The sequence below is a fragment of the Nicotiana attenuata genome, chromosome 1, assembly GCF_001879085.1.
Source record: "Nicotiana attenuata strain UT chromosome 1, NIATTr2, whole genome shotgun sequence".
Classification (NCBI taxonomy): Eukaryota; Viridiplantae; Streptophyta; class Magnoliopsida; order Solanales; family Solanaceae; genus Nicotiana; species Nicotiana attenuata.
The window spans coordinates 73137911-73200047 of NC_031989.1; the positions used below are offsets into that span (position 1 = coordinate 73137911).

General features: G+C 36.1%; 3 protein-coding genes and 1 long non-coding RNA gene across 5 annotated transcripts; 3 read left to right on the plus strand and 1 right to left on the minus strand.

The window, feature by feature from the left end:
• On the plus strand, positions 3142-6290 carry LOC109228668. The gene is made up of 3 exons (XR_002068416.1): positions 3142-3733; positions 3820-4151; positions 5935-6290. It is a non-coding gene; the product is annotated as an uncharacterized LOC109228668 (long non-coding RNA).
• On the plus strand, positions 8926-19502 carry LOC109228675 (protein TIC 62, chloroplastic). 2 transcript variants are annotated; one of them, XM_019393840.1, is made up of 10 exons: positions 8926-9230; positions 13060-13172; positions 13282-13335; positions 13439-13523; positions 14060-14165; positions 14840-14926; positions 15231-15328; positions 16172-16281; positions 16830-16969; positions 19219-19502. In XM_019393840.1, exons 1-9 carry the CDS (start codon positions 8969-8971, stop codon positions 16893-16895), a joined length of 981 nt encoding a protein of 326 aa, XP_019249385.1. In that variant the 5' UTR covers positions 8926-8968; the 3' UTR covers positions 16896-16969; positions 19219-19502. The 2 variants fall into 2 exon arrangements, with proteins under 2 accessions (XP_019249385.1, XP_019249394.1); XM_019393849.1 differs by having other exon boundaries at positions 19222-19502.
• Positions 25871-32430, minus strand: LOC109228690 (phytochromobilin:ferredoxin oxidoreductase, chloroplastic). The gene is made up of 8 exons (XM_019393859.1): positions 31990-32430; positions 29745-29864; positions 29568-29662; positions 27625-27718; positions 27384-27515; positions 27105-27209; positions 26585-26635; positions 25871-26494 (listed from the first exon to the last, which is right to left on the minus strand). Exons 1-8 carry the CDS (start codon positions 32245-32247, stop codon positions 26309-26311), a joined length of 1041 nt encoding a protein of 346 aa, XP_019249404.1. The 5' UTR covers positions 32248-32430; the 3' UTR covers positions 25871-26308.
• LOC109228699 (F-box protein At1g30200-like) lies at positions 51724-53826 on the plus strand. Its single transcript, XM_019393870.1, has 2 exons — positions 51724-52683; positions 53353-53826. Exons 1-2 carry the CDS (start codon positions 51839-51841, stop codon positions 53612-53614), a joined length of 1107 nt encoding a protein of 368 aa, XP_019249415.1. The 5' UTR covers positions 51724-51838; the 3' UTR covers positions 53615-53826.

Here is a 62137-nt window from a genome sequence, read left to right on the forward strand (position 1 = left end):
GTCACAGGTTCAAAACCTTTTAAACACAAAACCTGGTATTTAATTTTAGGTGAGAAACCACAATATATTTCTTCAATATTAAAAAAGAATAAGATGTTATTTGCAGATTTTAACTTATTCGCTACAAAAAGGAGTAGGCTGCTCCTCTTTCTCCTACAGATTATTCAAAAGCAGCAATATTTGCCTTTTCTAAAAAAAGTAGAAAACTATACTTGCAATTCTAATAAATAACTATTTCAACAGTAGAAAAACTGCTCCTCTATGACTATGACTGTGTAGCATAAAGACAGAGGCGGATTCAGGATTTTAAGTTTATGGGTTCCTATAGAAATCTCAAGTTAATATACAATAATAACTGGGTTCCAAGCTAAACATTCTTATACATTTGATAAATTTTTCAATACAAATACAGAATCTAGGCAAAAGTTACTGGGTTCACAGGAACCCGTAACTAATGCACTGGATCCGCCCCTGCATAAAGAAACCCTACCCCCCTCCCCCCCCTAAAAAAAGAGAATAATTTAACAAGATAGGTAGAATGAAGATAGTTATCAAGTTAGCCCGACTATTTAAAACTTTATACTGGTAATATAAACCCTCTTATATTATCAAAATATATAAATTTAAAACTTTATTTTTATGGAAATCAGAAGAATCAATGTATAGATTAGAATTTGTTCTGGTTTATCCTTAGCTCACTCAACTGGATGAATGGAAGAATCACTTATTAATTTTGCAATGCTTGAGAGTTAGAGATCTGCATGATATGCTACGACAAGGGTGTTTGGCATGAACAAAAACATTTTCTGAAAAGTATTTTCTAATTTTCCTATGTTTGGTTGGCTTAAATATTATGGAAAATATTTTCCTCATGAGCTCATGTTCCTCCATTTGGAGTAAAATGACTTACCTAACAAAAGAAATGAAAATATTTTATAAAACTCTTTCTCAACCTTCCCCGTCCTATTTTCCCCTCACCCCCACCCCCTGCCCACCCCAATCCTCCTCTAAAATTGCCACCAGCACTCCGGCCCCTAGAACCCGACCTACCATCCTCCCTGTATTTACCCATTTTGTCTCATTTATTGTTTGCCTAAATTATATATTTTTCAAAAATATTTGTTGTTGCCTAACCAAACATCAGAAAGTAAATAAGAAAATCACTTATTTTTCAAGGAAAACATTTTCTTTCGTACCAAACACACCCTAAAGTTCCAAATGCCTAGTCTTTTCCCTTTTAAGATGGTTCATTTGGCACACTTATTGAATACATAAAAACAAGCAAACATTTGGGTTTGATGAAAATTTTGGTATGCCATGCTTGGTGCATTTGAGAGACAAAGGAATAACCTCTCATCCAACGTCTATACAAAGGATTGCGTATGGGAAATACAAAGGATTGCGTATGGAAAATATTGAAGGATTGGTTTGGATAGAGACTCTCTAACTTCTCTCTTCAGCACTACTATTAATTCAACAACATGAATGAAGAACCACCCTAAGAAACCCAAGTCATCACAATGATCAAACAAACACACACCTCTCTTAAGCAAAATAGCCGGATGGACACTTCTAATAAAAGAATATATGGGCCAACTCGACCCTAGGGAGAGGGGTTCAAGATGCCCTCGTCTAAGTGCGCGTTTGGACATAAGAATTGTAAAATGTCGAAAAGAAAGTAAAAAAAAAATTCAAGTGAATATAGTATTTCAAAATTAAAATTGTGTGTGGACATGAATATAATTTCGATTGTTTTTGAATTTTTTTGAGTGATCTGAGTGAAAATTTTGAAAAATGGTTTTTTGCAGTTTTTCAATTTTTTGAAATTCCATAATTCATCTTCAAGCGAAAATTAAAAATTTTATGACCAAACACTGATTTCGAAAGATAGTGAAAAAATTTCGGAAAAAAAAAATTCATGGCCAAACGGGCTCTTAAAGTCTGTCTATTTCTTGCTTTGCTTTAGGAGCTTGTAGGTCTCAAGGGTAGCTTTAGGCATAGAGCGGAGCGAGTCTGGGGTGCGGGGTAGAGTCCAGCAACATTGAGCTCCAAAATAGAGTTTCTATTCAAATCCTTACTCAACACGGTGCCTTAAGGAGAATCTGAAGTTGGTTGCTTGTGGATGTGAATCAACTCCAAACCCAGCTATTAAAAATCTTCCCTAGACCTCACCAAAAAAATCACAAACTAACAAAGAACCATCCTACAATGAAAGCAACCATACTTCTTCAAACCTTACCACCACAATAAATTCTACACAAATATCAAGCAAAAATTCCATCTTTGAAACCTTTATAAATGATTTAATCATCAATGAGCTTAGATACACACAAGTCACTTAAGAAAGAAACAAACATGCTAAGCAACACTGAAGAGAGAAGATCAACAAGACAAAGGAGGAGCATCTGGCCTAGAAACCATACCACAGCATTATGTATCAACTTCATAGCAGACCATTATGATCACAACCTAAGTTGCTCGGAGTCGGCCGCGGGTGTCTGATATGGTTGCGAATCTAAAGGTCGGATCCTTCATGATCTAAATTTTAAGATTCATGCTACAGATCCAGGTATAGATACGGGGGCGAGAATTCGGCTAAAAACAATTCAAATATCTAAAAATAGAGTTTTAACTGCATTCTTGGATTCGATCTTATTTTATCTTGATGTTATTCCTACTTGTTGCAATCACCTTTTCTTTTTCAGTCGTTCTCTAGCTGAGGGTCTATCGGAAACAACCTCTCTGGCCTTCCAGGTAGGAGTGGCAAACGGGCGGGGCGGGGCGGATATGGTTCGGGTCGAAAACGTGTAATGAAAAAACGGATAAATTATCCGATCCGACTCGTATTTAATACGGATAAAAAACGGGTTAACTGGTGGATAATATTAGTAACCATATTATCCATGACTTCTTGCATATGATCACTTTTGGGATAATACTTAGACTCACTAACTTGAGAAACCCCCAATTTGAGGCTTTACAAATGTAAAAGTTATACCCATTGGTTATTCATTGGTTACCCATTGGTTATCTATTTTTCTAAATGGATAATATGCTTTTTATCCATATTTGACCCGTTTTTAAAAAGTTCATTATCCAACCCATTTTTTAGTGGATAATATGGGTGATTAACTGTTTTCTTTTAACCATTTTGCCACCCCTACTTCCAGGGGTAGGGGTAAGGCTGCGTACATCTTACCCTCTCCAAACCCCACTCGTAGGAAACTACTGGGTTTGTTGTTGTAGAATTTTAAAAATATGTCTAAATTATGAAATTATGTAGAGAAGGAGAAAATATTGATTAAGAAGAGAATCCAAGAAGAAGATAAAAGGAAAGAACTGACATAGAGATTTCTATATATAAGATTTTTCATTTTCTTAAATTTCACCCTAGCTTTGTTTTTATTTTAGAAATCATTGTATCTATCCGAAATTTCTCAATCGATTTTGGTCAAAGTACCCAACATCGGCTGACCAGATCCGGTAGTGATCACGCACCCACATCATATCGACACGGGTGAGGCACCAAAAGTGAAGAGTACAAGCAACTTAGATCACAACACATACGATGAATCAGCAACAAGCAGCCCCCTTTCTCAACATAAATGAGCCTCAACAGGAGCAGCCATTGATACGAGAGGAGGAAGAAGAGGTAGTTCTCATTGAGAGAAGTCTAGATATTCTGAACTTAAAAAGCTTAAGCACGACGTTCCTCAAACCAAACAGAAAAAAAGTATGTTCTATTTACCCCCTAATCTTTAAAGTTTTCTCTGAATATCAGAACCTTAACAAATCCAACTCCCTACAAATTTACGGCAGTAATGATACCGACAATGAACTTAGGCCAGCAGCACCAACCAAGCGGGGAGACTGTCAACACAGGTGAACTCCACCCTGAACCTTGAGAAAGACCGTGCAAGCACATCAAGAATCATGAATTTTATAACAGAATTGCAGGGAGCAGGTAATCCCGACTTCAATAAGAAAGTTTAGGCGATGATAGATTCGAAAATACCAACAGTGGTGGCACTGCTGCAGACCCGACTACAAGTGCACAATTTTCTGATGGTATGCTTCAACTTTACCGATAATGCTGAGGTACATTTGGATCAAATTAGAACAACCAGCCAAGAAGTCATGCTATGATCAAGGTAAATCCCGCTTCACCACCTTGGCGATTTTGTTGTAGCACAAACTTGAGTACAACAACTATGTCTTAGTCCCAAACAAATTAGCACAAACTTGAGTAACAGAATAAAATTGTGGGATAACTTAAAAAACATTGCTGACTGCTATAGTGGTGCCTGGTCTATAGGAGGAGATTTTAATCAAATAACCCCCACAAGTGAAAATTTTGGGGGACTACCTATTAATAATGTTAGAGCTAGCAAGTTTATAGGCTGCACAGACACTGTAAATTCATTGATCTTGCATTTAGAAGCTAACATTATTCACCTACCTAGGAGCTATTCTGATCATAGTCCTACGAAAGTGTGCCTTTTACTAAGAAGCGCCCTGGATCATACAATAACCGTAGCAAGCGCTACACCTAGGTGTTATCGGCACATTCACCTTACATGAATGTCATGTTCCTTGTGCTCTTTATTCTTACTTTGTTCAGAGGCACAACATACCCTTTCAAATGCTACTCAAGACGAGAAACAAAGATGAGTACTATTAGTTTGAATATAACGCGACCAAGCACTTCAACCAAATAACCGTTCTTGCTAAAGAAATTGTTGTTTCATCATAAAGGAAAGAGGACTAACAAAGATCTCCAAGCAGATATTGTTCAAAGATGAATGTAATATGTAATGTCTTGTTGTCTTTGAGATAAAAGAAACAGAATTTAACATCACTTGAGAAAAATGCATAAAGAACTCTTACTATTTATTAATTACATGATTTTCTTCATATGAGCCTTTGTTGTTGCTGCATCCTTGGCACCATCTTTATAATAGGGCCAAATTAGGCTTTCAACGTAAATGTTTGCGTCGCAAAAAGCATCACAGTTGGTAACCTCTCGATATTTGTTCAAGCCATCCTTCGGATTGTAAATCATGAAAAATGATCCACAGTCGAACAAAATTTCACCTTCATTTGACTTGCAAAAGAATGGAAAAAGCAAATGCGCTATATAATTATCAGGACGATTGATGTTAACTATCCTTGTCCAAGATTCTTTAACCCCGTCATCTTTCATAACCCACAAATCCACACGACCACTCCAATAATTACAAAACAGAGAAAGATCACTTCCCAACACTCCCAAGGACAACCTAAAACGAAAATCTCCTTCTCCATAGCAAGGCTTCTCCACCTTTTCCCATTTCTCATCAGCCAAATCAATAGAAACGATGCCCCAACTATCATAATAACGCAACCTCCGATTAGTACTATTATTAGTCCAATAAAGCTTCCCATTCACAAACATACCCTTCGACCTAATAAATACTATCCCTTCCTGAAAATTATCTACACTTGTCCAAGAATCACTATTTAGACTAAATATTTTGGCTTTAGCATGACGAAAACCGACATGACCCAAACAGCGATCAATACCCACTATTTTATAATCATCATGAAGCTCATCATATCCAAAACCATACATAAAAGAACAACCATCTATAGAATCAGGTAATTTCTTAAATTTCCTAATTGACGGATTCCACAGAAAGAATTCAGTTCCCTCAACGGAAAAACAAATCAACCCATTGACAGAACCCACAATAAAAGGATTTCCAGGAAATTTATGGGTATTTTTATAAGGATAATTTAAGTCAATTGCTTCAGTACTAACCGGGTCATAAAGCAAAGAAGTAACAGAACAGTTCTTAAGATTTTGCTCTGGTGAAGATAACCCTAACATAAGCTTATGGTAGGTGTAATTCTTGTCATTAGCACATATATTGAGATGGGTTTTGATAAATTCAGGGCTAGAGATTAAACTGAGCCAAAATTTTGAAACACACCTGAATTGTAAGAGGGATGTTACTGGCTACCTCAAGAGGATTTCAGTGATGAGTTCGGGTGGCATATTAATAGGGATTTTAAAGCTTGAATCTTGCATTGAAGTGGAGGAAGAAAATTGAGAGAGTTTGCTCGGTTTTGATTCCATTATTTCAGGACTTGCACGCCTTATTATTTTTTAGGTTTGTGTGTTTGAAAATTTCTCAAATTGTATCTGCTGAAATATTATTTACTCCAACAAGAACAAAGATTACTTTATTCCTGCCTTATTTTAATGTATAGGAGTTAGGACACAATTTTTCTCCCGGTCATATTTGTTTTGAGACTCAACTAACTAATTATTGATTTTGTATTGCGTAAGGCTTAGTAAAGAAGTAAATATTTTCTATCAGAAATTTTTAAATTCTTATTTCGGACCCAAGACTTATGGATTATGATTAAAAGTGCAAGAATTAACAACTTGGTTTATTCCACCCTCGTAGTGCAATAATTCTTTTTTCATTGAGATACAATAATTTAACAACTTGGTGAAATTATTTTCTAGCTTTGAATTTGTAAACTCTCCTAAAATATGAGCAAGTGCTCAAACAATGAGGGAGGAAGTGCACGGTTAGCCACTATTTAAAGATCTCTTTACTCTTTATTCACTATTTAAGATGTATTTACTTTTTAATCGGTGCTTAATAATCTTTTACCCGCCCGGACAAAAATACCCTATGTTAGACATGGTTATTGTGTAAATATTAAGGATATGGTATCCTTAACTCCATGAATGCTGTGTAAAATATTAAGGACGTTGTGTCCTTAAATTCATGAATGCTATGTAAAATATTAAGGACATGGTGTCCTTAACTTCATGAATGTTGTGTAAACATTAAGGACAAAGTGTCTTGTATTTGCACTTTTCGTAATTAAACTTTAGGACATTATGTCCTTAACATCATATGTACAGTGTAAGTGTTAAGGACATGGTGTCCTTAACTTCATGTGTGCGCTATAAATGTTAAGGACATAATGTCAACGACAACAATGTTAACAGTGTAAATGTTAAGGACAGTGTAAATGTTGTTGCTGTTAAACTTTAGGACGTCATGTCCTTAACTTCATATGTACAGTGTAAATGTTAAGGACATGGTGTCCTTAACTTCATGTGTGCAATGTAATGTTAAGGACATAGTGCCCTTAACTTTATGAGTATTGGTAAATATTAATGACATAGTGGCCTTAACTTCATGAATACAGTGTAAATAATAAGGATAAAGTGTCATGTATTTGCACCTTTCGTTGTTAACCTTTAGGACATCATGTCCTTAACTTCATGTCCTTAACTTCATATGATCAGTGTAAATGTTAAGGATATGACGTCCTTAACTTCATGTGTGCGGTGTAAATATTAAGGACACCATGTCCTTAATATTTACAGTCATGAAAATTAAATCGAAGACGACATTTATTCTGGTAAGAGAAATACTTATCCAAAGCAATACAGAACCACAAACGAGATTGAGAACATTAACCAATAGCGAGAAACACCAGTAATATGTGAAAGCTAAAATCAACGGAATTACTTTGCCCAATTCAGTTCTCACGAAGAAAGGATAAAAATATCTTTTCATATTAATTTTAATAGAGTAGTAGCTATTTTTACTCAGTATTAAAAACACTGAATAAAAAATAAATACCATGTTAAAAAGTGTCTATCCCACAGCATTTCTACTCAAACAACAGGGGTGATTTTTAAAAATAGTCAGATTTACAACTGGTCGTTCAAAAATAGCCCAATTTCAAAAGTACTCGAAATTTAGCCACTTTTATGTAAAGATAAATCTGAGCGAAAACACTGTTTAAAACCCAGAAAATACTCCAGTATATTATGCTGGAGTTCCAGCATAAGTATACTTGAACTCCAACGTATTATACTGGAGTTCCAGGATAGTATGCTGGAACTTCAGCATCATATGATGGAGTTCCAGCATAAATACACTAGAACTCCAGCATAATATACTAGAGTTCCAGCAAGTATAATGGTCCAGTATATTATACTGGAGCCAGCAAAGTATATCGGTCCAGCATAATATGCTGGAGTTCATACACAAGTGCACCGAACTCCAGTATATTATGCTGGACCGGTCTCTATTGCAGCAAAATGGTGGCTATTTTTTATTGACTTGGTAAACGCTGGCTATTTTTGATTGACCAGTCCGAAAACTGACTATAACGTGAAATTTTGGCAAACAACTGTCTTCACGACCCAACCACAATAGATATCAAAATTTAAATTATTTTTAAAGTTAGTCGCTTCAAAATTAAGTTTCAAAAACTCCAGACAACAACTTGGATATGCCAAAGCCTAACTTCAAACATGTATGTCTTAAGTTAGTAGTATTATTTGTACAATTTGAAATCCACACATCTAGGCCCGAAGTTAGGCTTAACAGTCTGCAACTTTAGACTTGTTAGAGAAAATTTATAAATTTCATAAGCCTATTGGGATGGAAATTTATAAGCAAATTAAGTAGGCGTTTGGACATAAGAATTGTAAAATTTCAAAAAAAAAACGATTTTTTTTTAAGTAAAAATAATATTGAAAATTAGAGTTGTATTTGGACATGAATAAAATTTTGGGTTATTTTTAAATTTTGTGAGTGAAAAAGTTGAAAAATAACTTTTTGAAATTTTTTTAATTTTCGAAAAATTCCAAAATTCACCTTAAAGTAAAAATTTGAAGTTTTATGGTAAAAAATTAATTTTGAAAAAAAGTGAAAAAATTCTTATGTCCAAACGGACTCTAAGAGAAAAAATAGTCAGCATCTTAAGCTGTGGCTGGAAATGAATTGTCAAAAATAACACCATTACTTCAAACCGAATGTTCCTAATTTCAAGGGTGTTCTAGTAAAATCACAAATTTCAAAACCCAACGACCACCACAAAAAACCCTCAATCACCTTCCCCGCGCTTATCATTACACACACACTCAAATTCTTCTTATTCTTCATCAATGGCTTCTAAAATCTCTCTTTCTCCTCTCTGGAACCTTCCAATTTCCACTCAGAAATCTCAACTTTCTCCTCAATTCCCCCTCCTACAGCAGTTTCCTTCTTCTTCTAGGGTTTTCTCATCGAATCTGAAATCCAATTCTCACAGATCTGTATCAGTTTCAGCTGCTGTGACTGAAGAATCGAAAACTTCTCCTCCGTCATCAACGTCGCCTACTTCTTCATCCAAAGTTATTCTCGTCGTTGGTGGCACCGGCGGCGTTGGTATTGTCCTTGTCCCTCTCTTTTACTTTCGTTTAATTTTGAATCAAATAGCTTATTACTATGACACAAAAATATGAAATTGAAAACATAATACCAGCAGTAGTTGTTGTTGCGTTTTTATTAAGGGGGTGTGAATAAGAAATGGAAAAGGCACCTCTTGGATTGCACCTCTTCATCTCACCCTTTCGTTGTCTATAAATTTAGAGGCTTGGCCTCATTTTTTAAAGATGGAAAAATCTGAAAATTTCTCCCCTCTTTTCTATTTTGTTGCATTATTTTCAAATAAATATAAGAGTCAAGTGTGATTTACTCCGTCTGTTGAGTTCGCTGAAATTCTGTAATTTCGATTGCCAGTATTGCAGAATAGTTATTCCGTTCTATACTGGGAGGAATTAATCCAAAACCTTGGGCAACAGTGAGGGGATTAAATTCCTTAAGGACACACAAGCAACTTGTGGCTCGGAATTATTTTTTCTGTTTTGTTTATTAAACTAATGTTTCTCTGCTTCTCTAATTTTCTGATTTTTAACACAATAATACCAACAGTTGTAATTGGTGGTTAATTCTGAGACAAATTTTCATTATTGGCGTGGAAAGGCAAGCCTTAGTAATTATTTATTACTTGAGGCAAAACCATTATGCTCTCATAATTATGATCAATGAGATAAGATCTTTGCTCATCGTAGTTATTTTCGGGTTGCTTAGCGCATAGAGAGTGCTAGGACCTTTGTTCCCTAGCCTTGATCAAATAAAACTGCTAGTCTTATGACACTCTACTAAAAGACTTTAAATATTTCACACTGTTAGGTCGCTTGAAAGGTAGTGCAAATTACCTGTAACGGTGGAATTAGTAACTTGAAGATAAGGAAAATAACCTTTTACAACAGGTTAAATTGCACTGATAGTGTAGGTATAAGTCAAATCTCTACCAAAAATTAAGGACGTATGGACTAGAAACTTTTCTCCTTTTATTTGAGTTTGTAATAATTGTAATCAACAAAGCCCTAATAGGGTGATGTGGCAGTTGATGGGATGGAATAACAATTTTCGGAATCAAGGTGCAAATCGAGGCAACAATTAGATGAATTATTCCTCTTTTCTTAAGCATTCACAAACTTGCGTGGTTCTTGTACTGATCGGAAGTCGTAGGTACTCTATTGATACAAGCTAGCCCGCAGACCAATAAAAAAGAAATTGTAGTTAAGGGGTTTCATTAATGAAAAGAAAAAGGGATCTTTTATTTGATCATGTGTACACTGGATCATAATTAGGAAGCAGAGGGACGTGGTGTAGTTGCTCAAGAATTATTCAACCTAGGAATTAGACTTAATACCTTGCTTTCTCATGAGGGAAAGACGTTGACTTTTGGGCTACAATATACTTTTCTTGCATAAATGTCAAACTTGTAGGTTTCACCGAGTCACATGAGATGGAAAACATGGATTACTGAAGGATAGCCTAGTGGAAATGGCCCTTCACCTCCAAAAATGTGGTTGGGGGTTTGAGTCACCAAAGAAAAAAGTGGGAAAGCCATTATTGACCCCTCTGGTGTGTGTTTTTGTGTGTGTGGAGGGGGTTGATTTACCATTTATTAAATAAATAAGGGAAAAAGGTCAAAATTACCTCTCTACTATTGTTTATTGGTTGCTTGTGCCACCCGTTATACTTTTCGGCCATTCTCGCCCCTACCGTTAATGAACTTTGAATAAATACCCCTAACCCTAACGTTTAGACACTGTGGCAGCTGACCACATGAATTTTATCCAAGTCAGCTGCCATGTCAGTTTCCATGTCAGCGGGCCCACCAAATTAAAACCCCACAATACCCATTTCATACCATTGAACGGAAGTGTTCTCCTTTGTGATCCATTCATTTGCGAAACATAATTACAAGTCATGGCAGTGAACTGAAATTTTGCCATTGACCTCATAATGCCAAGTGGGAGAGTTCTAGCAAATGGAAATGGACAAAATTTCAGGATATTATCAAAGACAACAATAGAAACAGGGATGAGGCAATAGCGTATAGATCATCTCTATCAAGCTGAACTTGTTACTAGACTGTATTTGTAAAATAATTCTGGAAATATAAATGAGTATAAACAGAAATGAACATAAACAGAAATGACATAAAACCAATTCGAGCCCACTGAATTCACAGTGTTTCCTTAAGGAATTTAATCCCCTCCTAGTACCCAAGGTTATGGATTATTTCCTCCCAGGATAGAACGAATTACATACTGGTGTAGTGGTACTTCAAACCCCAGTGTTTCAGCGAACACAAAGTTCGGTAGCAAATCACACTTACTTTTTGCTTTGTTTGATGCTAAAAGTATGCAGAAGAAGGAGAAGAAACTCAGAAAATCGTAGTGAAATTCTGAGCAGAATAGTGTTGTATTTATAGCCAAAGTTAGGCTGAAATCTGAAGAGGGTGCAACTCTTCAGAATGGTTGTTTATGCAAAACGCCCACAACATAAATGCCATTACATAAATGGCCATTTACTCAATAATAAAAAGGGAAAATAAAGAGGGAAAATTGAAGAGGGTAGTTACTTTTCTGTTACCAAAACAGAAAAACGGATTGGATTTAATATTAATATTTAATATTAATATTTTGTTATTAAAACAAATATTTAATAACATTTCTGTTAATATTTTACTATTAACAAATAAATTTGGTCCAAAAAGTTAATCAATCAATCGATCATTTGACCAAATCCAAATCCGAATCCGAATCCGAATCCGAATCCGAAGCCGAGCCGAGCCGAGCGAGCGACGACGACGGCGCGAGGCTTGCCTTCTTCTCAACTCTTTAAGAGCTAGAAGAAGAGCAATTGCTTATATACTCATAAAAAACCTCTTCCTCTTCCAATATGGGACAATGCCCATTTGCCAAGGGGGGAACTTTAAAATTTCGCTCAAAAATTGTATTTCCCTCCATTTCCCATTCACCCTCTTTTAAGTATTTAATATATTAGTTAAACACATCCAAAACCCAACAGAACTTAATTTAACTAAATGGTAACCAGAAATATAATTTTTCAAAAGGGGAAACACAAAAGCAGGAAAACTGGAAGAGACATAGGGGCACCCGGGCACTGAATTTTCTTTGGCGCATTTCTTCGAACACCTCATGTACTAAGGCAACAAAATTAGCTAAAGTGCACTCCTTTTTTCTTTTTCTTAATTGGCAAATCGCTAACCTTAAGACAAAAGTGAATAAAGGAATTAAATCACTCGAGTGGCGGTCAACCCGTTCTCCAATTACACTGATAGCTCCCATTCTTGCAAATGTGGATTACAAAGGAGAACACTTCCATTCAATGGTATGAAATGGGTGTTGTGGGGTTTTAATTTGGTGGGCCCGCTGACATGGAAGCTGACATGGCAGCTGACTTGGATAAAATTCATGTGGTCAGCTGCCACAGTGTCTAAACGTTAGGGTTAGGGGTATTTATTCAAAGTTCATTAACGGTAGGGGCGAGAATGACCGAAAAGTATAACGGAAGGCACAAGCAACCAATAAACAATAGTAGAGGGGCAGTTTTGACCTTTTTCCCAATAAATAATGAGAATGCCTGTCGTATTAGATAAATTGTGATTACTCTGAACAGACTGTATAGTGATGTTAACATGGTAGTATCACACTATATAATGAGTATAATCCAAGATAAAGTTTTTCATATCACCAGTTTAGTCAGAACTTCTTTTATCTGCTTAAAAAGTATCATTTATCAAATAATTTAGGCTGGATATGGTTGTATTAGGAAAAGTGTATCGTGTTAAGATTCTTTTAAGTTAACTTTTCGTATTATGTGTCTGATGCAGGACAGATAGTAGTAGCATCGTTGCTCAATCGGAATGTCAAACTGCGTCTCATTCTTCGAGACCCTGAGAAAGCAACTACTCTGTTTGGCGAACAGGATGAGGAAAAGCTACAGGTTTGTCTCATTCTTATATGGCTGTGTGAAAACTCCCCCCCCCCCCCCCACCAATTAGCTGGGTAAGGTATATTTTTCTCAAACTTTAGACTATCTCGGAACATGACAGGTGTGGAAAGGTGACACACGGAGTCCTACAGGCATAGATCCATCTGTATTTGAGGTTTGTTCATCACACCTAGAACCTTTCTTGGACTTCCCTCAAAACTTTAAATGGCTTAATAACTTTCTCATTGCTGCTGGACTGTGCACAACTGAACTTTCAGGGTGTAACTCATGTTATTTGCTGCACTGGGACCACTGCTTTTCCATCTAGGCGATGGGATGGAGATAACACTCCAGAAAGAGTAGGTTAGAATCTTTCTAGTGGGATGCCTATATTTATATGGTGGTTTATATAACCATGTCGTGATGTTTCATTAAGCAATACATAAAATGAAGTACTGTTAGGAATAGAATGAGTATGAATACAGAAAAGTGAAGAAGGAACCCAAAGATAGAAATCTATTCTAATTACTTTATCCAAAAAAAGAGATCTATTCATAATTATTTTGTTTACTAAGCCACTGAAAACTTTTGCTATATTTACTTTTTATACGTCTCTATAATTGCTGTCAAGTATTTTATAATTATTAAAAGGATTACAATATATATTTTAGTTGTTGGATCGGTGTACAATCAACTGCACTGTGATTGTGTTTCTTTAATAGGTTCATTAACGTGTTCTGAGTTGTTTTCTTTGTCCTTGTTGTGTCTCTTTATATCTGATAAAACTGAAAGCAACTTTGATAGATTCTTCAGTATTCTTTCTAGCTCTAGAAGCTAATTTCTCTAAGTTCGTGTACCAGTAGTCTTTCTCAGTGACATATATGCATTTGTTTGTGTAGATTGGGAAGGTGTGAGAAACCTTGTGTCAGCATTGCCTCAGTCACTAAAAAGAATTGTTCTTGTTTCATCAATTGGCGTCACAAAGTTCAATGAGTTGCCTTGGAGGTACAACGTCTCTCATATTTAGACTTCCTCAAATGATTATCAATTTATATATATTTCTTGTTGATGTTGCCTTCCATGTATGCATCTGAAAAACAGAAACTTAGAGTAATGATTTGGCACTGTTAACTTCTTTTCCAACTAAGAATCCAGATAGCTTTTGAATGCTACCTTTTGTGGAGTTCAAATTCAATCTACTTGCGTTATAGTGGTATTGATTTAGGATTAAGTTTTGTTTTGTTTTGTTTTTATCTAACTTGAGAGGTCTGCTGCAGAGGTTCTGTTTAATTTTCTTTTTGTATTTTCAGGTTTTGATTCAATTAAAGTCTTGAATGTCTTTTAGATTACTCTGCTTTATTGAAACAAAATGTTGCTCATCAAATTAATCTGTTCTCATCATTTTCTGGATAATGCTACATGGATCATTTCGTCAAATCTTTGATGGATTTCAAGATTAAAAACTTGCATCAGATTTGGTGGTTTCTGAAATCTGCTGTGTTCTTCTCAAATATTTTTGTGATACCTGTATCACATGTTTAATGATTTCCCAAATATGGGCATGTATAGTGACTATGTTTGTTCCTTGAGAAGCAAATTTCTTCCATCCTTAAGAATGATGTAGGTTCTTTGTTTTTTTTCCCTCTCACATAATGTTGTTTCCAACTTCTGTTTTGTAGCATCATGAACCTTTTTGGTGTTCTCAAGTATAAGAAGATGGGGGAGGATTTTGTTCGCGGTTCTGGTCTTCCATTCACCGTAATCAGGTAGTCGAACTATTTTGGTGTGTTCTACTAGCTACATGTTAAGATTTAAATTCCATACACTGACAGTGTAAAAGAATTTTAAACTATCAGGTCATGTAAAAGATAATCACAACTGCCTATAATAAGTAGAACCAGTTACCTTGAAATTGGGTAGGTAACCTGCTACAACAGGTGAAATTACACTGATGGTTTCACATTGTCCATGTATACAAGTTAAATCGACATGTTAAATATCTCATATTTTTGCTGCTACTTAAATTTCGGAAAGGTACTGCTTTGGCTTATTCATCAATTTGAAATACAGAGCTGGTAGGTTAACAGATGGTCCATACACATCATATGATTTGAACACACTGTTACAAGCTACTGCTGGCGAACGGCGTGCAGTTTTAATAGGTCAAGGTATCTAATCTTTTAGTTCTCATGTTAGCAACTGTAATGAGCTGAAGGGATTATCTTTTAAGGGTCTCATTAGGTCCCCATATGCTGCAAATTTGGTCGACAAATTAGAATGTTATTTCCCTCCATTTTGTTACATTGGACTTACCCTTAACAACCCAAAGATGTTAGATAAGCTTCTTGAAAATAATGAGAATTGAGACACATTTCAGAAGTTGCAGTAATCATTTCAAAATTCAGAAAGTTGTTCTCCAGACAAAGTAAATTTCGCAAGATTCTAATTTTATGTTTAATCTCCATGTGTCTAGATGGGACACAATAAGAACTAGTTTTGATAGATAAAGACTAAAGAGTTGAAAGACTATCAATCTATGCACACTCAATTTCAAAAAACCTGTTATTTGTTGCTGCTTTTTTCTCGACATCAAGCTTCTTAAGCTTAAAGTCTCAAGGTTTCCATATTCTCAAATTATCTCTAGATTTTTCCCTCCAGAAATTCATGGATTTCACTGATAATAATTTCCTCTTTGCTTTTGTCAAACCAAATGTAAAAAGGGCAAATTCCCATTTTTCTTCCATTTCCACCTCCAACCATAGGGTAGAAACTAGAAACCACCCAGTTCAGATATCCTTTTTCATCATACTCAGAGCTTTCTTTGGTCAATCTTCTTACTACACCTATAGGGTCTTCTAAGCATTTGAGAACCTTAAGATTCATTCAATGTGAGAATAGTTTTGTGTAATTTATGTGAAAGCAATCTTGACTTTTTCCTCCTTCGCTAGATATTTTTGTTTTGTTTTTCTTATCTATTTGTTCTATATTTATTTGTTTTTGCATGTTTCAAGGGGATAAACTTGTTGGAGAAGTTAGTAGGCTTGTAGTTGCAGAAGCTTGCATACAGGCTCTCGACATAGACTTCACAGAAGGACAAATTTATGAAATAAATTCTATTCCGGTAATTACTTGAGCTATACATATATTCTTAAACTAATTGCCTTCATGGATAATATATGTTATTATCTGCAAAGTAGCATTGAATTGTTAGAAGACAAAAATGGTATTAAACATGATCTGAAATTGAAAGTAATAACGAGAAGCATGTACAAAGTCGGCTGTAATCTCCTTGAGAATTGAGCATTGTATTGTAAATCAGCTATAACCAAGTTACTGAACTTGGAGAGGTGATATGAGGCATTATATATGTGGACCAGGAAGGGCTGGGAATGGAGAGGAATGGTAGCCAGATTCTGTTCTGACTATTACCGCAACCTATCCTCTCTCATACCTGGTCGCCCTTGATCACAAACTAGAATCTTTTCGAGATAAAGTAAAGAAATAATTTTGGGCCTGGTTCAAGATATGCCCATAACAATCGAAATGGCATCAAAACCTAATGCTAATACTTTGTTTTGTGCTTGAATGTTGTTGACATTCATTCAATATTCTGTGGACAACAAATTTTCAGATCATTACTTCTTTCCACTGAACCATGAAATAATGTAGGGTGATGGACCAGGAACTGATCCACTGAAGTGGCAGGAGTTATTTAGAGCTCCTCAGAACAATTAACTGCTGTTCAACTATATTTCTTATCCAGATTATGAGAGGAAGCTCTGAATTTATATATGCACATACACTGAACTGTAAGTCACTTAATTCTATACGCAACGATTTGATTGATGAGTTATTATGTCGATATAGATATTGTCACCCATATGTTTTCACTTGGCGGTGATCTAGAGAAGGGCCACATATTTCTTCGTTGTTTTACTTAATTCAGTCACAGTTATCATTATCTGAATGTACATATACGTTCACTGATGACTCTCATTGTTAGCATCTATGCATTTTTCTAACAATTTTAATTGATTTTAGATCCCCTCAGTTTTATGATGTTCTACATTTCTAGTTTTGATAGTTACAACCAATAGTAGATAATTGAATCTTTCTTAGGGATTGTTGCGCTTCTGGTCCTTTAATTGTGGATTAATCTGAATTTTGGTTCTTGTCATATGTGATAAGCACAATTAATAGATCTGTGTGCTTTTGAACATTCTAATCGACAAATTTAAGAAATTTCTAAACTAAACTAACTGTGTCTTAGCATAAAAGCATAGTAGTGATCGTTTGGTTTAAGAACTAAAACACTGTTAAATATTTAGAACATTGTTAGTTGATTAATCAGAAATGTATAATAGTACAAATTGTAGGTTACATGCTTAGTCATATATTATAACTACTACTCTACCTCTGTCCCAAACAAGTTGAGGTCACTTTATGAATCATCATTGACCACTGCTTAGTGAGAACTAAAACTAGAGCTAATCAACACTGAAAGGACAAATTGCAGTCAGCTTTTTTCTTTTTCTATGTTAAACTTTTGCTTGTACACATTATAGATACTAAAAGTTTTGATTCCTCCCTGAGCTTTAAAAGTGAAGGGTGAAGCGCGTTACAGTAAATACCCAGACACCCAGGGGCGAATTTATAGGTATAGTTATGGGGCACGTGAACCCATGGTCTCTCCGTAAAACTAGATATTTTATGTATATATTTTCTAAAATTGGTATAATATTTACGGTTGGCACCCATGCTCCAAAAATGTTGAATGGTGCACTTGGTTGAAGGTTGAGTTATTTAGCAAGTGGTATATGGATCAACCCACTTGATACATTTTTTTCTCCTTTTTTTTTAGTAGTGCACCCATGTAATAGAAATCCTTGATCCGCCTCTGAAGACACCAAGAGATGAGGAACTTCATTGTAGTCATTTTTCTTACTTTAGGTATTTTGTATCCCTCTAATCTGACTAATACGGATTCGCATAAGGTAGTTCCTCTAAGGGGGTCAAGCACTCTTTACCTTGGGGTTCTCCATTCTCAGGACTTGAACTCAAAACCTCTTGTTAATGGTGAAAGGATCCCAACCATCTCATTATACCCCTTGCTGGTAACTTCATAGTAGTCAAGTAAATGTTTTCCATAGTTGATCCCAAAAGCCAGCTTTATTTTGGATTTTAGGCTACTGGCTAAACTTTGCTTTACATGAGCCAATATGTGATGGGCCTTATTTCACTTAAATCGTCTTTTTTTTTCAAGTTATCTAACGATTATAATTGGATTTGTGAGCCAGAACATAGTTGATCTATCTTAATGCCTATGTTTGTTGATTGACTTAATTATTAGGAAAGATTTGATTCTGATTGAGATTTGATTTTATTCTAATTGATTGTAAATTGATTATAATTTATTTCCCTTCCTAAAATAGTCATAGGACCTAGCGTATAAATACTTTTGCTTAGGGAAAGAAATACGCAGAAATACAAGAAGCTTTTTCAAAATCTACTTGGTATCAGAGCCATTGCTGCCTTTTTGAGGTGAGTCATCTCCCTCGCAACACTAGAGTTCCGTTTTTATCATAGAGGTCGAGTTTTCTCTTTCTTGGTAAAAAGTGCTTAAAATGCACTTACTTTTAAACATGAAAAATAAGCCAAAAGCCAAAAGTTGGGTATTACCAACTTATGGATTTTGGCTTTTAGTTTATAAGCCAATCCAAATACCCTCTAGTCTGACATAATTAATATGTCAATAGAAAATGTAGAGAATTTTGGGTGCTAGAAAACTAATTGTTTATAATATTGGACTCTGATGGGCTTAAATGGAGCGAGATAGACAATGAGGATTCTTCTACCCGACCACAACTTACTTAGGATTGAAGCTGCAATGTTGTTGTTCTTATTGTTGTTATTACCTTTATGGACACAATTTTACCATGGCAACATACATGATGCAGCTTTATGTGTATTTTCTGTAATATTAAGATGGCTCTTTGAGCACTTGTCGAGTTGTCTAATGTCAAAGCCACTGCCTGAACTCTATGTGCACTCTTTTCAGCAGGTGATGATATTTGTATGTAGTAGATAACGTACAGTAAGAAAGAGCCTATAGAAGCCAAGAATGCCTACAGAGCAAAGATTCATGATCCTTGCTGCTGCTTTCTGGTTCTATCATGTAAAAGCATATTATAAGATTTTACATTTTTCTTTTTTTGGTTGTTAAAATCTCTCTGATATGTGTTGTGTATCTGCATAAGAAATGTTGCAAGTTTCCACAAAAAGAACCAAAAACTGAAGTGTCTACAGTTTTACCCCTTTCAAACGTGGGGTATTATCACTTCTAGCCCGCTCCAGAAACTATTTACATTCAGTAGCCGAGAAAGTGTACAAAATTTGTATAATTTTTGTATATAACACACAAAATGTATGTATATATATATATATATATATATATATATGAGCGGCTATACAATCTCATTTTCCCTTCGAAGAACATTTGGATTTTGGAATACTTATGATGTCTTGTCTAATGACAAGTTTTCTTAACTTGTTGCTTGAGATGGAGATATGTAATTCCCAATTTACCCCATTTCTCAAGCACTTCCCAACCCTATAACCCCCTATCCTTGTGAATTGTGGTTCGCCAACAACATTATGCAAGGATTGTAATATATAGATTAGTAATTAATGGATGATTAAGTTTCTTTTATCAAATGTTTCGTTCTTTCCTACAATTGGGATATATAATATAAAAGCTTATGATTATACTCTTTTTTATAAGTAAATAAAGATGAAACAAAGACTTATTTTTGTCTTTAGGTGTTTTATCCCATGTTGAATCTGTTATGAAATAGTTAAGGAAATTGATATATAAAATTATATCGGTAATGCTTGTACCAAAAAGAGAAATGCCAAACAAATGCAATGTAAAATATGTTGAATTTTATATCGAGATTATCTTCTTAATTATGTGTATACCGAGAACATTTAAAGTTTATCGCAATCTAAAGAAAGATCCATCTTGATAACAAATTTCACAAAAGAAATCAATAATCCATATACAAATGGAAATTACACAAGTATTAAACCACAGCAGTTATTGTTGCCGGAGCCTCCGCCGGAGCAGTGTTTTTAGAAGAGAAGGTGGAAGAAGCGGAGAAAACTAAAGCAAATATCTGAAGTCTTCAATATGCTTATTGGGTTAAAGCACTTTGGGCCTAAGCCACACAATTTGGATGTAACAAGTATTTGGGCCTTATTGCCATTTCTTCTCTCAAGCCCAAAATGCCTCATCAGATTGTAATTGTTTTGATCAATTTCTGTTCTTATCTTAGGGAATATTAGAAGCTTCTAGATAGTGTATAGCTGTACATATTTGGTTAGATTTGTCAGAGTTAGTTAGGGGATTTTTATTTTTATTTAGCATTTCTTTTATTCATTGAAATACTTGCATAAATAGCAACATGCTGCTGTACAGAAAATAGACACAAGGAATGAAATTTACAATTGAAAATCCTATCTAGAGTCTATTTCTTCCGTCATGGTATCAGAGCTTCAACTCTAGAAGGATTCTTCTTTTTCGTTTTTCCTTGCTTTGTCCATCTCTTCCTTGCTTTTTTAATTTTCTCTTCAACTCTTGTCTCATTTCTCTTTTCTGCTTCAGCTCTTCTTTGTAGTATTTTTTTTGAAATGGGAGATTCAAGCACACCTTCAGAAATTCCTCCAGCAGCTACTGGTGTTGTCACAATCCCTGAGAAGCTCGATCCTTCTCATCCTTTCTTCCTCAATTCAACAGATTCTCCTGGGATGAATCTGATCAATACGATTTTTGATGGAAGTAGTTATGGAAATTGGAGAAGAGGGGTTCTGATTTCTCTCTCAGCTAAAAATAAGCTGGGATTTGTCAATGGAAAATGCTCAAAACCATCTGCCGATACGCCTTTGTTCACTCAATGGTTAAGGTGTAATGACATGGTTATAGCATGGTTGCTTAACTCTCTAAGTAAGGACATTGCAGAGAGTGTGATCTATTCACAAACTGCAGAAGATTTATGGAAAGAGTTAGAACAAAGGTATGGCGAAGCTGATGGAACCAAAATGTTCCAATTACAAAGGGAACTCAACAGAATGTCTCAAGGAACCACTGATGTTTCTGGATATTTCACAAAAATGAAAAGGATTTGGGATCAATTGAAGGAGCTGAATACCTTCATGATTTGCAGATGTGAATGCAAGTGTGGGGCCAAGGAACATAACTTCAAAATGAATGAAGATCAGCAGCTTATCCAGTTTTTAATGGGATTGAATGAAGTTTATTCTGCCATTCGAGGGAACATCTTGATGACGAAGCCCTTGCCTTCTACAGCACAGGCCTACTCTCTAATCCTTCATGAAGAGAGACAGAGGGAAGTACACTCTGTGCTTCAGGTATCCTCTGAATCTGCAGCTTTCAATGCAATGACACCAAGAGGGTCTGTACAAAGAAACAACAGTGAGTTCAATAGAAACAATATGAGCAGTAACATGGAGATGAGAAGAAGCAATTTGTTTTGCAAGTACTGCAAAAAACCTGGGCATGAGAAGGATAAATGCTACAAGTTGCATGGCTACCCTCAGAATTTCAAGTTTACTAAGCCTAAAAGGACATATGGTAATGGACAAGCAAATGCAGTGACTATAAAGGAGGGAGAAGGTTCAGGTTCTTCCTCAGGAACAGTCACATACTCTCATGGATTCACAAAAGAACAATGTGACCAACTGATTCAGATGCTACAATCAGTGCAACCAAATACTACTGTTGCCCCAGGTTCTGAAATCAATGTGACTGCAAACTTTGCTGGTATAAATGCTGCTATGCATGCTTTTACATCTTGTTTTTCTTCTATAATTTCTAATCCTTGGATCATTGACTCCGGAGCTTCACAACAAATGACTTTTGACAAAACTCTTCTTCATGATATAAAAGAGTTAACTATTCCTGTTTTTGTTAATCTACCAAATTCCTATAGAGTAAGAGTCTGTTATCTGGGTAGTGTTTACTTATCTTCAGATATTGAGTTGCACAATGTGCTATATGTGCCCTCTTTCAAGCACAATTTAATGTCAGTCAGTCAATTTTGTAAACAATTAGATTGCAATGTCATTTTTAACAAGTGTGGTTGCTTGTTACAGGCATTTTCCTGAAGAGTCTTCTGATGTTTGGTGAAGTATCAGCAGGCCTCTATGTGCATCTGCTGGAAGATAACACAACTCAATCCAAGCCATCCAAGTCTATTGCTTCCAAGTCTAGTATCATTCAGTCTAGTGTTCCTAGAAGTCCTATTAACTCTTGTAGTTTTGTTGAGTCTAAGTCTGTTATTGAGTCTCCTTGTCCAAGGTCTGAGTCTGTTTTAGAGTCTGTAACTGGCAGTGTTTCCTGCCATGAAGTTTCTACTATGAATAAAATAGATCCAGTTTCTGAAAATTTTGGTTCAAGCAAACTGTGGCATTATCGTTTGGGCCATCTCCCTTATTCAGCTATGAGAAAGATACATGGAATCTCTGATTCTCTGCAAAGTCACCAAGAGTTTCCTTGTGAGATTTGCCCTATGGCACGACAAACCAAATTACCCTTTCCTATTAGTAGCATCACCTCAAAGCACTGTTTTGAATTATTGCACATTGACACTTGGGGACCCTACAAAGTTCCTACTTACAAAGGGGAAAAATATTTTTTGTCCATTGTAGATGATTTTTCAAGAGGAACCTGGACATTTCTTTTATCTACCAAGTCTAATGCTTTTTCTGCCCTTAAAACTTTTCTTGCTCTTGTAGAAAGACAATTTGCAACCAAAGTTAAAATCATTCGTTCAGACAATGCCTATGAGCTAGCGACTGGGAACATTCAATCAGAATATTTCTCTTCAAAAGGGATAATCCATCAAACTTCATGCACAGCCACCCCTCAACAAAATGGGGTGGTGGAACGAAAACACAAGCATCTTTTGGAAACTTGTCGTGCTTTATTATACCAATCGCATCTTCCAAAGAAGTTTTGGGGGGATTGTCTGTTAACATCAACCTATTTGGTCAATAAATTTTCCTCTAAAGTCTTAAATGGTAAATCTCTTTTTCAGGTTTTATACAACAAATTACCATCCTACACTCATCTTAAACCTTTTGGATGTCTCTGTTTTGTTTATACTTTAGCAAGAAATAGGGACAAAATGTCTCCTAGAGCTTTGCCAGGTGTTTTCTTAGGGTACCCTTTTGGGAAAAAGGATACAAGATTCTAGATTTGCAGTCAAATAAGATTCTTGTTTCACGGGATGTGAAGTTTTGTGAGTCCATTTTTCCTTTTGCTTATGCTACACCTTTAACAAAGCTATTTCCAGCTTGTTTTCCACCAAGTGAGAGTTTTCTGCCTAGTCAACCTATTTCTCAAACATACCATTCTTCTTTTCCTACAACACCTTTTCAACCTACAGCCCAGATTTCTGATTCTCACTCTTCTCCATCTCCACAATCTATTAGCCACGAATCTGCCACGTCTTCTCCTATACCATGTCCTCCTTCTACAACCTCATCTCACTCCTCCCCTTGTTCTAGTTTTTCACCTCCTACACAAGATAATTCAGTGCCAACAGTTGTGTTATCTCCAGCAGAAGGCCTTAGAAGACCTTCACGCACACACAATGCACCATCCTATCTTTCTGATTACATTTGTGACAATGCTTTTTCAGTCATTTCTCCCAATCCTCCTTTGATGCCTCTTCATTCTTTTTCTTTCACTTCTATGTCACCACAAAATCAGCATGTAGTAAATTCAATTTGTCAGATTACAGAGCCAGTTTCTTACCAGCAAGCATCTCTTCACCCGGGTTGGCAAGCTGCAATGCAAAAAGAACTTGAGGCACTTGATTCCAATCGCACATGGGATTTAGTAGCTCTACCTGTTGATAAAAAGGCCTTGCCCTGCAAATGGGTTTATAAAGTTAAATTAAAGTCTGATGGATCCTTAGAACGTCTCAAAGCACGTTTGGTAATCAGAGGAGACAAGCAAAGGGAAGGAATTGATTATACCGAGACATTCTCACCTGTTGTTAAAATGACAACCATCCGTTGTCTTTTGAGCATTGCTGTCAAAAAGAACTGGTCTTTGTGCCAATTGGACGTCAACAACGCATTTCTTCACGGCGATTTGAGTGAAGAAGTGTTTATGCAGTTGCCTCCTTGAGTTCCTTCTCCATCACCTTCACATGTTTGTCGACTTCGCAAGTCGCTTTATGGGCTCAAACAGGCATCGCGTCAGTTGTATGCTCGTCTTTCATCTGCCTTGGGGTCACGAGGTTTTATTTCTTCACTCAATGACTACTCTATGTTTGTTAAATCTTCCGGAAGCCTGATCACCATCCTAGTCGTATATGTCGACGACATTTTGCTGACTGGAAATGACATGGGAGAAATTAGCGACTTAAAATCATTCCTTAATTCTGAATTTAGAATCAAAGACTTGGGAAAAGCAAGCTATTTTTTGGGCATGGAGCTTATGAATGAACCTGGAGGTCTGCTTGTCACTCAACGCAAATTTGCCCTTGATTTACTCTCCGAATATCCTTCTCTTGCAGATCGACGCGTCACCAGTCCACTCGATCCCACAGTCAAACTTTCATCAAATTGTGGTGAACCTTTGCCGGATCCAACTGTTTATCGAAAATTAATGGGAAAGTTGAATTTTTTGACTCATACTCGACCTGATTTGGCTTATGTTGTGCAACATCTTAGCCAATTTATGCAATCTCCATGTTCTGGCCATCTTCAGGCAGCTTTACATACTCTTCGATACATTCGAAATGATCCTGGTCTTGGGCTTTTCCTCTCATCTGAGCAGAGCTTTCATCTCCTTGCTTATTGTGACGCCGATTGGGCAGCCTGCTCAGATAGCCGGAGGTCTGTCAGTGGATTTTTTCTCAGTTTTGGAGGTTGTAAAATCTCTTGGAAATCCAAGAAGCAACCTGTCATTTCTCTATCTTCGGCTGAAGCGGAATACCGTTCTATGAGTCGTCTTGTTGCCGAAATAGCTTGGGTTGTTCGCCTTCTTGCAGATTTTTCTGTTCCGCCTTCCTTGCCGGTCTCCTTACACTGTGATAACCAAGCAGCCATCCATATTGCTAAAAATCCCGTCTTTCATGAAAGAACGAAGCACATCGAACTTGCTTGACATTTTGTTCGTGAGAAACTCCTTGATGGTCTTATATCTCTTTCTTTTGTACCATCTTCCCAGATCGCAGATATTTTCACAAAAGACAAAAGCTTTGGCAGTCCTCTTCATCGACACTTTTTGAGCAAGCTGGGAGTCCGATCACCGGTCTCCCACTTGAGGGGGGGTGTTGCCGGAGCCTCCGCCGGAGCAGTGTTTTTAGAAGAGAAGGTGGAAGAAGCGGAGAAAACTAAAGCAAATATCTGAAGTCTTCAATATGCTTATTGGGTTAAAGCACTTTGGGCCTAAGCCACACAATTTGGATGTAACAAGTATTTGGGCTTTATTGCCATTTCTTCTCTCAAGCCCAAAATGCCTCATCAGATTGTAATTGTTTTGATCAATTTCTGTTCTTATCTTAGGGAATATTAGAAGCTTCTAGATAGTGTATAGCTGTACATATTTGGTTAGATTTGTCAGAGTTAGTTAGGGAATTTTTATTTTTATTTAGCATTTCTTTTATTCATTGAAATACTTGCATAAATAGCAACATGCTGCTGTACAGAAAATAGACACAAGGAATGAAATTTACAATTGAAAATCCTATCTAGAGTCTATTTCTTCCGTCAGTTACAAAGATTCCAACCTAAGGAAACATATAAATTAGAGGGAAATGACACTTTTACATTGAAAGACACTGAATAAAGAAAAATGAAGAGAGCTTACAACAGATGATCCAATCCTATCACCTATGGATCTCCTCCTCTTGCATCCCAGTCAAGATACATTGACAGAGACGATGGCGGCGACTACTACTACTACTACTACAACAATTACGACTCAATCCCAAGCGAATTGGAATTGATGACTAGCTACAACAACAATAAACCCAAGGCAAAGAGACTGTTTCCAATAGACAAGAATTGGTGAATAGGTAAAAAAAAAAAAAAATTGTAAAAATTACATTAGACTAGCTAACTTTATTACCTATGAATTCTCCTCTTGCATTCCATGGTCGACTTTCGAATGATTTTCCAATCATGCTTCGCTTTTCGTTTACTCTACCATCTTCACATCTGTACTCTGGAAAGTAATCAAGAAATGTTTTGCTACCAAGTTTGTTAACACCACTGAATAGGAATTCACTAATCACATCCTGAGTGATTTAAAAAAAGGAGACAAAAAAGGACTTATTAGAGCTGCCAATAACAAGTCATAGGAGAGTCTTTGAATAAAATAATAATACCTTGGCAAGAGCTTCCCCTACCAGTCTTTTCAAAACCCCATGACCTGGATCCTGGTATAAAGGATTTGCATCAATAGAGAGATCAAGAAGAACAAGAGCAAAGTGGAGAAAAAGGAGCAGAAGTTGCAGCAACAGAAATGAGAAAAGCCGTATGAAGATTCAGATTCTTTGCTGGATCCATGTGTTCAAGGTTTCTAACTAGATTTTAACTTCATGTTAAGGATATGGACACCTGCATGAACATGACATGGCACATAACACGTGATATTGTATATGCCGTTGGTGAACTAGGCCAGCGTACCGAGACCTTTTTTTTTAAAAAAAAAGCATATTTTCAGTTCAAGGAAAGACGGGGGAAGGGCGAGGGAGAGGTTACAATTAATTATTTCTTCACTATTGCCTCTACAACTGGGATATCAGTATGCTGTAAGACAATATCAGAACTCTAAGCTAATCATGGTAGCAAACCAAAAGTCGGACTGATGTAAGAGAAGGCACAAAAGAGAACAGCTATACTCACTTTTTCAGATCTCCATGTCAAGTATCTGTGCTGAGCTTCACGATTGCGAGCAACTTGAGAAGCATCAGTTTCCTCTTCTGATTTGTCTGTTAGCTCAAGCCATGCCTGTAATAGAAACAAATAAAGCAGTAAGCTTAGTGAACAGACCTGGCTTTCTTAAGCTCACATACTTGCGTATAAAATCTTTTGAAAAAAGAAGCTAAAAATATAGTGTGCTAGACTAAGATATAAAAGAGTAATAACATAAAAGGGAGAATATGGGACATAGTTTACTGGTACCTTGTAATAATCCTTGAATGCAGAAAACAGAACTGAATGGTTGTATGGGCTAGATGAGAATCTCGTCCATATGACTATTGGCGAAAAGAATTTCAGTGACTCACTGGTGAGCTTCCCTCCCCAGGGTAAAAGCTGCATGAAGTCTGTGTTAAGTCGCCATATAATCAAATTTAGAGAGGGTTCAGAAGAAAAGCGCTTTCAGTTTGAAGAGTTGTGCAAATGACGTAAGATTATCATTTACCTCAGAATACTTGAGGCCTAGAGGAATCAAGTCTTTATAGTACTTCTCTTTGTAATCTTCTTGATCCATGACATCATGCAATGGATTGAGGTCCCTGCATATGTTTTTATAAGGATTAGGTCTCAGTGGTCTTTGACATCAATGACTACTACGATTCAAACAATATACACAGATAACCAAGGACATCTCTAAGCATTGTCTTTATGAGAATGTTTCTACATGGTGAAAAAGAAGAATTTTTTTTTTCCATTCATTTCTTCGCTATAGTTCTTCCAGAATAAGCGGTGTTACCTAGTTGGGCAGCCAGGCTCACAAGGCATCCTATTTTCACGCACAGTCCGGGAAAGGGCCGCACCCCAAGGGTGTGATGTAGATAGCCTACCGATGTTACCTAGTTCTAGCTCAGAAATCATAAGTCAGTTAATCATAGTAGTAGTTTAGCAAACACATCTGAGTTCACGTGAAAATTACTGCAATAAAATGTTATCCGGAAGTCTTGATTATTTATACTCGGTGGCGGAGCCACATTGCCGGAAAATTATACTATGTTGCTAGGTAAATTTTTTATTTTATGCATATATTATATGTTGAATCCCCTTGGATTTTCCGCGTGTTCAATTTTTTATATTTTGACACCCCTTAGTGAAAATCCTGGTGCTTTGATAAAGCTTATAGGCTGGCAGTAGTGAAAACATAAGCCATTTTTCTATACGTGAATATATAGGCAAGATTAAGTGATGAATGCCAAATAAGTATTGTCGAGAGGCAGGATAACGACTTGCCTTTCCCCACAAATGAACAGTGAAACATAGACTGATACTTCTCCATTTACCCCTTTCCCTTTTAAAAAAAAAAAGTACTACTTCTCCATTTAACCCATGAGGATGCAAGACAAGGGATTTCTGATGCACAAACCACTCGTCCAAGTAAGTTATAAACTCTTTAGTAAGATGAATGGACATTATAAAATCAGCAAAAGACTGAAATGCTCAAAATTTCTTGTGTATTCTTCCAATCAAAAGATTAAAAAGCCTGAATCCAGAATAACCAGCGGCGGAGCCACATGTATTCAAGGATAGACAGTCGACACCCCTTTGTCGGAAAATTACACTATGCAGCTAGGTAAAATTATTTTTTATGTATATCACTATATATTGACACCCCTTTCAGCTTGCTTCATCGCGGAGCATTTAGCAATGCCAGCAGCCTGGTGAGGACTGGCTGCCCGAGGACAGGTTGAGGCCGGGCTTGTTGGGATTGCTTCTCATGAGATTGGGTGAGGAATAAGAAAGGGTCTCAAAAACCAGGCGGGCGGGCTTTTGGGCACATAGGAAAATGGAAGTGGATGGAGGGTGCGAAGTATTTCGAATCTAAAAGAGTCTTCCAGCCCTTTCTAAAAGGAGATCCAAGTCCGTGATGGCTTTTTCAACCCGCCGAAATGGAATGCTTCGGTGTGTCCCCAACTGGAGAATCTGCCACAGATGCAAAGTGTAAGTCTTTTCACTAACTGTTGATTTACTTCTTTTATATTTTGACCCCCTTTAGTGTAAATCTTGGCTCTGACACTGAGAATGACCATCAAAGCATCATCCAAGCTCTAGCAATTTTATATAATTTTGTTTCCTTGATATTTAATTCTCTTTCAATCATTACTTCTTTTCTCCATCAAAAAGATGTTTCAGTTTTCCTTTTCATTTGACTAGAAGACAGCTTGTCTTTCGCTTCAGTACTTCTCTTTTCAATACCAAACTTCATCTATTATTGGGAAGGAAGAAGATTTAACTTCAAGCATTCTCCACCTCAGAATCCCTACATACGTTCTCTAGATGCTGAAACTATTTGCCATTTATTTTCTTACTTGACATTATAGTACACTTCTGAAGGTTATATATGCAGCTTAAAGGTAACATACTTCTCAAATACCACCTAAAAGAATAGCTTACAGTACAATTATGTTCATCTTAGCTGCAGTGAAAAAGTTCGCACAGAAGATAGGGAGATCAAATTCCGGTTTTGGGAATGCAGCAAAATCCAATACCTGCATGAAATGCCCTTCATTTAGTTGAACATGAACTTGAACATAATTGATAGCTACAACGTGAACTTGAACATAATTGAACCTGCATGCCATCGCTCCCTTCAATACACAAACTGCGAAGAAGTCGAATTTTAGGGGCTTCAAAAGACAGCATCTGTAGCTCCGTTTCGTCATCCATGGCCAATAAAGAGCTGTATTTCTCCTGTAGATAGGAAAAGGTTAACCACATTTTGCTAGGAATAGTTCTGTAGATAACCTTAACAGCTGCAAATTGGAAGCTTGATATAATTTTATTTTGGATGAAAAGGTAAGAAAACTTGAATATATTTAAAGACTAAAGAGTTGAAGTGAACAGGTGAACTCCAAAGGCAACTTAAACTCCTAGAGATATCATGAAAATCATAACTAAAAAATAGAGATAAGCAAAAAGCTTGAGCCAGGGAAGCTGCAGCATGCAAAATCATGCATTTCAAAGCAAAGGGAAGCTGAAAACAATTAGGTGTGGCTGGTTTAGAGTTGAAAAGCAAGTCTGCCCTCACATAGTGCCAGTGTTCCAAAGGGAAGAACAATTTGACCAGTACAATGAGCAATCACCAAAGAAATCAGCACTCAACTAGCTTATTTATGCGAGGATGACATATTCACTTCTAGTCTTTTTCTTTTTGGTAATGGTGATGTCTGGAGCAACGGTAAAGTTGTTTCCGTGTGCGCTATAGGTCACGGGTTCGAGCTGTGGAATCAGTCACCAGTCATTGATGCTTGTGTCAAGGTAGGCTGCCTACATTATACCCGGTGTGGCCCTCCCCCGGACCCTACGTGAACACCGGATGCTTTGTGCACCCGGCAACCCTTTTAGTGGTGATGTCCACACCAGCTTACGTGCACCTACACTATTCCACTATACTTCTCACCAACACATGTACCGAGCAACTCCTGCTCACCAAGGCCTAGACGTATGGGAAGAAATCATTTGGTGTTATGCAAGAAGCACAATAACTATTTGATACACACATATTCAGTTTCCAACTATTTTCTATTTCTGTGTTCATTTATGCTTTATGTGCTTGCACCACCATTAACTTATCCCTACTTATAGAATCACCTTAAGTGAGAGAATGTAGTACCTTTTCCCACCTCCGTCATTAAAAGATAAAGATTATATACCTGCCAGCACCCTTCATTATTTGAGCTACCTTGATATTTCCGAACCCAGTGCTCCTTATTCCCGTCCCCAGTTTAACCCCTTTACATATTTATGCTGCAAGACATCATACCATCAACTACCACACAGCCTACAATTGAAGGGGTATTTTTCATATTCTAACAAGTTGACACTTTGATCCAAGAAAAGATTACCTTGTCCTTTAACAGAGTAGCATTAACCTATTTTTGTTTCAAGGAAAAGGAGGACTACCATTTCTTTTGCTTCCACTAGGATAAGTATTCATTCTTCCTCTTCAGTTGTTTGGTGCAACTGAAATAAAATAAAGAACACTTATTTCCTCCTTTCAATCCACTTCTAGCAGAGAATAGAAACATTAATGTGAAAAAAGTAACATATGCCTCCATTTCTACCTCATCTTTCCTTTTATTTCCTAACCCAAACACGGGAAATACCTCTAACCCCTCTTATCTTCGTCCAACAAAATATCGTGTAAGCTCATTTTTTGGGATAATAGTGCTGTCCAAACTAGATTGCACACATCTCTAACTATTCTACCAGGTAAATGCTACCTCCCACTAACAGATATACCGGTAATTCTACTCACCAAGCCCTATAAGAGATCGCCTAGCGAGTTTTGTCTCTATTGAGATTTGAACCTTGATCTCCCATAGTTTTCATCCACTTCATTAACTATTAGGCGACATCCTTGAGCATAAGCTCTAGTTAGACTGAATAAGAACATATTCCAACAAGGGTTTTACACCATACACGAACTAAAACAAGTTAAGAGTTCAAGTTTGTTTAATACTTCTGATTTGATAACAATTAACCTAACTCTCTGCCCTAAGCATTCCTGTCTCGAAACACCTTTTTGATTCAACAACACAGCTAAATTGTCCCAATTGACATTGCATCTTAAAGTAGAAACTTTAGTGCATCAACTAGTCAAAACTAACAAATGGAAGTACAAACCAGCAGGGTATAGTACTTCATCAACTCAATAATTTGTTTGGTAAAATCCTTCTTCAAGAATTTGCAAAACCATCAAACCCAGCAAATTCACACCAAACACAGGAAAGAAAAATACACACACACACACACATGCTCAGCACAAACATAAAGAAAGGTAGTGTAAAATAATGAAAATCCAAAATATATATACCTGTAATGGAGCAGGGACCAAATGGGTATGTGAGCTGGTTTCTTCTAAAGCAAAGTGAATCAACTTCTTGTAAGATAAAACAGAGTTTTCCATTTCACCACTCATACTCATGCACCTGCTTCCATTTCTGTTAAAGCTACATAATTTTCTGTTGAAACCAAGTTTACTACTACTTTTTAGTACTAGAAATGGAAAAAACCAGCTTTGTGAGGAAAAAGAAGAAGAAAATGAAAAAGGGGTTGGGAGAAAACACTCCATTGAAGCAAAAAGTTGCAATCTTGAAGTGTTTCAAAGCTCCATTTTTTGCTTGATTTATGCTGAAGAATTAATCTGCTGCTAGTTCCTATCTTCTTTATTTGTTGATTTATTGTAAATTATTACTAGTAGTATAATAGCAGTACCAATGGAATGTTAGCGAAAGTATGGTTCCTGTCTGAACAAAGCGTGGTGGCTTTTGCTTCGAGCAAAAGGACGGTGATTATACAAGCGCGTCAGCAAACGGCAAATCCATAACGACGTCGTTTCTCGTTATACACATTATACACGTTAATACTTTTGCATACTCATTTAACTTTTTCTTTTACTGCAACTTTATTTTCCTATAACTTCTTAATATGCAATATATTGCTAGTCGTTTTGATATAAGATTTTATCTTGTTTCTATTTTATTTATTATTTTTGATCCGGAAGTAACCTTTTCCTTTCCTTGGGCAGTACCTCCCAACAAGATTGACCCGTTTGGATCTTGGTCCACGATGGTCTTTTTATTGATTTTGACGATTGGATTTCTCTATAAATGGAATTTTTTTTGTCTAGTTTATAATTGTTTAAATTTATTTGTAGTCCAAGCATTATCCAAGCTCAATTTATTTAGCCATTAGCAAATTTTTTCGTATTTGCTAAATGAATGTAATATTTATAGCTAACTTTTTGTAATAAGTATGAATTAGTAACCAGCTAAATAGTAAGTAATCATTTACACTTATAGGGTACAATGGTATAAATTTTAAGTGCTTCATAAGTTTTTCGCACTATCAATTTAAGGTTAAAAGCATTTACAAGTAATTGGTAATAATAAGCTTAATTTGGTACCCAATAATAAGGTATATTATTTGCTATAAATAGTTAAAGTATATTGAAACATAAAATATCTTCAGACTGCAACTATATACAAGTTAAGTCTATAATTTGGATATGCTACTATAAATGTCCACTATTGAGCTATGTATTTATGTGTTCTTAATTCATTTACTGTTATTAGCTTAGCCATCAATAGTTAGTTTGTTACATGTATTGAATGGAAGACCCACGTGTGTATATATGTACTCACATATTGATCTAATGAGTTTAAACAGTTCATTTCTAAATTGTCTCCTCTCAGACTCCTCTCTCTCTCTCTCTCTCTCTCTCCCTCTCGATCGAAGCTTCTAGGCTCCACAGTGGGAGCTCAAGTCTGAGCTCGAGGTTTGCTGTGTCTTCTTCTACTTAACATGGTATCAAAGCTTTGCTCAATTAGATCCTACTTCTCAATTCCTGTTGGATCGTGATTTTCATCACAAAATCGGGAGTTTCGATTTTGCCCTAATTTTTCAATTTTGACTATTTTTCTTCTCCCAAATTGATACATGGCTATTCTCGATCAAAGTGACGAGTCCGGCATCGGCTCAAGTACTTCTGCTTCTGCCCCCATTTCTGAACCCAGCATCGATCCGAATTGCCCCTTTTTACATGCACCCGTCAGATAATCCTGGTGCAATGTTAGTGATGACTCCTTTCAACGATATCGGTTATCGATCTTGGAGAAGAAGTGTCCTTCGTGCTCTTTCAGTGAAGAACGAGTTAGGCTTCATCAATGGTGAGTGCAAACGTCCAGAACTAGATTCCCCGTCTCTTCATCAGTGGATGCATTGTGACGACATGGTTACTTCGTGGATCTTGAATTCCCTAGCTAAGGATATTGCAGACAGCGTAGAATATGCCAATGATGTAGCAGAATTATGGAAAGAGTTAGAGGACCGCTATGATCAAACCAATGGAACCAAACTATACCAAATTCAGAAGGAAATCAACGACTTCTCAAGGAATCCTTGGCATCACAAGCTATTACACAAAGATGAAAAAGCTAAGGGAAGAACTAAATAATTTGAGTGCCAAATCTCAGTGTAGCTGCCAATGCACTTGTGGAGCCAAAGAGTTTATGCAGAAGGCTGAACAGGACAGGCGTCTGATTCAATTTTTAATGGGACTGAATGAGGTGTATTCAATTGTGCATGGTAGTATTCTAAGGATGAATCCATTACCATCAGTGAGCTCAAGCATTTTCTCTACTGATTGAAAGGAAAAACAAAGGGAAGTCAGACCAAATAATTTGCTTGTGATGGAATCAGTGTCTATGAATGTCAATACTTTTAGGAACAACAACTTACCTATAATGGAATCTACTTCTTTGAATGCCAATGCACCTAGAAGTGACAATTTCAAAACCAATTATTCAACTGGGAATTATCCAAATAGCAGACCTCGTCCATTCTGCGACTATTGCAAGCGTCCAGAACATACCAAAGATAAGAGCTTTAAGTTGCATGGTTATCCTCAAAACAACAACTTTAATCCTAGGTTCAATAAGGGCAAGAGGATTTCAGCTAATGTGTATGGTGCACCAGTTGAATCCATATCAGTCAAGGATGATGGAACGACTTCTCAAGGGTGCAGTGACAACAACACCATGAATCCCCCTCTTAATCTGTCTAAGGAACAATATGGGAAATAGTTCAATCTGCTACAACAATTCCACATTGGAGGTGGAGGAGAGAACACCACCAGTCCGGGTTTAACCAATGGAACTGCCAATTTTGCAGGTATATTTGCTTGTTCGGCCTCTGTCTTATTTATTGATTTTGGGCTACTGTCATGTAGATGTTTTACACCAAGTGTTGGCCTCTGGATTTTAGATTTCAGAGTATCCAACCATATGACCTTTAATAAATCCCTGTTATCTTACACTAAAACACTCTCATATCCTTTGCTAATTACCTTGCCAAATGGCTATCGAGTGAAAGTGACAGAAATTGGAACTGTAACACTTGCATCTCAGATAATACTACATAGAGTTCTTTAGGCGCCTTCCTTCAAGTATAATCTCATAACTATTAATTGCCTTATATCACAACTTAAAAAGCCTGGTTGCATTCACTAATTCTTCATGTCTTCTGCAGGCCCCTTCAGTGAAGAGGCCTTTGGAGATTAGTAAGATCAAAGATGGATTATACCTTCTCTGCTCCAGTTGTCTGAAGAATTCAGTTTCTGTTTCAAATTATGTTCCTTTGACTCCGTACTCTGCTTTGCCTGTTCCATGTGATGTAAATAGCTTGCACTCTCACATTCACTCACCTGTAAATGATTCACACACTAACACTCACTCGTGTTTACTTGTAAATACTTCCAATTGCAATAAAACTCAGTGGTCTGCTTCACATTCTATTTTGCGTAACACAAATAATATGGACTTTCTATGGCACAATAGGCTAGGGCATGTGCCCTTTGTGAAGATGAGAGGTATACCATCGATACCAATCCATTTTTCACCAAAATAACCTTTTCTTTTTTCAATATGCCCCATGGCCAGACAATCCAGGTTATCCTTTCCTCAGAAACCAGTTCCACTAATAACATTTTTGATCTCCTATATGTTGACTTGTGGGGACCTTATCATGAACCTACCCATGATAACTTCAAATATTTCATTACCTAAGTGGATGACTACAGTAGGTGCACTTGGACACATCTTTTGAGCTATAAAAGCAATGTGCTTTACAGATTATTAACCTTTGTGTCTATGGTTGATCCTAGTTTCAAACCAAAATCAAATGTATTAGGTCAGATAATGGCCTAGAGTTTACTAGTACAGAGCTAACCCACTTCTTCCACTCCAAAGGGAATTTTTCACCAAAAAATATGCCCCTATACACTTCAACAAAATGGGGCAGTAGAAAGGAAATACAAGTACCTCCTTGAGACTGCGGCACTCTTGTTCCAATCCAAACTACCCCTAAAGTATTGGGGAGAATGCATATTAACTGACACCTACATTATCAGCAGATTGCCTACTACTCATCCAAAAAATAGAACTCATTTTGAATGTTTGCACAAAAGAGTGCCTACTTATTCTCACCTTAGAAGTTTTGGTTTTTTGTGTTTTCCTACCACTCCTAAACCCCACATAACCAAATTTGAACCAAGAGCAACACCTCATGTCTTTGCAGGTTACCCATATGACACAAAAGGGTACAAGGTCCTTAGCCTACTCATCAAGAAAATCTCTGTTTCCAGAGATGTAGTTTTTCATGAAAATTTGTTTCTTTTTGATCTTTCTCCTAATTCTGCACCTTTGCCATCTGTTTTTCAATATGTTCCTTTTGTTGATGACTTGACCTCTCAATCTACTACTTCTGACCACCTTACTGATAGGTCTACAACCCATGTTTCACCATCTGACATGCCTTCATCCTCATCTGGTTCCCCATTTCTTCTGCCTTCCTCCATTTCATCATCGTCTCCTTCTTCCACTCCTAATCCTATTGCCTCTCATATAGCCACCAGGAAGTCATCTAGACACCATAAATTGCCTGTCCACCTGAAGGATTATGTACGCTCCAATCCAAACTTAAAACCTTCTGTTACCACTGCTTCACCTATGTCACTTAGTGATTTATTCTACAACCATCATCACGTATCTCTTACCTCATTACTCCCAGACAGTCAACAACTTGTGCAAAATATTTGTCATGATAGTGAGCCTTCTTCTTATGAAGAGACAGCCTTGCACCCTGCCTGACAAGAGGCTATGTCTTTATAGTTTGGGGCTTTGCATGAAAATAACACTTGGCACCTGGTTCATTTGCCTCCTAGAAAGAAAGCCATAGGTTGTAGATGGGTCTACAAAGTTAAACATAGGGCTGATGGAAGCATAGAGAGGTTCAAGGCCATGTTAGTTGTAAAAGGTTACACCCAGCACGCTGGGATTAACTACACAGAAACTTATTCCCCTATTGTGAAAATAACTACTGTTAGAGCACTTATAGCCTCTGCAGTTAAGAAACACTGGGACATCTTCCAGCTTGTTGTAAACAATGCCTTCCTTCATGGTGATTTGGAGGAAGAGGTATAATGCAATTACCACCTGGTTTAGTAGTGGATACACCTGGAGTTGTCTGCAAGTTAAGAAAATCTCTATATGTCCTGAAACAGGCTAGTTGACAGTGGTATGCAAAATTGGCCACTACTCTTTATTCCAGGGGTTATGTTCATTCCTTGCATAATTATTCTCTCTTATACAAGAAATCAGCTTCTTCTAAAAATTTTGTTGTTGTGTTTGTTGATGGTGTCATTATTAATGGGACTAGTTCCACAGAGATCACGGAGCTGAATATCTTCTTGCATGATCAGTTTAAGATTAAGGGCCTAGGCAGGCTTCATTACTTCCTTGGTTTAGAGGTCATCTCCAAAGAAGATGAGTTTATCATCTCCCAGAGAAAATTTGCACTGGATCTCTTAAAGGAGTATGACTGTCTCCATTGCAATAACCTTACTTCTACTCTTGATCCTACTGTTAAACTAAGGGCTAAAGAGGGAGCTGTTCTTTTAGATCCTACATACTACAAAAAAACGGATAGGCAAGCTTAACTTTCTCACCAACACTAGATTGGATATTGCTTTTGGTATCCAACACTTGAGCCAATTTATGCAAGATCCTAGAGAACCCCACCTATAGGCTGCATTCCACTTGCTTAGGTACCTTAAGGGTGATCCTACACTTGGAATTTTTCTATCCAAGGATCTTGATTGCACCATTAAAGGGTATTGTGACTCTGACTAGGCTGCCTGCCTAGATTTATATATTCCTGCCCATAGTTTTATCTAATTTTTGTGTTGTTTGCTTATATAGCTGTTAACAACAAGACTACACGGTTGAATTTCATCGAAACTATGACTAGTAGTAACTACAAGAATTGGAAACAGGATGCTGAAATAGTGTTAGGTCTGATGGACCTGGACTTTGCATTGACTGAATAGAAACCTGTTGAACCTACAGCTACTAGAACTGCTGATGAAAAGGCTAAGTATGATGGATGAAGGCTAACAAATTGAGCTTTGTGATCATGAAGAGATCCATTTCTAGTCATATAAAATGTGCAATTAAGGATAATGAAAATGCAAATGATTTATTGAGTGCCATTGGACAGAAATTCCTAGAATCTGAAAAAGCTGAGATAGGTAGCATGGTTGATTCCTTATCTACCATAAAGTATGACCTTGTAGGTAGTGTCCCTGGTCATATTATAAAATTGGTTAATATTGCTACCAAACTGAATAATTTAGGTGTAACTATTACTGATGATTTTCTTGTTCACCAACCCGTAAGGTCCCTTCCTGAGCAGTTTAACCAGCTTAAGACAACTTATAATGCACAAAAAGATAATTGGAGTGTTGATAAGCTTATTACTGTTTGTGTGGTAGAGGAAGGGAGGATCGAAAAGGATAAAGTTGAGGGCATAGTGAACCTTGTTAGTTCATCTAGATCAGCTGATTATCCCTTTTATAAAAGAAAAGGTGGACCCAAATTTCATAAAAAGAAACATGGTCAGTCACATCATCCAGGTGGTAATAGTGGTCATACTAATAAGCATGGTGTTAACCAAGGCCAGTTTTATAATCCTCTTGGTCTTCAAAATGTAATTAAGAAAGAAATCAAGTGTTGGGATTGCAAACAAATAGGTCTAAGAAAGTTACATGTCCTCTGAAAAAGAAACCAGATAATATTTTGGCTTTTGTCTGCTTTGAAACTAGTCTTGTTCATGTTCCTTTAAATTCCTTGTGGTTGGATGGTGCAACTGTTTATGTAACCAATGACTTGCAAGATCTAGTAAGCAGACGCTCTAATAAGTAGACGGAAGTCAAAAGAGGATGAAGCCAGTGTTGTTGTGGGCAATGGACTCAAAGCAAAAGTAGAGTTTATAGGGTATCTATTTTACCTTTTAAAAATAATTCTAGTATTCGTTTAGAAATTACTATTTTTGTTCCGTCTATGAGACGAAAATTAGTTTCAATTTCGCTTTTGGACAAAGCTGATTATTCATTTCAACAAAATAATGGTATTATTAAAATTTCCTGCGAATCACATGTTGTTGCTGATGCCTTTTTAAGTGATGGTCTATATCGCTTGAATGTGTTGAATGAATTTTTTTCCTGCACTACGTGTTGAAAATATTGCCCACAAAAGGTGTGCTATGAGTAAAACGTCTTACCTGTTATGGCATAGACGTCTTGGTCATATTTCTAAAGAAAAAATTGAACGATTGATAAAGGAAAATATTTTACCTATTCTTGATCCAAAAAATTTTAAAACTTGTGTGGATTGTGTTAAGGGTAAAATGACCAAGGTTAAAAAAAAGAGTTCCACTAGGAGCTCTGAACTCTTAAAAATTATTCATACTGATATTAGTGGACCTTATGTACCTACTTTGACCAATCATAAGTATTCTATTATTTTTATTGATGACTTTTCAAGATATATATATATATATATATATATATATATATATATATATATAAGCACTTGATAATTTTAAAATTTACAAGACTGAAGTTAAAAAATAGCTTGGGAAGTCCATTAAGATAGTGAAGTCTAACCGTGGTGGTGAGTACTATGAAAAATATGATGAGTTTGGTCAATGTATGAGGCCTTTTGTTTTATTTTTGCAAGAATGTGGGATAACAGCACAATATACCATGCCAGGTACTTCTGAGCAGAATGGTGTGGCTGAAAGACGAAATCATACTCTCATAGAAATGGTGAGAAGTATGATTTCAAGGACTAGCCTGCCTGAGTCTCTTTAGGGTGAAGCCTTAAAAAGGCTACCTATATCCTGAATAGAGTTTCCTACAAAATCTGTCTTGAAAACTCCCTTGAACTATGTACAACCCGAAAACCTAGCTTGAACCATTTTCACATTTGGGGATTTAAAACTACCAGTTGTTTCTTTATAGGCTATCCTGATCACTCTAAAGGTTTTAGGTTTTTCTATCTTGGGCGTGGCACTAGAATCGTTGAGTCTATTAGTGCAAAATTTCTTGAGCATGATGTTTGTGATTGTGATTGTTCATGTGAAAAGAAAATTGTGTTTAAAGAGAAGGAAGTCATTGTCCATGTGCCTGTTGTACAGGAAAAGATGGTAAACCAACCTATTCATGTGGGAGAGAATCAAGGGAACAATGACATAGATCCGATTGTCCCTGAGTAAATGAACACAATGAACGACTTCGTAGGTCAAACAGAGAAAGAAGATCTGCCATCTTTGATGATTTATTGCATATGTGATTGATAGTCTTAGTGATATTAGAGAGTTGATTGATCCTTTATCGTATGCTCAAGCTATTTTCTCTCCATATAATGATAAATGGCATAAGGAAATAGAAGAATAAATGCACTCCATGGAACATAATAGAGTATGGGAGTTAGTCGAATTGCCTGTATGTTTTAGACCTATTGGTTGCAAATGGGTGTTTAAAACTAAACGAGACTCCAAGGGAAATATAGACCGTTATAAAGTAAGGTTGGTTGCTAAGGATTACACACAGAAAGAAGGTATTGTTTATAAAGAAATATTTACTCATGTTTCATCTAAGGATGCATTTAGAGTTGTGATGGCTCTTGTGGCTCATTTTGATTTAGAGTTGTATCAGATGGATGTTAAAACTGCTTTCCTGAATGGGAGTCTGCTTGAAGAAGTTTACATGGTTCAACCTGAAGTGTTTAGAAAAGTTGGTAAAGAACATCTAGTATGCAAGCTTAACAAATCCATATATGGGCTTAAACAAGCCTCCAGGCAGTGGTACTTGAAATTCGATGAAGTCATTACAAATTTGGATTTGTGGAAAATGATCTTGATGAATGCGTTTATCTCAAAATAGTTAATGGTAAGTTTATTATTATGGTTCTCTATGTTGATAACATTCTGCTTGCCACAAATGATTTGGGCTTGATGAATGAGACTAAGCAATTTTCATCTCTTCTAATATGAAAGATCTTGGTGAAGCCTCTTTTGTTCTTAGGATAGAAATTAAAAGAGATAAGTCACGTGGTTTGTTGGGTTTATCACAACGTTCCTATATTGAGAGTGTTCTTAAAACTTTCAATATGCAAGACTGTGACTTGGTATTGCACCTGTTATAAAAGGGGACAAACTTAGCAAGGATCAATATCCGAAAAATAATGTTGAAAAGAGAACTATGAAAGATGTGCCATATGCAAGTGTTGTTGGCTGCTTGATGTATTAACAGGTTTATAGAAGGCCTGATATATCATTTGCTGTTAATATATTGGAAAGATTTCTTCTAATCCTGGGTGGGCACATTGGGTGGCTGCAAAGAAAATGATGAGATATCTACAATACACCAAAAAACTTCATGTTTGTGTACAAAAAGGTTGAGATCAAGACCTAATGGTATATTTAGATTCTGATTTTGCAGGTTGCCAAGACATTGTGAAATCAACTTCTGGGTATATTTTTATGTTGGTTGGAGGTGCTGTTTCTTACAAAAAGTATCATTGCTACATCCACAATGGAAGCTGAGTTTATTGTTTGTTTTGAGACTGCTTCACATGCTGTCTGGATGAAAAAATTTCTTACTAAATTACAAATTATGAATTTTATATCTAAACCTGTGACTATTTTCTGTGACAACCGTGCAACCGAGTTACTTTTAGAGAACAAGAGGCTCTAAGCATGTTAAGCTTAAGTTTCTTAAGGTTAGAGACATGGTAAAAGAAGGTGATATGTATTGGGCATATTAACACAGAATCTATGTTGGTTGATCCTTTGACGAAAGGGTTTAGACATGTAATGTTTAATGACATGCTCAAAACATAGATATTTTAGAGTCTTCTGATGTGCTTTGTCAGTGAGAGTTATTTTGTAATTGCTGATTGAGATATTGCTTTTAATAAATTTTGTTTTCATACAAGTTTGTGTTAATTATATTTGTTATGCTTATTGACTAACATGATAATTTATTTATTTTTATTTCCAACTGGATATTGCAAAAATTTATGGTTTCTTTGAGTTTTGCTGCTTGTTGCCTTGATTATCCCGGGTAAGGCACAAGGGAAACTTCCTGAGGTGAGATGATCTTTTGTATCACTTGGAGGCTCTTGAGGTGATATGGTCATTATATCACTTGGAGGATTATACTTTTCTAAGAGGTGTGACCATGTTCACCTTGATTAGAAAGATAATATGCTTAGCACACATGTTTGATCCGTGTTGATGAAAATTCTAGCACATGTGACTCTAGATAGAATTCATACCTTGAAATGGTGTGATGTCTGCTATGATTCATTATTATATTCTCCATTGAGACTGGATAGATTGTTGTATGGGTCATTCTATCATTGACTATGTGAGTAGTGTGGCCACTATGGAGTCTAAAAACTTTTTTTATTTTCTTAAAAATATTTTTCTCAAAACTCAAAAGTCTTAAAATTGTTTTCTCGTCCTCAATTAACGTTGGTGTCCAAGCGGGAGAATGTTGGAATTTGGACTTACGTTAATTGGTTATAGCCTGAAAGGATAGTGACATGGCCCAAGTGGTGGATAAATAAAATGCCTAATATTAAATACTATGTGTGTGGATAAGTGAGGCCCAATAACAATTGGCCTGTGATGGGTAGGCACTCTTTATAAATAGAGGCAAATACCCCTTTCCTTAACTATCAGAAAACCCTAGCGTATTCTGGCTCTTGAATACGTGGTTACAGTAGATGCCCTGTGAGAGCGCGTAGCTGTAAAAGTTGGTCCCAGGCTTAATCGCCGTTTGCTGTCACTGTTGAATTTATAGAGTTTAACGATCGCTTCCTTAGACTCTAACTAAGATTATGATTTTATATCTATATGATTGTGTCTTAATCTTTGTTATAGTTGCGAATTAATTATCTTACAGCAATGCCAACAACGTCCATTAGCAATTTAGCATGCAGCCCCTGTGCGCCCAAATCCTGGGCGCAACGTGCACCAACTAAAGCTGAAAACAAGGTTGTGGGCTTGTGGCACCTCGAAGTGCCGCTCTGGACCAAATATTTTTGTTCGTATGATTTTAGGTCCTTTTTCATGTAAATATAGATTAGCTTTACTTTCTATATTTGCCTTATGATTTTTAAATTATTTATGTCATGTTCTCTAACTTATGTTTTTCTTTATAAGACATGCACAAAAGGGTAAAGTAGTAGAAGTTTTTGTAAGCATTCAAGTTTTCCTAGAAGTTTTTGTAAGCATTCAACGTTTAACTTCTTATAATTGTTTCTTCTTTAATACAATCAAGTTTTCATTCAATTCACTTTTTGAACACTATAATCTTACATGGGCCTTCAGTTAGCGAAAAAGTAATCACACAAAAACCAGTTGCTATGTCTCATGTTACCTTCTAAGACATCTCAGGAAGACACCGCCTAATAGTATGCAAGCTGAACTTTTGTTGTTGCTTCAAGGACTACAACTTTACTTCATTGGAAATCAAAGTCGATGCTTGAGGTTGTTTTGCACCTATTGAAAATGATTAAAAAACCTAATCACATATTATTGATGATTGTGAATCATTTTTGGATTAGCTGGATAGGCTAATAATATGTTATGTATCCAGAAAAAGCGAACCAAGTAGCTGATGTTTTGGCTAATGACCAAAGGGGTCTCCTTTGTTTCAACGCCCTGCCACGTTTTGTTATATACACATTGGTTCTGATTTTTTTGACACTTAACCATAATCATTATGTGATTCTTTTGTTTTTCGAGATTTAAGCTTTACAACTTTGATCCTATATTTAAACATAAAATTATTATATTTTTTAAAATATAATTTGTATATTTAAAAGCTATATAAAAAATATTATAAGTCATCATTATTAATAATCTACAATTTTAAAAAAATATATGAAAAAATCAGTCAAATAATAATTCGTTTGACTCTCGAAATCCGAACACCTTCACATAAATTGGGACGAAAAAAATATTATACCTAGTTTAAGCCTTTTTTTTTTGTTGCTAAACCTATTTTAAGCCTTAAAAAAACCAAGAACAACATAATAATATCTCGTGCTTCGACATATAAATATAAGGCAGAATGGCCTAGTAGACTCCTATACTTGTTCAGGTTTGTCATCCCGGTCCTTATATTCTGTGGAGTTTCATCCAAACACTTCTAGTTTATCAAAACCTACTTCATAAACCCTTCTGACCGTTGACCGAGCTTAGTTGGCATTTGTTTTGATGAGTCAGATAATTGCGTGATTACACGCTATAAAAAGCGTGTGCGTCAATTATTTTGATTAAAGAAATTATTTTGAAAAATCACAAGAAAAAGAAACAATAAAAATAAATGAAAAAAGATTGAAAAAAATCCTAAAGACCCCTGCTTTCCGTCATGACCCCTTCCCGTCATAACCCCTTCCAACACCCATGTTCCCCTCTTCCTATCTTCTTCTTCCCCGTTCCTTTCCGCCCAACCCTTTTTTCTACCTCCCCCCCTTTTATTAGGCTTTGATATTAAACAAAATTACCAACATAAAAATGTTTTATTAATTTCACTTTGAAATCCCCTGTTGGCCTCCTCCCCTTCGTCATCCTTCATTTTTAACTGTCATCCACCACCAAGATTGAGGCTCTTCACTATTGATTTGTCACCGTCAAATATTTTTTGATCAATTAACTTCAATAAGTTTATGAAGAAGAATATGAAAGTTTATATTGTTTTGGTAAGTTTTATTGGTTTTTGGGTGAAAGTGAAGGCAAAAAAGAAATAAAAAAGATGGAATCTGTATTATCTTTATTTGAGATATGTTTTCTGCCTAAAAATATGATTTCAGATCTGTTTAGAGGGAGCTTTTGAGAAAATAGGATAGAGGAAAGATTATGAAATAAAAAAAAAAACGGAAGGAAGGAGTTTCATGGTGGCCGGAGAAATTTTCGGCCATGGCAGTGGAGAATAGCAAGAAAAAAGTGATGGTGGGGAAGTAAAGAAAAATAAATAAAAAGTCAAAAGAGAAAAATGGTAAGTCAAAGTTATTTTAGATTTTTTGTCTAAATAAAAAATGATCTGGCATATTTTTATCTGATGTGGATTCTGACATAGCGCGATTGAGAGACACGCGGCGTCAGAAGGATTTGAGACACTCATTTTTATCAGGTAGAAGTGTTTAGATGAAACTCTATCAAATATAGGGACCGGGATGACAAACCAGTATAAGTACAAGTGTCTAATAGGCTATTCTGCCTAAATATAAAACATAAAGTTAGTCAATAAAATTACTACTATTAATAAGTGGCAATGAGAGGTGCATCCGGTTAAATTTCGGGTTAATAAGGGTATTTTTGAGCATAGAATACTTCTATTAGCTGACAGAAGAGAACTCATCCAGTTACAGGCTGGGTCAGAAGGGTATTATTGTAATTTTTAGCAGCGCCGTTTTTGAAGAATTCTTATGCCCCTAAATAATCTCTTTATTGCTTCAGTTGCCCTTGGTATTTGAGTAAATATAACAAACTTTGAGAACAATTTGACTGCTCAAAAAGCGCATAGTTCGGATTCATGGTGAAGGACACGTACAACAACATTTTCCGTTCCTTTTTCTTTTTCTTTAAAAAACATGAATGTTTTATTTGCATTTTTCTTCAGTCATTTGCTTGTCCAAGGTTGTTTGACCCTTTGACAGTGTAAAGTTGTACAGTAATACTTTTAAAAGTGAAATTCTGTTTCCTTATAAATTAATAGGGTAAAAATAGAAGTAACAGCAAACTTTCCTTAAGCTAAAATTTATCTAATTTAAATATTAAACATGTATTCTATGATTATTAAGCATGTTAATTTTTATTCGATTTAATTATTCAGTGTCAGCCTTTTTATGTTCTAATTATGAAAATATTGTAACCCATCTTTCCTCTCTGAATTAATTGTATCGGATCCTTATTGAACCTTTACACATCATTTTACTGATTTATTTTATTTTGTAGAACTTTTCATTAATTTTATAGATCTCTAAAGCATTAGTAAACAATGTCTCTGTCGAGGGTCTGTCGAAAATAGTCTTTCTGCCCGTCTGGAGTAGGGATAGGGCTGCGTACATCCTACCATCCCAGACCCCACTTGTGGGATTACACTAGGTTATTGTTGTTGTTGTCTAAAGCATTAGTAAATTGTCATTGATATACCTAAAAATAAAAAATTCATTAAAAATATGTTTTAAAGTAATAGTAGCGCTTATAATTGGAGCAGTAAATTGATTAGCTCAAATTGAATTGATCCATTGTAACTGCACATATCTTCTTTCACAATTCCTATGACTTTGTATTGTTTGTTATTTACTCCCACTAAAAAATTGTAGATAGTTTATCCAAAAAATGGTACTGCTTCTGGTAAAAAACAATAATGACATCAGATGCTTAAGAGATAAATTTTATATAGATCTTAACTATGCCGAATTGAATTTTTTTGAAATTATTTTACCTTTTTAAATAATATCTAAATATAAAAATTTCTGAAAAATAAATTAATTTACGCCTGACTTATCAATTATGGCATTGCCTAGATGGTATATTTTTGGGATAGACAAAAATTATTGTAGTATTATATAATTTTAATTTGGGTTCGACGAATGGGTATAGAATGACGCCGATCTTACTTGGTAGGCGCTACCATAGGCTATACAAAAAAATTATTGTTTTGTGAAAGAGATTGTAATTTCACTTCCAAATCGCTATTTTTTTTTCTTCAAAATAACCAAATGAGTTACTTTCAATTGTTTTCTGGATTATTTTGTCTGGCCGTTTTTTTTTTTTTTTACAAACATATAACGTGGTTCGGTCAACTCACCTACATCCACGGCGGAGATGAGCAATCCACTATATAAAAGAGAGTACAAAAATATTGAGAGAACAACCTCACGAAAAGGCAAACACAAGTGACACACTAACACTTGTCCCGTAAAGTTCTCCCCCTAAATACGACTCTCAAACCCCATATGGTTACATTGTGGATGCTATTGAATGAGAAGGAAGGATCCTCAATTTATAGAAGTCCAAACATTTTCCTACAAGAAAAAAGGACTAGTATATGGAAGATTTATAATTTCCTTCTACGAAAAGGAAAACCCAATTATGGTAAATATGTTGTCCTTTCCTTCTACAGATAGGAAAATCAAATATGGTAAGAAAGTCTGGACAAACACCTAACAATTCTCTCCCTTGGTCTGAATTTTCTGACAAAATAAACTTGATCCACGTTCTTCACATAGCCTTCAACATGCCGCATCTCCAAATCTCCACCGCAAAGTTTGTCTCTACGTGCGTAGCACTGTCCGGTCAAATTTCTCAGACAAAAATTCTGATTGCCGTCAAATATGTTGAGGCTAGAACTTAACCCGCCAAGATGAATCTGTCTTGAACCTCGCTCGGATATCACTTGTTAGGAACGAAAAAAATCAGGTGTCATGCGGAAGCTAGTAAAGCAAACCCTTAACGATGGTAAATCAGATAACAAAAGAGAAATCTACCAAAAGAGACACAAACATATAACGTGGTTCGATCAACTGGCCTACATCCACCGCGGAGATGAGCAATCCACTATATAAAAGTGAATACAAAAATATTAAGAGAACACCCTCACGAAGAGGCAAACACAAGTGACACACTAACACTTATCCCGTAAAGTTCTCTCCCTAAACACGACTCTCAAACCCCATAAGGCTACATTGTGGATGATGTCTGACCGTTTTTCTTTGTTAGCTTATTGTAGTTGCTACGCAGCCATTCTTTCTCTTGTTGGTTTCATTAATTATAATCATATTTTACATTGTACTGCATAATTTAGATTGTAAAGGAATTTGTTGATTTCTAATGAATAGGGATAAAATTTCCTGAATTCTTGGCTAACCATATATTGTTACTATAATATTAAGTAAAATATTTTTTTAATTAAAGCCTAACACAAACTTCTACTCTATAAAGTACTTTTTCAAATAATACTGTTCAAAATTCTTAATATATTTTTAAAATTTATAATGACACCTAATGCAAAACTATTTTACAAACTAAATATTAACAATGTGATCTCTTTGCTATCCATTCATTTCATATCAAACTTGCTTTCTTACAAATCAATCTGTTCAAACTTATAAAATTATGCAATAAATGAATTCAAATAGACACCATGGCCTATTCTATTATTAATAATGCATGAACGCGACAGAAACATAGGATTTAATCAAAAAATAATTATATATAAATTGTGTAAAGTGAATACCCAAGTTGGACAATTTTGTGACAAAAGGGAAGCTAAAAAAACATTCTTTAATTACCAAAATAAAATCCCATGGTTTATTATTATGCCACCAACAAAAGATAAAACCACTCTAAAAGAAATGCAAGAGTTCAAAACACTTTAGAACTAGAATGAGTAGGAAAAAACATCGTACTTTTGAAGTTTCTGATATAATTATTATTTAATCTTGTGCTACAATCATTCCTGATGGTTTGTTCAATTCCATCGTTAGATTGTGAACTCAAATTGTATACTTATAAGAACCGATGATCTAATCTTCCGTGTATAAGCTAAATTCTATACACTAAATCATCTACTATATAAGCAAAGGACACCGATTAATATATGACCTATTAAAACTTTATAAAATTGAATGAAAAATATTATCATAATAAATACTATATCTAAACCAAATCCATGGTTAATAGCATATATCCCAACAGTTTCAGTGAGATATCATACAACTTAGACCACCAAAAATTTGAATGAATATAAAAAAAACTCAAATCCTGCACTATAGTGATTGGGCCCATGCTCAGCATGGCCATCCTTTACTAGTAGTAGAAGAACCATGAAATCTCAGAAAAACTAGCGGAAACATTATCCTTTCAGGAAAACAGTAGGTCACGGGTTGTTTTTGCGTGACTTATAGATTATATGTTCGAACCGTAAAACAGCCACTGATACTTGTATCATAGTAAACTACTTACATTATGAGTGTGTTAGGTACTGTAGGCATGCAAAATTTATTGGATTTAAATCCATAAAATAATTTGGATTATATTTTAAAATTCAAGATATATTGGTCCAAATAAATATTATGGGCTAATATAACTGAATTAATTATATAAGTCCAATATATATGAATTAAATAAATAAGTCTTAATCCATTAGTTGGGCTAGCCCATTTAATTGGGCTAAAGTAATTAGACCACTTCATTAAGCCCAAGGTGTCATCTTCCTAGAGGCCCAGTTTGGTGCCGCGTGTCAAATGACGTGGCGCGCCAAGTCAAACGGAAGAGCAGATAGGATCATGCCACGTGTCAAAATGACAAGGCATGACAAGTCACACTAAAAGACCAATGAAATCGTGCCACGTGTGCAAGTGACATGTTCTGGCCAATCAAATGCGGCCATGTCACACTTCAATTTGATTGGTCGGAAATAGTTTGTTCTTATCACAACTCTTCCCTCCCACAACTATAAATATGGGTCTTCATAATTTATAAAAGAGACCAGAAGCTATAACAAGAAGCAAGAAAAAGCTCGTGGATCAAACGGTGCAAATTCCTCCACAAGTTCAAGTTCAAGCAGTCAAGTCCAAGCTCAAGAACGAAGACCAAATCAAGTTCAAGTTCAAGCTCAAGAACGAAGAACAAATCAATTCCAAGCTCAAGAACGAAGACCAAAAGAAGTTCAAGTCCAAGCAATCAAGCTCAAGCTCAAGAACAAGATCATCTTTCGTGGCGATAACTACAAATTCAAAATCAAGCTCAAAGGCCTTTGAATTTATTTACAATTGAAAAGAAGAATCAGAGGATTCATAGAGATTGTAAACACTCAAAATATTCGAAATAAAATACTACGATTGTTGCGATATTTTCGGTCTTGATTTTAGTTTTCTCGACGCAAATTTATTGTCTACAGGTACGAAGAAAAATATTTTTCAGAAAATATTTTCCAATTTTCCCATGTTTGGTTGGCTTAAATATTTTGGAAAACATTTTCCTTATCAACTCATTTTACTCCAGTTGGAGGAAAATATTTTCCTTATCAAGAGAAGGGAAAATATTTTCCAAAACTCCTTCTCAACATTCCCCACCNTTTTTTTTTTTTTTTTTTTTTTTTTTTTTTTATAAATTTCAGTTTTTCTGTTACCACCCACCCTACTATCCCTCCACCCCACCCCAACCTCTCCTACCCGACTAAAAAAAAATTTTACCTTTATTTTTTTTGCTAATTTCTAAATTTCTTGTTTTTTTCGTTTTTCTGCACCACCTACTCCCACTCCTCCCCCTACCCCTACCCCACGCCCACCCCCTCCCCCGGAACTAAAAAAAATTTTACTTTTTTTTTGTAATTTCAAATTTCTGTCTTTTTTTCATTTTTCCGCCCCCACCTCCCCTGCCCCCTCTACCCCCCCCCCTCATGAATAAAAAATATTTTTTAAATATATTTTCTAGTTTTAGTTTTTTTTTTATCGGTTTAAAGGTTCAAAAATTTACAAGTATCAAAGTTATGAGTTCGGAGGTTTATGTGTTTGAAAGTTTACGGGTTTAGAAATTATAAAGTTTACGGGTTCGAAATTCTGCGGTTTCGAAAGTTTAGTGGTTCGAAAATTTATGAAATTTGTGGATTCGGAAGGTTGTTGGTTTGAAAGTTTATGGCTTCATGTTTATTATATTTAAATTATTTATGAATACTCTTGAGAAGTCATTTTCCTTAATTTGCGTATCAAACACCAAAAAAAGAATAAGATTACTACATATTTTCCAAGAAAATATTTTCACAGAAAATATTTTTCGTTATATAAAACACACCCTATATCTTCTTGGGGTGCGGTTCTTTTCCAAACTGTACGTGAAATATTTTGTGCATCCAGTTGCATAAAAACAAATACTAAAACTTAAAGTTATAAAATAATATAAGCCGATCAATTATCATCCTCATTTTGGATAAAGATAAGCTTGCCACGCACTTCTGAATAGAAATACTACCTGTCAACACGACAAATCTATTGTCTGCTATTTTCAATCTTCAGTCTTCAGCCCCCTTTTCCCAAAGTCAAAAATAGCGACGCCCCCCAAAACGTGTACAATGTACATCTATAAAACATCCCTCTATAATACATTTAGTCGATCAAATAATTATATTTATTATTTTAAATATTAAAAATAATATATATTACTTTCTTTATTTCAATTTATGTGAACATATTTTTCTTTAGTCTGTTTCAAAAAGAATAAATTATTTCTAAAATTAGTAATGATCTAACTTAAATTTCAAATTCTATCGTTAATGAGAGGTTTTTAGAGTCACATAAATACTATAATATGGTTAATACTATATGTTTCAGAAGAATCATATCCACGCAAATACTATAGCTTGATTAGGACAACAAATATCAAAAGTATTCATTTCTTTCTTAAACTTTATGTACAATTAAATAGGTTCACATAAATTAAAACAAAATATATATTTATATACGAAAATATATATTTAATTGATTATTATTTTAAAGAGCAATTATACTTTACAATTTTTCCTTTATTTTGTTTCATTGGATAAATCAGAGCAAAAAAGTGCTGAATTCGATGGACCGGGACATCAAAGGCTACTTGATCATTTATAAATATCTTCACACGTATTTAATATCTTCTCGAAAACCCTTACAACAAAATCTCACATTCAAAAACCTTCTATATATAAATAACAATAACAAAAATAACATAACAAGAACAATAAGAAGCCAAAAAAGAAGAAGAAAATGTCAACTATTTTTGCTGTAAAAGAAAATGAAGATTTGTTCGATCGTTTACCTGATGCCATTGTGCTAACAATCTTTGAAAAAGTTCAAGATTGTAAATCCCTTTGCATTTTCTCGTCTCTTTGTAAACGTTTTTACTCTCTCATTACCCAAACACAAAATATTTCTCTCACAATTCCACCCCAAAATCACCACAAATCATCAAATTCCAATAGAAATCAACTTTTTCAGTTTTTCAACAGAGTTTTTCTCAAACCATTTCAGTTTTTTCTTCTTCAAATTACAAAATGGAACCCAATTTGTATACCCATTCCTTATACTTTTAGCCAGAAAAATGATGGCTATAATTGTAATTGTACTTGTTCTTATACTTCTCCAGCTGAAATTCTGAGAAATTTCAACGAAATCAAGCAATTAGAAATTCAACTTGCCGCCGGCGAAAATATTGGTTTGAAAAATTCCGGCGATTCGTTGCTGAAATGGAAAGCGGAATTCGGAAGTCAATTGAAACATTGTTTGATCGTCGGAGGAACGTCGATTTCTCCGATTCACGAATATCAAGGCGGAGAAGAAACCGTAACCGAAAATTTTCGTATTATACAACGAGGCGATTCAGTAGAATCGCTACGAATGACAAACGATGAGTTGAAATTGCGAATTGTGTGGATAATTTCGTGTGTAATAGCAGCATCAACGCGGCATTGTTTGTTAGAAGAAACGATTAAGGAGAAGAAAATGCTTGAAAATGTAGTGATTACGGACGATATTGGTCAAGGAATTTGTTGTATGAACTGCGAACAAGTTGAAGAAATGAGGAGAAATACGAGGGTATTTTCGTCTAACAGGTATTTTAGCATTGTCGAAGATTTATTTATATGCTAAAAATGGACAGAACTTCTGGTATATATTCAGTTTTTCACTATTATTATTAGTAATGGTAAAAGGGGTAAATGGACATGGTCTAACTCAACCCTAAATTTTAGTTCATGAAGTTAGGATTGACCATATATAAAGATGTCAAGACACAACTAAACGAAGTTAAAAGTTAAAAGGGCAGTGCGATGCACGAAATATGGCCCAGGTAAGGACTGTACAGGTGTGATGTAGGCAGCATATTTGCATCAGTTGCTGATTGCATGGCTCGAACATGTGAGTTATAGGTCACATCGAGATAATTAAAAAATAAGTAGTTTAGTGCATTAAGCTCCCGCTTTACGGGGTCAGAAAAAGGGCAGGATCATATGATAGTATACAACCTTATTTTATACTTCTGCAAGAGATTATGCGGTTTTGTGAATTTCTGATCACACGACAACAATTTTTACCCTTGTACCATTACGTCAAGGTTCCCTTCTAGTATTAGTTAGTAGTAGTAGATCATATTTTTACTTTTATCTTTATTTAATATAATATTGACGGAGATGAATTTAAATGAAGAAACACCGTCAGTGAGATATCCTATAACTAATTTCAATTTGTTTGGGGGCTAAAACGTTGTTGTTATTGGTTTTTAGGGCGAAGGTACCGGCATTGAAGGTGAAGATGTGGTACGTGCCGGAGCTAGAGTTACCGGCGAAAGGTTGCATGATGAAGGGGGCGACATTAGTGGTGGTAAAGCCGGTAGAGGAGTGGAGCAAGGCGGATGACGGCAAAGATTTGGTGGCCGGAGGGTTTGGTTTTGCCGGAGAAGGGAAGGAAGAGAATGTGCTTAATGAAGTTGCGAAAGAGTTGGTGAAGTTGAAGAGGAGTTACTCTCTTGAAATGAATTCCTTTTGAATCTTCCTCTTGAGGTTGATTTTGCACATATTTCTTTTGATTTTGAGTAAATACAATTTTGTTGTGAAGAGACTTGTATAAATTTTAAATGATTTCCTAAGTTATTTTTGTTACATATTTTTATGTTTATTATCAGAAATCTGCTTGTAATTTTTTCCCCTTGTAAATTAAGAAACTGAAATGAAGAATACAGGTTATTATTATTATTTGAATCCCACCAAAAGTAGAAAAAGTTTATTAGGTATTTGTTTTCTCATTGGCGTAAATTTTAGTAAGTACATTATTCAATACATATATGTGTTCACAAAGGGGGTTCAAAAAATTTTTTTGTAGCTAGCGGGAATTGAACTCATGACCTTATGCAGATTTTGAACCTCCTTGACCACTAAACTACACTTTTGGATTGTGTTAAGGGTGTTTAAAATTTAATATATAGAGGTAAAAAACAGATTTTGCCTCATATATACAGTGTAATTTTTCGGCGAAGGTCCGCCCCTGATTCTACGTGTGGAGGAATGATGTAGGTGTCAATGGTTGAAATGTGCGCAAACTAATGGTTGAAATGTGCGCAAACTAATTTGACCTTAGAAAATTTGTTCTGTGCGCATTTGAATGTCAATTATGATGATAAGGCGTATATAAACTAAATCATTTAAATGACAATTATGATGATAAGGCGTACATAAACTAAATTTTTAGTGTATCGTGAATGAAAACATTTAATCTCGGTCTTTCGAAGACAAGTATAAAATAATAGTAGAGATTTAATGCATTATTTCCTCGTATTTGAAATTTACTACTTCCTCCGTCTCATATTAAGAGTTATGGCTACTAAAGATAGTTATCTCAAATTATTTGTCATTTTAGAAGTTCAAGACAAAATTGATTATTTTTTTCCTTTTGTGATGACCCGATAGGTCATCTTATGTTTTATAACCTAATTTTGTGCTTTGAAGCCCGATCACGCCCAACTATGTCTTCTAAAAGACAAAGCGGTCGTTGCAAATATAATCCGATTTTAAGTCCGGAGTCGAATCCTCAGGGAACTAACCTATCTATTACAACTCTTGGCAATGCTATTATCAACTCAAACAATTTCCAGATGCAAGATTTTTATCAATAAAGGTTGGGTTTTTGTGTAACTACTTCAAATGATCTTAAAAATAACAATATGCTAAATCAAAGATAATTCAAGGGTAAAAAGGTCTAGGGCATTGATTTCCCCTATTTCTAGTTTAAGTCTTAACTCTTTTGCTATAATCTCGCCGTAATACTCTATGAGGATTATGAGCTATGGGTTATCGTAATTATCTCTCGATCAACTACGATAATTTACTAGAGCATTCTCTCGAACTACTCTAGCTGACAATTTGTGCAGCTCTGATTTATCCCACCAAAGTTTCGTTATCTCTAACCCCACTTTTAAGTTCAAGTAATGAATCTCTTCAATTACCAAAAAGTGGTGTTGTTCAACAGCAGTCTAACCTAGTATTCTTTCTCAAGCAACACAAGGCAATTAGACAAGATTAATCAAGGGTCCATTCAATTAATCACCATACAAAACGTAGTTGAACAATCATATAATAAATCCGGCTCGATTATAACAAAGTTGAGTCAAAACTTCATCCAACAATTGGTTCCATCAACCCTAGATCAACTATTTAGCTACTCATAACAAAGCAAGAGAAAACTACTAAATTGTTCATAATTTGAAATTGCAATAATAAAGAGAAGATAGAAAAACTCTAATGTTTGGTTGATCTTCTCACACTTGTTCTTGCCTCCAAAGTAGTTAAAAAAAAAGCTTGATACTTTCTTGGGCGAGCTTCTTGAGTTTATAAGGGTTTGGAATAAGTTTTTCCCGAGTTACACTTTGGTCCCACAAGTTCTGGGCAACTGCACAGTTCACCGCGGCCGCGGCCGCGACGCGACCGCGGTAAGAGCCAGACATTCTGCCTCGCGTCTTTGGCCTACCGCGGTCGCGGTGGATTCAACCCCAATCCACTTTTTGCTTCTTTCCGCTCGGGTGCTTCTTGATTGGACGTTTTCTTCACATTATTGACTCCAAAATACTCCATAGTTCTTTCTAACTTGGATTAGTCCCTGCAAAGCGAAAGAACACCAATTAGAGCATTTTGTTATCATTTAGCCTATAAAACAACAATAAAGCATGGTATAATTAGGGTGTAAATATCGTCTATGTAGCCTATTATCAACACCCCACACTTAAATCATTGCTAGTCCTCGAGCAATCCACCATACTCTATCAAAGTTCCTTCCCTAAGCTTTCCCTTTAACGAATCACACCAAGAACAATTCACCAAATTTGCACCTAGTAGTGAACAACCTTTGCCTCAAAAGTTGAATCTCTCATGCCATGCAATATTCGCACTTACTCAAACTACTCTATACAGAAGTCAAGACTTATCTTTCCTTCGTGAATCACATGCCCTCACATCACACAAGAGAGTAGTTCCACAATTGATATTATTAAGAACAATTAGGAACTTAGATGGACAAAATTCGCTCACTCTCAAAAAGAACATTCACATGCTACAAAGATGCACCATAGGCTTGCCCGTAGTGTACTAATCTATTAATCGTGCCTATTCAGTCTAAGATCAATTAGGACTTCACTTGGTTGTAATGTAGGCTAAGGAATGGGTAGGATATATTTGGATATAGTGACTAACCTCCCTAAGCACTTTTAATACAATCACATTAACCTTCCAAATCATACTTATGTCAACCAGACGTTCCACCACATTTTCTTTATAACATCCCATTCCTTTAGGTGCATTTGTATCAAGCTACCACTTATCAACTACTATATTTATTCATTTTTTTTACGTGGCGCTTCTTCTTTTACTCTTCCAAAACTGCACCTTTCCTCTATTTCATTGGTTCCACTCAAACACCAAACCACTACCCCACACTTTAACTTTTGCATATGTCAAGACCATTCAAGTGCTCATGGGAGGTAAAAGGGGTTCAAACAGATGGCTATTCAAACAATTGGGTAAGGTTCGCAATGTGGTTGCCAAAGAAACAAGCTTATAGGCTCAACGGGGTTAACTACGATGTATTACATTTAGGTGGGTTTACTTTATATATCTGGCTTAACAAAGAAATGCCTATATCACTTCTAAGACTGAATAAAGCTACTATTTCGCTTTGCAAACACACAGGGCAAGTTCTAGGCATGAAATGTAAAGCATAGAATACAGTACAGCTCACACACACATGGCACATGACTCACTCTAGATTGGTTAATCAAGGCACTCTCTTTTGGGTGTTCAAGTCAGTTACAAACATATAAATTTAAGGCACTTTAGCAAGAGTCAACCACTGAGACTAGGCGCTACACTCTAGTGTCGACTGTGTTCAGGTGTATTAACGTGATGTTATAAACGTCAATACCACACAAGAGGGGGGGGGGGGTGATTTGTGTGGTACCTAATTTTCGCGTTAGAAGAACCTGGTTCTTCTAAGTGTTCTAACTACAGCAGTTTGCGGAATAATAGATGCTGAAAGTAAAGTGCATAGAGATTTTTACGTGGAAAACACCTGGCTCAAAAGGTAAAAAAACCACGACCTACTTCTCAGTAGGATTTTCCCAAACTCCACTAAAATCACTGAGCCAAAAACTGCATTTACAAAACTCTTTGTAAACCTAAGGATTAACTCTAATCCCAGTGTAGCACACAACCTCAACTGTTGCGACACTTTCAAGTTAACTCTGACTTGAATACTCAATATACCTATTACAATTGCTTCTATGAAAGCTGAAAGGTACAATATGAAAACCTACTACAATTGAACTAGACTTAGAATAAACACAATGATGAAACTGGTTCTTCTATCTTAGTTCATGTAGCTTTAGACGTGCACACTTGTATCTCGCATATATTGCTTGCAAATCAGACTTGATCTTTTTGCTCTCAAATATGCTTAACTTCTGCTTATGTGCAACCTCCTGTAAAAGAGAACAATCGTTATTTTTATAGAGTTAGTAATCAGAGTTTTATAAGAACTCGAATTGTGGATCCTTTGACAATTCGAGTCCAAGAACAACTCTAACTCCTAATCCATATCCTTGATCCGGATATAATTCTCTTTTCATAAGGAGACTTCAACTCCTTATCCTGCAATCTTTTCGATCAATTCAGAAGATATTGTTGCTGATCCTTGAGACTTATCTTCTTCACGCGTATGTCACATGTGCAAGCATATCAACACGGTGTCTCACATGATGGACCTGGTTCATGACTGAGTTCATTTTGTCCATCTTCAAAACTTCATCTGAACATGGGCCAACACACTGGCTTGCTCGGGATATTCTTTAGTTTTCGGAAATCTCTTGATATCATGATACCATGGCTGACCACTCGGTTCTGCTTCAACCGTATTGCAGTAATCGTGCCTTTCCCGAATTTGGATTTCCAATGGATCAATGTGGGTATTGCCTAGGTACGTCAGCATCGAGGCCAAAGTAGCGAGCGCATCGGCTAACTCATTGTGAAAACGAGGAATGTACCTGAACTCAACCGACTTGAACCGCCTGCTAAGATCTTCCACATGTTGCCTGTAGGGAATAAGCTTGACATCCCGGGTATCCCATTCTCCCTGAGCTTGTCGGATAATCAGATCCGAATCTCCCATGATTAACAATTCTTCGACATCTTGGTCGATTGCCATGTTCATGCCCATAATGCAGGCTTCATACTCGGCAGTGTTGTTTGTGCAGAAAAACCGAAGCCGGGCTGTGGCTGGATAATGCTGACCGGTGGGTGAGATTAAAATTGCTCCAATTCCAACACCTTTTGCATTCACAGCCCCATCGAAGAACATTTTCCAAGCATTGGTGTCTTCTGATGTTATCTCAATTGAATTTACCTCTTCATCCGGAAAGTAGGTGCTCAAGGGCCGGTATTCATCATCAACAGGGTTTTCAGCCAGGTGATCTGCTAAAGCCTGGGCTTTCATTGCTGTGCGAGTGACATAGACTATGTCAAATTCAGTGAGCAGGATCTGCCACTTTGCTAACCTCCCTGTGGGCATTGGCTTCTGGAATATGTATTTTAAAGGATCCAACTTGGTAATGAGATAAGTGGTGTAGGCCAACAGGTAGTGCCTAAGCTTCTGGGCGACCCAAGTTAGGGCGCAACAAGTCCTTTCCAACAGGGTATATTTGGCTTCATAGCTTGTGAACTTTTGCTCAAACAGTAGATCGCCTGTTCTCTTTTCCCGGTCATGTCATGTTGCCCGAGGACACATCCAAAAGAATTCTCCAAGACTGTCAAATACAAAAATAGAGGCCTTCCCGGTTCAGGTGGGACCAAGACTGGCGGGTTCGACAGATGTTCTTTGATTTTGTCAAAGGCTTCTTGGTACTCGTCTGTCCATTTAATTGCTGCATCTTTCTTTAACATCTTGAAGATGGGTTCACATGTAGAAGTCAACTGAGCAACGAATCGGCTGATGTAGTTCAATCTCCCTAGCAGGCTCATAACATCTTTCTTGGTTCTTGGAGGAGGCAAATATCGAATGGACTTTATCTTTGTTGGGTCTAACTCGATGCCCCTTCGACTGACTATAAATCCCAAAAGCTCGCCAGACGGAACCTCAAATGCACATTTGGCTGGATTTAGCTTCAAATCATATTTGCGTAGGCGCTCAAAGAATTTTCTCAAGTCCCGAACATGGTCGTCCTGGGTTCTGGATTTGATGATTACATCGTCTACATACACCTCTATCTCTTGGTGCATCATGTCATGAAAAATGGCAGTCATGGCCCTCATATAGGTTGCCCCGGCGTTCTTCTGACCAAAAGGCATGACCTTGTAACAGTAGGTGCCCCAGGGTCTGGTGAAAGCTGTCTTTTCCGCATCCTCTTCATCCATCAACACCTGGTGATATCCTGCATAACAATCCACGAAGGACCGTATCTCATGTTTGGCGCAGTTATCAACAAGGATGTGGATGTTCGGCAAAGGGAAGTTATCCTTGGGACTTGCTTTGTTCATATCACTGTAATCCACACACACTCGAGTTTTCCCTTTCTTCTTTGGCACCAGAACTACATTGGCTAACTGTTGATACCCAATTTTTTCCTAGTAATTTTATACTCAAAATACTTCCAAAATAGCATATATGTGCATATATAAGCACACCCAAGAGTTCTGGCTTTTTTTAATGATTTTTAAACCAATTCATTGCCTATTTTAATACAACAAAATCCAATAATTATTCCCAAAATTATCATTTTGGGGAATAATTCATTTTTATTCTCACATTAGCACCAAAATATAATTAAGGTAATTTTTGCATATTTTTACAAATTTATTTGGTATTTTTAAAGCTAAATTGCATATAATTGCAATTATAGCCTATTTTGTGATTAATAGCATTTTATAATTACAAAATTAGTTCCAATATTTTTAAGTTAATATTTATGTAATATTTGTTTACTCAGTATTTTTAATTTATTTTTAAAACCATCATTGCTATTTTTATAAAATAAAACGGGGGAAAAGTGGCTATTTAAAATCTGGCCTCAATTTCATTTCAATTACAGCCCAATTTGCACCCCAATTCGACCCAATCCCAACCCCCAAATCAATTTAAACCTGATTACTTGATCCAATCGCCCAAACCCGCCCGTTTTCTTTTTAAAATCTGAGCCATTGATCATTTTGATCAACGACCCAGATCTCTTCTTTCCTTTTTAATTCCAAACGACCCCTAAACCCTACCCCATTCTTTCAGAAGCGCCGCCTCTAACTCCTCTCTTATCTCAAACGCTCTCGAGCTCTCTCGAAACCCTAATCGCTCTCTGCCACCTCCAACCCCAAATCCACCGGAATCATGGCTGTTCTAACCATGGACGACCTATTCTCACCCCCTACTTCTCTCACGTGCTTGATACCTGAAGGTTCGAAGTTAGACCTCGAAGGTCCTCGCTCATACCTTCATCGATTCGAAGTTTCCAGCCATCTCTGGCCTTGCTCCGGCGTGTCTTAGCCTCCTGAGCCTGATTCCGACCTTATCGACTCCGGATCTGATATGTCTCTTCCAAGCCTTTCTCGTTTCTAGGGTTCTCAGAAACCCTAGCCTATTCGAGGTTCTTTTTTGTTTATTTGTTCAGATCTGTGCTCGATCTGTGCTATATGTGATGTTTTAAACGTTTTTCCCGATTTTCCTTTTTAAAATCTTTTGATTTCAAACTAGGGTTTCTAAGTCTGTTTGTTAATATTTTGTTCGATTCATTTGTTTATCATCTCTAAGTTTGATTGGTGTTGAAAACCTAATTTTTGGAGATTTGTTTGAGTTTCTGAGTCTATCTGTTTGATTTACTTTGTTTGCACCTGATTTGTGTCAAAAACCCTAATTTTCGGGGTTTATTCGAGCTTCTGAGACTGTTTGTTTGTTTTACTTGTTTATCGCCTCTAAACTCGATTGATTTCGAAAAACCCTAGTTTCTTCGGGGTTTACTCAAGTTCCTGAAGTTTACTTGTGCGATTCTCCTATTTGAAATTGTTCTACTTTATTTGAAGGTTTCAGCATCTCTTTATGTGATTCTTTTGATTCTGCTTTCTTACTATCTGTCAAACTCGATTATGTTTTCAGAAAGGTTTTAACCTAACCTTTTGCATGCTTCTGATCTTTTCTCTCTTACTAAGCCAACGAAATTTGACCTACATGAGTATCATGCTATTACTGTATGCTACCTCTCCTTGCCATAGCTTGGCCTCACATGTCTATTACTTGTGCACCTCATTTATATACTGAGTTCCTTCTGTGATTGATTTTCAAATTCGTGATTGATTTTCAAAACTTTTCCTTGTGCAGTTCTGATTTTTTACTCGCCCGTTAAGGGTTAATTGATTCTCCTTCTTTTTTTGGCCTTACCAGATCCTTTCCAAAATAAGTACACTCCTGTATTTAGACTTAATCCCCTACTATATGGTTTTACCGCTCCTTTTATGGCAACAATCATTCTGCTTACAAATTGATTTTCTTTCCTTATATTAATCCTGTTAAGTGCCCGTTGAGCAGTAATCCCTTGATTAAAGGGAAAACCTGCGTTAATTGATTTTGACTGTGATTATTTCCATGTTTGTGTTGAAACTGTATTTGTTACCTTATTTTCTACTCGTTGTCAAAACTTTAAATACCTGTACTTCTTCCCTTTCAAGGGAGTTGGAACATGAACAAGTCATCACTTCTTCTCTCAAAATACACTCAGATTTTCTTTAAAAAATATTCGAGTTCTCTGTACTCATAAGCTTAAGGTTCTTTTGATTGTGGCTTGGTTTGAAAGTATCCTGCTTCTCTTTTCTTGCTCTTCTGCAACTGGTATGTTACCTTTGTTTAATTTCTGCCACTCCCCTATGTGTTTATTCTCCAGTTCATTGTTTATTGAGTTTACTGCTTCCATAATGTAAATTTTGCAAGTTGGTTTGTCTCTTTGCTATGCTCCTACATGAATCCCTATCCCCCAATCCCTTTTGTATGTTGAGT

What these genes read in the sequence shown, in the direction of transcription:
- LOC109228690 (XM_019393859.1), bottom strand. Translation starts at nt 32,247, where the DNA reads ATGGAGTGTTTTCTCCCAACCCCTTTTTCATTTTCTTCTTCTTTTTCC. An exon ending in CATTCAAGGATTATTACAAG is followed by an intron (nt 27,210 to 27,383) that starts GTACCAGTAAAC and finishes TTTCTATTACAG; the next exon opens with GCATGGCTTGAGCTAACAGA. An exon ending in TAGGGGAAGCTCTTGCCAAG is followed by an intron (nt 26,495 to 26,584) that starts GTATTATTATTT and finishes TAAATCACTCAG; the next exon opens with GATGTGATTAGTGAATTCCT.
- LOC109228675 (XM_019393840.1), top strand. Translation starts at nt 8,969, where the DNA reads ATGGCTTCTAAAATCTCTCTTTCTCCTCTCTGGAACCTTCCAATTTCC. An exon ending in TAACACTCCAGAAAGAGTAG is followed by an intron (nt 13,524 to 14,059) that starts GTTAGAATCTTT and finishes TTGTTTGTGTAG; the next exon opens with ATTGGGAAGGTGTGAGAAAC. An exon ending in TTCAATGAGTTGCCTTGGAG is followed by an intron (nt 14,166 to 14,839) that starts GTACAACGTCTC and finishes TCTGTTTTGTAG; the next exon opens with CATCATGAACCTTTTTGGTG.
- LOC109228699 (XM_019393870.1), top strand. Translation starts at nt 51,839, where the DNA reads ATGTCAACTATTTTTGCTGTAAAAGAAAATGAAGATTTGTTCGATCGT. An exon ending in AGGGTATTTTCGTCTAACAG is followed by an intron (nt 52,684 to 53,352) that starts GTATTTTAGCAT and finishes ATTGGTTTTTAG; the next exon opens with GGCGAAGGTACCGGCATTGA.